General features: G+C 43.7%; 3 protein-coding genes across 3 annotated transcripts; 2 read left to right on the top strand and 1 right to left on the bottom strand.

Annotated features, from left to right (window-relative positions):
- The first annotated feature begins 9,241 nt into the window (after positions 1 to 9,241).
- Positions 9,242 to 10,186, top strand: LOC125344074 (melanoma-associated antigen 10-like). The gene has a single exon (XM_048336674.1). It carries the CDS (start codon positions 9,242 to 9,244, stop codon positions 10,184 to 10,186), a length of 945 nt encoding a protein of 314 aa, XP_048192631.1.
- Positions 10,187 to 32,497: 22,311 nt separating this feature from the next.
- Positions 32,498 to 36,800, bottom strand: Cetn2 (centrin 2). The gene is made up of 5 exons (XM_048335839.1): positions 36,703 to 36,800; positions 35,640 to 35,798; positions 35,209 to 35,337; positions 33,516 to 33,653; positions 32,498 to 33,080 (listed from the first exon to the last, which is right to left on the bottom strand). Exons 1-5 carry the CDS (start codon positions 36,703 to 36,705, stop codon positions 32,991 to 32,993), a joined length of 519 nt encoding a protein of 172 aa, XP_048191796.1. The 5' UTR covers positions 36,706 to 36,800; the 3' UTR covers positions 32,498 to 32,990.
- A 189-nt stretch (positions 36,801 to 36,989) lies between these two features.
- Positions 36,990 to 58,312, top strand: Nsdhl (NAD(P) dependent steroid dehydrogenase-like). The gene is made up of 8 exons (XM_048336323.1): positions 36,990 to 37,080; positions 41,874 to 41,988; positions 43,833 to 43,991; positions 49,181 to 49,327; positions 52,708 to 52,836; positions 54,637 to 54,779; positions 55,941 to 56,043; positions 56,993 to 58,312. Exons 2-8 carry the CDS (start codon positions 41,917 to 41,919, stop codon positions 57,323 to 57,325), a joined length of 1,086 nt encoding a protein of 361 aa, XP_048192280.1. The 5' UTR covers positions 36,990 to 37,080; positions 41,874 to 41,916; the 3' UTR covers positions 57,326 to 58,312.
- Positions 58,313 to 71,321: the final 13,009 nt, after the last annotated feature.

The following is a 71,321-nucleotide window of genomic DNA, read 5'->3' as shown; positions in this document are numbered from 1 at the left end:
GTTCCAAGGAAAATGTGGAGCTTTTCTGCCAGGTTTAACGACACTTGCTGTTCCTCCTTATCCTTCTAAGTCTCAGTTAACGCTTTCTCCTTCCTTCCCTCCCCTTTGCAAAGGGGGTACTCCAGCAGAGGCAGGCATCCAACCTCATTCTGCAGCTCCCAGAGCACCTCTTTAGGAAGAAACTGCTGAGCAGTCATTGAGTATGAACTGAGCAGGTAGAGAGTGTGGTCCGACCTGCCCAATGGGGCTCCTAAGGAAAGTAGGGTTGGCCTCACACCTCTTTGCAGCTGTGCCAAGCACTCAGCCCATATTCCCCCTTTGTCTCTAGGCAGCCTCTCCTTCAGCCCCTTATACCTCTGCCTTTCCATGCTTTTAACTGTGCTTTTGTGTGGTTCTGTGTATCCATGGGAGTGAGTGTATGCATTGAGGTAGGTCTACAGTATAGTCATTTAAGAAGCTAAATAGTACTTTGTCCATGTAAATCTCTATTGATATGTATGGAAGGTTAGCTACAATGTGTGTGTGTGTGTGTGTGTGTGTGTGTGTGTGTGTGTTCTCCCCTGTGAAACTGTGGCTTACATATGTGTATGCTTGTCTTTACACATGATTGTAAATGTATTCTGTGTTTGTGTATATAATAATTTTATATCTGTGTACCTGACTTTTTCAACTTTGAATGGGTGTGAAAGGAGGTACCTCTGGAATCAGATGTGTCCTCTGTCGGTAGCTGTTCCACAACTATCAGAATTTTCATGGCCTGTTACCACCATGAGGGAGCAGAATTTATTTGTATTAAGTGGTCAACTAAGTGTTTTTTTCCAGTTCCCTTGTTCCAGGAAGCAGTGTTTCCTGGTTCCCATTCACTCCATGCCTCTCCCTCTGTCTGTGCTGTTTCCCAGAGGAAGTAAATGTAGTCCTGACAACAGTACTCTGTGGGTGGAAGTGTCCCATTTGTAAATATCCACACTAGATATACCTTCAAAAGACTACTTTGCCCTTACGTGCTGCAATGAGAGCAGTTGAACGCCGCTGCAACTCATAATGTGTGAGCTTGAGTGTGAAAGTGATGTGGAGATTTGGCAATGACGTCTTTTTAAGAACTTGAATCTTGGCTTTGGTCTTTCTAATTGGAAATTGCCAGATCTCCTCTTGTTGTATTCTGTGTGTAGTCTGTTGCCAGCATCCCCGTAGAGCCCAAGCCTCGGCTATCCCCACGCCCTTCTCCATCTGGCTGCCTATGGCCCCTCCCGAATGTTCCCCAGCAGCAAGTGTGCAAGGCATCTGGCCAGGTTCTCTTACATTTGGCCAATCAAAGAGCACTTGGTAGTTTGAATATTGGGCCTTGCTGAGTCTACAATTAAGCAACCCCACTTTACTCTCTTTACCCATCTTCCCTTTCCCTCTCCTTAGCTTTATCCTATCCCACTCCCCTCTTCCCAAAGTGTCATTTTCTTTTGGGGATGTGTAATTCTTGCTTGTTATGGGGTGCCTTTGCACATGTAACAGTCCATTGGATCTTAATGGAGTTTGTTGAATGTATTCCTACAATTCATGCCATCTAGTTAATAGCAAGGCTAAAAAGTCTTTGCATATTGACGACGGAGTTTTGCTGAGAGTGTGGCTTTTCTAAGTGAAGGTTTCTTGCTTTGTATATATACCAGGTAACCCTTTAAGCTATTAACTACTGAGTGCATTCTCTGAACACTCTACTTGCATGATGCCCTACTGTGGTAGTGAGCAAGGACTTTCCAACTAGTCTACAACCCAGCATCAAAAGAAATTGTGACCTGTCCTACTGAAAGTGTAGTGTGTTTGTATTTGCTGTATAATGTCCTGTTATCAATGTGAAATCTGTATTATCAGTATAAGGGTTTCATGGGAGGGAGGGAGGGAAGGGGTTTAAAGTATTTTTCCAGATATACGTAAATTATAGAAAGAAAACTTGGACAGAGTCACCTGTGGATGTCTATTTCTGTAAGACTTTGCATGCACCAAGTTTTTAGAATGCATCTTCAAGATCAGTAGTCATCAGTAATTCTTGAGGTACTGGAATTTAGTACAACTGGCCATAGTGGCTGACATCAGGCTGTGTTGGAATTCTTCCAAGGAGAGCCAAATCAGTAACACTGTGGAAATCGATGGACTACAGTAAAATCACACATGTGAGTCGTTGGCAGTAGTAGCGCTTGACCCACACAGTGAAAATCAAGATGAAGATTAGCATTCTAGAAAAAGCAAACCTAGAAAGGCTACAGAGAAGCAGAGCCTCACGAGATGAAGGGGTGTAATTTCTGTCCTTACTAAAGTACAGTTTTGCATGAAAAAGACCTTGGCTGGTCCTGACATCAATAAAGTAAAATATGAAGAAACATAAAAATATGCTTCTGAAAAATATACTGAAATAAAGTGTTGTAAATAGGAAAATGAGACAAATAAAGTTCTATAGTAGCAAATACTCAGATGAGTCATTGTAATTCCTTTGTTAGATTGAGAGGTACTGCACGGGGCACCTTGTGTTGGCCTCAAAACCTTCGGCTTCTGGTACTCACCATGGTCCTCTCTGCCCATCTGTCTGTTCATACTTCAGGACATTTGAAACCATGGTTTTCAAGTGGAGAAGAGGTAGGCAAAGTATTATTGAACAAAAATGTTACATATACGTAGTATGTATATATATATATAATTTTATATATTATAGTTTACACTTTTTCACAAGACATTCTTAACCTTTGAAGCAAACAAAAAAAATCTTACAACAGAACAAGCCATGATAGTGCCAAAAATCAAGGTGGATATTTAGTTTGACTTTATGGGATGAAGGGGGAGCATAAAGGGCACTTGAGAAACCAATTTGTTTATAAATCTCCTTTGCCAATGTGGATGTGGAGTAGCAAAGAAGAAAGCCCTGGGAGTAGAAAGAGGGCATACTTGGGTTGAAAACATTTTCTGAGGGACATGGAAACAGTCCCCTGATGAGGCACAGGGCCGTGGTTTGTGGCCCACACACACCATACATGTCGAAGGACTTCTAATGAAAACTTTAGACTAGCAAGAGGACCCCTAAGCTGGTGACTCACCCACCACAGCTCCTTCTTGGCCAAAGTAGGGTAGGAGGGCTATGCATACATACAAGAACTCCTCTGCTAGATTGCCCATCACTCAAGGCAAAGAGCCACAGGTTAGAAGAGATTCTTAAATAACTTCTCTTCCCCAGGGTTCTAACTTTTTCACAGCTCAATACAACATGCTTTGTTCTCCTGGCCCTCCCTGATATCCCTGATTAGACCCAGCCTCACAGCTCAAGACCTCATTCTCTGAACAGATCCCAACAAAAGAGTCCATACTTTCTGTATCTCAGCACACAATAATTGGAAGTTCTCGGTGAGCAAACTTTTGTGGAAAGGCCAGTTCTATTTGACAATCCCACAGATTCCATTGTGTTTATCAATGAGGTAGAACTCTCCTTTCAACTCCTGACAAACAGCTAAACGCTTCCCTTGCCACAGAGGTTCCAAGTACCTAAGGAAAGAAGATGTGATCTGCTGCATCTTCTTTCAGCTGTGTATAATTTTGCTGACAAGCCCATTTCTGAAGGTGGCTCCGTAGGGAGTGTGGAGCTGTTAGATGGGCCTGAAGTGCCAGTTACAGTTCCTGCTTACACGACTGCATAACTATCCTAAGGGTTTGAATGAGAGGAAAGGGGTGTGATATCCTCCCTTCTCACTTTTATTGATCTTCAAAGTAAAGGAGGTTGAGGCTACAGTCTCCTAGGATTTTAGCACGGCCTCTCTTGCTAACTTCCCATCACAGGTTACCTTGTTCTAAGCCCTAGCAGAATTTCCTAGGCACTCACTCCTTGGTACTTCCATGGTGGTAATTACTAATCCAGTTCTCCCCAAAGCTTTCATCAAGGGAGAGAGAATGTTCCCAAGCATCTTTCAATCTTCTTCCCACCATGCCCTACTTAATCCATATTATAGGCTCTATAGACAAGACAAGTAAGTGGGCTACACACTTATCTGTAGCTGTGATCTGTAATCCTACCTGCTCAAGATAGCTAAGACCTATAGAGAACATTGTAGTTCAAAAGAAGTTCAGGCCAAAAAAAATTGTTTGGGAATCTGCATCTTGAAATTATAATCAAATTTATGGGTTCAGTGATAGAGTACCATGAACAAGCAAGCTGAGTGACAGTGCAAGGCCCTGAGTTCTTGTACTAGTAGCAGCACGTGCGCACACATGGACACACACCCCATATATACGTAGTTTATTTTACCATTCTATGGGTGAAATTTTTATGACCATTTATTATATAGTGTCAGAAGAGTCCCTGTACATTTTGGTTTATCATAAGGAGGGCCAACTATTTCACAGTGATTGCACAAATGATTCTACTTTCACTACTGTTCTGTAGTTGTATTATATTTTGAATAGATCCTTTTTCAAGGGTCCATGCAGGTATATATAGGGTACCTGGTCTATTGATCTCCTTGTGAACTTGGCACCCATATCAAAGAATTAGTATACCATTTTAATAATTCTTATCTAATAAGATAATCCTTCCTGTCTTCAAGGTAGTAGTTTCTGTCCTCTTTTGTTACCTTAAGTGGCTATGCTTGACTGTGTTTGATCTTGAGCATAGCAATTTAAAATCTGTTGCCATTAAGTCACATAAATATACATGTACATTCATAAAAGACTCTAGACTTTTTTATTTTATTGACGTCACCTGTAGATTGATTTACAGGAAATTAATATATTCACAGTATTGAATGTTCATATGTGTGATCATTGTTGTACTTAGTATTTACATATTTTTCCATAAACGTCTTTTAGGTAGCTGATTGACAGGGCTTTATATGTAAGTAGTAGGGAGGAGAAATATAAAAATGGAAGTTTGAGACAACTGAAAGCAAAAACTCCTGTAGTACAGTCACAGCAGTATGTGGGCTAGGTCCTGCATACCTATCAGCACAGCTATATGGAATGTTGAGGTTGGGAGGGTTATAGTTTAAGGACAGCATGGGGTAAAAGAAAATCACAAAAAAACTGATCTGAATAGAAAAACATAACTTGTTATGGTGGCACACAGTCTTTATTGCGATTATGGCACGGTATGAGAAGGACGTGTAGGCCCACTGTGGCATAATATTGTGGCATATTTGAAAGTGTGTGCCAAAAGTAACAAGAAGATGATGGAAGAGTTGAAACTTAAAGGAAAGAATAGGGAAAATAGCAGTACTTATTGGCATAGGCAGAAACTTCTTGAACAGAATTCCAGAAACTCAGGATGTAGGAGTACAGGTTGATAAATGAGTTTATATTATGGTAAAAACCTTGTGAAAAATATGTGTCTAGAAAGGGAGAAAATCTTTAACAGCTTTACATTCCACAATATAAAGGGAGCTTAAACACTAAAGGAGTATACAAATATGGACATATTGAAATTAAATCCATGTGTACAATTGATACTAATTTAAATAATAATGAGTAGCAACATGCAATAGGTCATATATGTAATTTTAGGTACTCATTAGGTAGAGATGTACAGATATTAGTTGAAAGCCAGCCCAAAAATGAAAGTGAAAGACAATTTTATGACCAATTAAGTACAAAAAAACAAAAAGCTGAAGTGGAAGTGTGGTTCAAGTGGTAGAGTGGTAGACTTCAGAGAAAAAGCTAAAGGATAGTGCCCGGGCCCTGAGTTCAAGGTTCCGTGGTAGCACAAAAGAAACAAAAATAGTACAAAAGAGGGGGCACAGTCCGGATCATAGAGAGCGAACACCTGGGATCTTCTGGGTCCAAGACTCGGGTCTCCAGGAATCAAGAATGGGAGCACAGTCCATCTGATAGAGGAGCCGTACAGCCTCAGGAGAGCGTAGGTGATCAAGGAGAGCAATCTCGCGATATTAGAGGACAGGAGAGCAGCGCGTGGCAAAGAACTGCGTAGAAGATGTTGAGAGAGGCAGAAGAAGGTCAGAGAACTTCCTTACAGACCACGTGCCTCTGGGGTGGGCGGGGCCAGCCCCCGCACAGGAAGTTGCATCATGGGTGGGCGGGGCCAGCCCCCGCACAGGAAGTTGCATCATTCAGCCAGGAGCAACGAACTACAGAGAGGTAATGGCTTATTGTTTCCTATTTTATCGCTTTTTTTGTTTCTGTGGAAAGTCTTAGGGTTGAAACTTACAAAGGCGTACTTGCTAACAGGTACTCTTACGACTTGAGCCATATCTGTAACCCTGGGGTAGCAGCTTAAGGTTAGAAAAACCAAAATGGAGGACGCTAGGCTCCAGGAGGCAGAGACGAAAACAGCTTAGAGGGAACAAGGGAAGCTTTTTCGTATTAAAGAGCAGAACAAACAGCTTACATGAAGCCTCTTCATGTTGCCCAGCCTCAAATAACCCAAGTGTACTTTTCCTTTTAGCGCTACACAAGAAAGAAGTTTCTAGACAACCCAGCATCTGGCCCTTCCCCCAGCCTCTCCTTGGCTTTCTGGAAAGTTCCCGAAGGTGAGTTTTGTGGAGGGAATTGGTCCGGGTCCTGTGAACTGTATAGGTTACACCTCAAAATAGGCATAAAAATCCCCCTGCCATGTAGACAGTCCCCCAAAAGTCCAACCCTATCTCATTTTCACCACGACACCACATGGAAGTATCGCCCCTCCTCCACCCCATGCACCCCTTCTTCTTGGTCAAACAACCTTAGCACCAACAGCCTTGCTCTACGATATATAGACTGGAGAAGCCTAGAACTCTGAGATGTTGTTATATGCAGCAGCATGGGAAGGGGGAAATATTTCAAATTACTTTATCAGTCATGGAACCTGAATTCAACACCTGGGTGATATGTTTCACTTCTATTATGGGACAGAGTTAAGGATGTTTGACTATTACTCAGAAAAAAACTACAGTACATAAAAAAATTGAAACCCATAATACTCACAGACTCATGCCTATAACACTACCTATTCGGGAGGCTGAGATATGACAAACACAGTTCAAAGCCATCCCACGCAGGAAATTCTCAAACACTCATCTCCAGTTACCCACCAGAAACCTGGAAGTGGCACTCTGGCTCAGATGGTAGAGTGCTACTGTTGAGCAGAATACCTCACAGACAGTGCCCAAGCCCACAGTTCAAGCCCCATGACAAAAAAAAAAAAACTGGGACCAGAAATAAGTAGAGTTTTAGAAAATAGGAAATCGTCTTGAAGCACACTTGATTGTACATGTTAATTTCACTCATGGCACAGATAGGTTAAATCATGTAAAATGATATCCTCTTTCAGAAGCAGATATATATGTATACACAAACATATATACATCTACATATATAATATAATCTCTGTATAGAGTGATTGATACATACATATGAAGTAGACAAAGGAAGTTGGGCCTCATAAAAATCCATGAGTACTGTTGCTCTCAGTTCTACAGACATATGTACAGACATCTAGCGACACGACTGTCCACACCACTTCCTAGCTATCTCCTTCTACCTCTATACACCATAGTATTCACACCCTTGGACTGAGGTTGATACAACACACAGTCCATGCTCTGCTTATAGTCAGGAAGAGTGTTAGGACAGATCAAGCACACAAAAGAGAACAAAAGAGACAGACAACTCAAGAGATCAGATCACAGATAAATCATCACTAAAGACAGCTGCCAAATACCACCAAGCAGAGTCAGAGATACAAGGGACAGAACAGAAGGTGGGGACTTCCTTCCATGCTCCCTCAGAATCCTCTCTGACGGGAATGTGCCTTGCCCTCATAAGGCAATGCTGTCCCCATGGCTTACTGACCTCCTTCCCTCCTGGTCCACTATCAACACCTGTTCTTACAAATCTCCACTCTGGAGTGGTTCTCTAAAAATATATCTTACCACCAACCCTACCTCAAAGTGTACCCCAACCCCTGACCTACCCAGAAGCTCACATTGCCCCAGGTGGGATCTGGAGCTCCCACAACACTCAGTGAGACCAGGGCCTTGGCCTGCAAGACAGATACACAGGTTAGAAGAGGAAAAAGAGTCAGAGGTGTTGAGAAGTAAACATGAATACCTCCAGCACATTCCCAACCTTCCGCACACAAGGGTCCAGGAAACCTGCCACTTTTCTCAGCCTTGGGAAAGTCATGCCACTGTCTCAGTTCTGTTTTCTAACTGTTAGGGAGGTGAGAATTTGGGGTGAAAAGAACCATCCAGACAGAAAAAGGAGTCCCAATTGGTCAGCAGAGAGGTGTGTCAGCATCCCTGAGGAGTAAAGGTAAGGTGAAATAGAACCTTTTACCCAGACACAGAGGACACCAACACCAATCTACCCTTACATCAGCTATTGAATAATGTAGGAGCTATAATTACATTGTCCATCTACCTCTTTCTCTTTTACCATTGAACACACACACACACACACACACACACACACACACACACACACACACACAGAGCTTTCGATAAAGTGCCCTAAGGTCATGAGAGGTGAGCTCTAGAGCCTGCCATTTATCAAGTTGAAATACAAGCAGATCTTCTACCTACATGGCCCACATTAAATGTAGACATTTGGGTAGATGTAGTCAGCTGTAAAGCCCTCACTGTCATTTTATTCCATCTCAAGGGGATAAACCCCTGTACTGACAGGTTGCCTCAAGCCACCAGAGGGGCGATACATAAGCCTATCCAGGAGAAAGTTGGAGATCAAAGTAAGAACAGAGAGGACCTCACAGAGTTCAATCCATCCTTCCTCTAGAACTAGAGGCCTACTGTTGTCCTTGCAGGCTATAGCTTGGAGGAAAGAATAAGAAGACGGGGGAGAGGATTCTCACTGCCTACTTTAGTAGCTCCAGGGTCCAGAAGTTGACAGTAAGGTCTGAGGCAGTATGTTTAGGACACAGAGCTGATATCCAGCCTGTCAAGTCAAGGTGAGGTTCACACTCTGAACATGCACCAATGGCTCCAACTATCCCAGAACACAGAAAACCCCGCAGTGCAGCCCCAGAAGTTCAAGGTCTGTAAGCCACCTGCCCCATGAGGAGCCATGTCATTTGTTCCTCAGGCTCTCAGGGAATAGACCACCAGGAAGCCAGGAGCCTGGGCACCCCCACCCCACCCCCAAAGAACACCCCAGTGAGGGCATGTGCTAGAACACCAAGGGTGGGGGTGGAGGCTGAGTGCACTCACACGCTCCCTCTCTCCCCAGGTCTGGGAGTCCTCGTCACCTACGGTGCCCAAGGACAACCATGATGCCTCGGAAGGGCCGGCAGGGTCAGGATAACCCCCAGGACCAGAGAGAGGCGTCGCAGGGCGTGGTGAGTGAGTGCCCGGTCCCTGTGGCTGAAGTGCAGCAAGAGGGAGATGAGGAGGTGGCTGCTGCCTCTTCCTCCAGCTCTGCTACGATCCCAGAGGTGCCTGTTAGTGGAGTACCAACTGTTCCCCGGAGTCCCCCGAGAGCCTCCTCTCCTCCCAGAGCCCTGGTTTCTAGTCTACAGAACCAATTTGATCAAGGCTCCAGATGCCCCCAGGGTAACCTTGGAGACCCTGAGGCCTTGCTGAGAGATGCATTAAATGCCAAGGTAGTTAACTTGGTACAATTCCTGCTCTTCAAGTATCAAATGAAGAGGTCTACCACCAAGGCTGAAATCCTGAATCGCATCATCAGACGTTACCGGGATTATTTCCCTGTAATCTTCCGCAGTGCTCTAAAGTGCTTACAGCTGGTCTTTGGCATTGATATGAAAGTACTGGAGCCCCATAACGAATCCTATATGCTTGTCACTTGCCTGGGGCTCACGTATGATGGGCTACAAACTGATGTCCAGGGTGTGCCCAAGACAGGCCTCCTAATCATGATCCTGGGCATCATCTTTATGGAGGGCAACTACATACCTGCAGAGGTATTCTGGGAATATATGTCTATGATGGGGATGGATGAGGAGGAGCACTTTATCTGTGGGAATCCTAGAAGGCTCATAGGTGAAGATTTTGTGCAGGAGCAGTACTTGGAGTACCGCCAGGTGCCCAACAGTGATCCTGCTCGCTATGAGTTCCTGTGGGGCCCCAGGGCCCGCTTAGAAACCAGCAAGATGAAAATCCTACTTTTCTTTTCCAAGATCAGTGGGAGTGATCCCAAGTCCTATCCAGCCCTATATGAAGAGGCATTGAGAGAAGAAGAAGAGAGACAGTAGGCACGAATTCCCTCCATTCTTGTATATACTGAGAATGCTCACTTACTCCTCCCTTTCCCTTCCAAATGATGGTACTGGTATAGCCAATACAGAGCTTGTATCCTCAATGAAGCTCTGAGGCAGATATCTCCCTGTTTGAAGATAGCTGTCTTTGTTTGCAGTAGTAGACAGACTATGTGGGGCTAAGGGAAATAGTTACTCACATCTTTACCTCCTGTTATTCAATAAGTGTGACTTAGAACTTTACCTGGTTTTCTTTTGGTATTTTTGCTGTGTTTCTCCTTTTCATTGAAGTCAAGTAACTTAAGAATCTAACTTTGTGTTTTGGTATTGATAACACCTTGATTTCTGTTTATCCAGTAGAAGTAAAACTTGTGCTATTTTGTAAAACAAACAGGAAACTTTACAAGTTACTTTGTGATCTGGAACAAGATGGCACAGCATTGGAATAAGAATTTCCTAGGAAATGTAAAATATGTAAGAGTAAGAAATAGAGATAAAAGTAAGAAATGAAGAACTCAGTTTTTTGTAGCTTTTTTCTAAATACTGTTCTGTAAATTCTGTGTGTGTGTGTGTGTGTGTATATACAAGTCTTAGGGCTCAAAGTTGGCCTGGGTGCTATTCCTTAGCTTTTTTTTGCTCAAGGCTAACACTGTACTACTTGAGCCACAGCTACATTTTTGGTGGTTAAGTGGTTAATTATATATAAATAATGTTGGTAACGTTTGAAGGTTAATTGATAGGACTCTCGCAGACTTATACCCTTTTACTAAATACTGTTGTTCTGTAAAAATGTCTGTGTCTACCCTGTGTTAGTCTTGGGATGTGAACTCGGCCTGGGTGCTACCCCAGCCCTTTTCTGCTTAAGGATAGTTCTCTACCACTTGAGCCACAGCTCCATTTCTGGATTTTTATTGGTTATTGGTGGTAGGAATCTGACAAGACTTTTACCTTTTTGCTAAATACTGTTGTTTTATAAAAAAAAAAATTGAGCCAGCGATAACCTGAAAGGCTTTCTTCTAAACCACAATCCTTAGACCTCAGTAGCTAGGATTGCAGGGGTGAGACCCTGATGTCTGGCTTGTGTAAATTTTAAATGTGTGTATAAACCTGTTTGCTTTACCATTTGAGTGTGTATAAGAAATTTGGTAATAAAAAGTTTTAAAATAATAAGATTGCTTATGATTTCTTATAATAGAATGCCTGGGATAGTGTTACTTGAGTCTGAGAACATGAGAAACTTCTCTGAGCAGTTTCTGGTGGGTACACAACATTGAAAGGAGCCTCTGCCTGGGGGCAAGTTTAGGCAGGGAAGGGACTGTGCTCTTTTCTCAGTGAGGTTGAACACAGTGCAAACATCGGGTAATTTATCCTCATTATCCCCATCCCCTAAGAGATAAGTGAGTCTCTTATGAAGTGAGTCCCAGAAGCCACTGGCTGTATAATCTTTTCCTTGCAGTGGAAGTACCAGAGTCTAGAGCATTACAATGGAATTGCAATTTGGTTATCTCCAATATAATTTGGACAACTTTACACAAGAACAAGATTTAAGATGTGGGGAGATGAATGAAATGAAGGTGCCATCATCTGTATGTATAGAAATATTGATCCTGGTATAACGATGTAGAGAGGGGGTGGCACCATTAAGAAAAGTGGGACCTAGCAGGACACCATTGGAGGTCATTTCTCATAAGGAATTCATGTTGTTCCTGTAGGACCCTCACTGTTCTCCCAAGAGCTTGTTATAGTAGAGTGAGCGTGGTGCTAAATCACTCTCTGGCTCCTGCCTTGCCCTGTGGTCTTGGCCTTCTTACACTCCCACTAAAATATCAGCTAACATGGGCTTCTCACCACAGCTGGTACCTCTAAAAATATGACATAAAGAAGCCTCTTTTATAGAGTTCTTTCTTTTAGAAACTGTTTTGTAGTAACAATAGAAAATTGAGACCAAAAGTTCTGATTGGAGTAGCAGCTAGGAGGGAGGGGGAGGGGGGAGAACTTGCTACTTGACTTGAATTCTAGGAGCTCTGAGGTAACTCCAGATGGGGAATGCTCCAACAAATTAAATAACATCTTCTGGGAAAAAATTTTTCCTAAATTGTATCTATAAAACAACATTTTTGGTTGAGTTGCTACTGTCTGTACTATTGTCATATGGTCTGAAGTCTCCTAGATTACAAGCACAACAACATTACCAGAGAAAATGATGTTAGTAGAGAAATAACTGCCAGTCACTAAAGATCTAAAATATACCAGGCTTTACATGTGTTACAGACATTGAAACAATCCTACAGAGCTTACCAAAACTTTTTCAAATGAAGAAACTGGAGTTCATTGGCCTTCACAGTAGTTCCATAACTACATAGCTAATAGGACTGGCATTTAATCCTTATTATGAGCAGAAAGAAATCTGTCTGTCCTAAAACTCAAATGTTCAAGTCTTAGTCCGTAATACCTTAGGATGTGTTTGTACGTGAAGATGAAGTCTTTCAAAAGGGGAAATAAGGTCAAATGAAGTCTTTAGTGAAGGCCCTAATCCAACAGGACTTGCTTTGGGTTTTCTTCTGGGGCACAGATACATGCACAGAGTAGAGACCATGTTGAAGACACAGGGAAGGAGAAGGTGGTTATCTATGCTCTAATAATAAGGGCTTCCAGCCCAGCACTGGTGACCCAGGCTTGTAATCCTCGCTACTCACGTGGCTGAGATGTGAGGATCATGGTTCAAAGCAAGGCCAGGCAGGAAAGGCCATGAAAGTCTTATCTCCAATTAACCACCGGAAAACTAAAACTGGCACTGTGGCTCAAGTGGTAGTGCACTAGCCTTGAGCTGAAGAGCTTAGAAACAGTGCCCAGGTCTAGAGTTCAAACCTCACAACTTATAAAAAAGAGGCGGGGGGGGGGCTTCCATTTGGAAACAACCAAATTTGCCAACACATTCTGCTCATACAGGATTTCCAGCCTGCACACTGTCAGTTTTTGCTGTTGAAGCTATCCTGTCGGTGGTCCCTTTGCAAAGTCACACATGTACATGCTCTGAACTCATCTAGAACCCATATCATGCCAACTCCTCTATGTCTTATCATTAATTTCTCTTATCTTGCCTCCATAATGTCTCTCAAGCAACAAAAAGAATGATCTGATAATCAAAGTACTAAAAGTAAACCTAAAGAACAGTGTCAAAGTTGTAAAGACTGCTCCTGTGGCAGCTGTCATGGGCCCCGCACATTGCACCCATTCAGCAGGAAATAGAAACAGAGCTCAACACCCTCCATGTACCTAAGCAGTCAGGAAAACCTCAGAAGGGGGAAATGAAAGAAAACATCAGGCAACCGGTCCAGGCCAGCTTACCAGCTTATTAAATCCCCACCAGTGCCACCACCCAGGGCAGGTTCTAGGATCCTTCAATAACCCAGGCCAGGGGGCTGGGGATATAGCCTAGTGGCAAGAGTGCCTGCCTCGGATACACGAGGCCCTAGGTTCGATTCCCCAGCACCACATATACAGAAAATGGCCAGAAGCGGCGCTGTGGCTCAAGTGGCGGAGTGCTAGCCTTGAGCGGGAAGAAGCCAGGGACAGTGCTCAGGCCCTGAGTCCAAGGCCCAGGACTGGCCAAAAAAAATAATAATAAAATAAATAAATAAATAAATAAAATAACCCAGGCCAGCCCTCTTGTAAGCCACTCCTCCGGGGGAGGGTCTGGCTTGTTTCTAAAACAAGTAATCACCTTCTGACAAATTGCAAAACAGGAGGAGGGGAAAAGGTGGGGAAGGCAATCCACGAGGTACACAGCTGGTTTCTGGTCCTGCTGCTCACTCTCCTAAGTGTCCTTTACTTTTTCTTTACCAAAAAAAAAAAAAAAAACAAAAACACCAAACCTCTTTACAACTGTGAAAAAATTAAATATTGGAAATATCATAAACATACTAAATTGAAATAGCACCACAAAAAAGCAGCAAAAGAAAAAAGGATTAGAGTTATGGGTCAAGGTAAGGCACCCACCTAATAAGTATGAGCCCAAGTTCAAATCCTAGTACTGAAAAAAAAGGGTTTTTTAAAAAATAATTAGCCTTAAATCTGATTTTACTTTTTCAATGAACCTATAAAGTAAATAGATATGTCTAGCCTGCATCCAATTTCATCCAGAAGTTAATGCAGTACCATACTGAAACCAAGAAACGGACATTGACCTTTGTATACTTCTGTCAATTTATCAGAAATGTAGCTTTATACAGCCACCATCATAATAAAGATGGAGTCAAGATACAGAATTATTCCATCTCATATTCATCCTTCTTTCCCCCACTAAGCCCTGGAATCAATCATTTCTTCTTCATTTGACAACTTGGGGGGTTTGGGAGTTTGGGGGGGTTGGGTACCATTCTGGGGTTTGAACTCAGGGAGTGGGTGCTGTCCATCAGCTTTATTTGTTCAAGTCTAGTGTTCTACTTCTTGAGCAACAGGTCCACTTCCAGCTTTTTTGGTAGTTTACTGGACATAAGAGTCTCACTGAGTTTTCTGCCAGGACTGGCTTCAAACCATGATCTTCAGATCTCAACCTCCACAGGAGCTAGGCATGGACCATTACTGCCCAGAGACAACATTGTTATTTTAATAGGATTTAACACATAGATAATACAACTTAAGAATTTTTTTGTCTTTTCTTTTTTTGGTACTGGGGATCGAACCCAGGATGTTGCTAGGCAAGCGCTTTGCCACTGAGCTACATTCCAGCCCAACTTAAGATCTGTTGAGTTTGGAATCTTTCATTGAGTAAAATGCCCTTGATGTCCACATAAATTACTGTACCTATTAATAGTTTTCTCCTTTTTAGTGCCGACTCTTCTACATCCCCAACTTGATGACAAGTAGTGAGCAGGGGTTCAGATGCCTTTATATAGCCAAATGAGGTTAGAACCTAAACTCATTCGTTACTCTTTGCTGGTTGGAGTAGAGTTATATATTTTGCTGTAGTATTAGGACAGCACTTACTGTCTAAAAGTGTTCTGCCTTACAGGTCTGCCTTTCCTGGTCCTTTGGATAAAGAGCAAGGTTTTTGCTGTAGCTTTTTTCATCTGTGCCTATTATTAGCCTTTCCAGGTTGCTGCTTCTTCATCTTTAAGTCTGAGAAATACGAGGCAAAAAGAAAACCCAGGAAACCCACCACCATGTCATTCCTTGTCACTAGATATTATGCCTTCTTCTTCGTAGTGTTCAGTCTTCTCATGCTTACTTATACAGGCTGTTTAATTGTACTTAGCAAGAATAGGAGAAAGTACTTCTCCAGCGGGGCACTGGTAGCTCATGCCTGTAATCCTAGCTACTCAGGAGGCTGAGATCTGATGATCACAGTTCAAAGCCAGCACAGGCAAGAAAGAATATGAATCTCTTTAATTAACTACAAAAAAAGCCAGAAGTGGAGTTGTGACTCAAGTGGTAGACCACTAACCTTGAGCAACTAAAGCTCAGGGACAGCACTCATGCCCTGAGTTCAAGTCCCATTACCAGCAGAAAACAGAAAGGAAGACAGGGAGAGAAACACAGAGAGGGAGGGAGGGAGGGAGGGAGGGAGGGGTTGCCAGGGGAGGAAAGGGAAGGAAGGAGCTTTTCCATCTTCCTGGAGACAGAAGTGAGATTTTTAAACAGTAATAAACCGAACTTTAAGTCTTAAGCATTATCAAGACCATACTCCAGCATTTCTAAGTAATTCCAGTGTTTAAAAACACTTCCTAAATTGTTTTGTCTATTCAACAGTATATATTCTTGCAGAAAACATAATTTTCTAAAGCTCTGTTGAGGTATATTTCACATATAAATTCCATAAGCTTCAACACATCTATATTCAGGGAAAACTTAACTACAATAAAAAAAAAAGATCCATCATATCCAATAGTTTCCTCTCAGCCCTTTATAATTCCTCTAGCAAGTTATCTCTAGATAACTACTATTCTGTCTTCTTTGGTCATAAATTCTTCTTTTGATGTTATTGTTATGGAGCTTGAACTGAAGGCTAGCACTCTACCAATTTAGCCACAGCATCACTTCTGGTTTTTTGGTGGTCCATTGGAGATAGAGTCTCATGGACTTTCCTACCTGGTTGGCCTTAAACTGTGCTCCCCAGATCTCAGCCTCCTAAGTCGCTAGTTTTACACTTGTCAGCCACCAGTGCCCAGCGTGCCATGAATCCTTTTGCATGAGATTCTTGCATTACATAGTAGTTTCATGCTTCATAGTTTTAGCAACTGCCAAACTTACCAGGTGTAATGCTACATACATGCAATCCCAGCAGTCAGGAGACAGAAGCAGAAAGGTTGCAGGTTAAAGGCCAGGCTGGCATACACACCAAGTTTCATGTCCGCATGGGCTACATTGGGAGACTATCTCAAAAAGAAACTATCAAACTGTTTTGAAAAGTAGCTGCGATATTTTATGTTCTTACTAAGTACTTACAAAAGTTCTAGTACTCCAAACCCATACCAATACTTGGCATGGCCAGTTACCCTAAGATGTGAGCTGTTGTTTCTCAAGTGTGACTTTGCTCTTCACTCCTGAACAGGCTAATGAGCTCTCTTTCATGTGAATATTTACCATCTGTTTCTGGACAAATGTTGAAATCTTCTGTCTATTATTGTTGGTTTCTGCTTATCCTTACTGAGTTTTTGTGGGGCTTTTATTTATTTGCGATATAAGACCTTTACTAAATATATGATTTCAACAATTTTATCACAGTATATAAATTGTCTTCTGACTCTTAAAATGACAAGAACAGAAGATACTAATTTGCATGAACTCTTATTTATGTTTTTTAATTAATTGATTAGTGTAAGGTCCACACCCGGGAGGTGCTCCATGCAGATGCCCCCACCTGTTTCAGTCTGCGCCCAGGACCTGAGTTACCTAGGTAACTGGCACACCTGGAGGCAGATACCTCCTCCTCCTCTGAGGTCACATCCAATCCACCTGGCCACACCTCCCACCTCTTCCTATATAATCCGGCTCAACATGGTCCCCGCGCTCTTTCCTTTTCTCTCACTCTTTTCTTTCTCTTCCCCTTCTTCCTTCCCCTCTGTCTCCCCACGCCTCCATCTTCTGTGGGCTGTCAGTTTGCTTTCCCCCCAATAAACTCCCTTCTGCCTGAACCCTGTGGTAGGTTTCCTTTCTGGAGAACCTTACAATTAGATTCTTGCTATATCAAAGAAGTTGTAAGTGTAACAAGTATTTTCTTCTAGAAAATACATGTAGTTCTCTAATTCATGTTGAGGTACTCTTCTGTATGACCTAAGGCATGAATTGAGATTTTTGCCTGTGAGTCTGTTTCAAAGCTAGTTGTTGAAAACGTAATTTCTCCTTTTCCTGTAATTTTTGCTTATGCCTTTATTGAGAATCAGTTTTCTTTACATGTATATGGCAGTGTGTCTGTTTTTTTACTCTCTATAGTTATGTCAGTAGCATGCTATAATGATTATTCTAAGTTCATTAGAAGTGTCCAAATCAAGTAGTGCAACACTGCCACCTTTATTGTTTTTAGAGTTCTTTTTAGATACGTAGGACCTACCTATTCCACTTCTAAATTGATAGGGTGATTTAACAATTTCTATTAAAGAGCCTTTTGGACTTACAGCTGGGATTTCCTGAAAGTTGTTAATGAACACAGTAAAAAATTAAAGTAACACCCTAATAACAAAGTCTTCCAACTCTTGAACAAGATATATATCCTCATACCATATATTTCAGTCTCTAATAATGTGTCCCTTCAAAATTTTATGGTTTTCAGTAAACAGATTGGCCATTTATTAGATATAGTCCTTAGTATTTCATCGTTTCTAAAGGCATTTTAAATTCACTGTTTATAACTGTCTCCTAAGCCATGATCCCCTCACTCTTATGTTGAAGTTTCCTACAGCACAATCCCAGCACATGAATTTCTGCCTCCTCTTCCTACACTGGTAAAAGCCAAGCCTGAGTTATAACTATGGTAAGCGGGCATTGAGGATTGTAACAAGACTAAGCCACCAGGGGAGCAAGTCTGCATATTCACTGAAATTTGACAGCCTAGGGAAGTGGGTTATAGACTGGAAAAGAAAACCCAGGCAGACCTCTGTGGACCCTGGGAAAAGGGAGAGATGGGATGGAAAAGCTCCCAGGTGATCACCAAAAAGTAAGTCTTGACGACATCTGAGAGAAATTTATTTGAGGCAAATGGGATGATCACCTGTCCACAGACACTTAAATATGGCCACATGACCATGGATCCATGCAGGTAAGAATGCACAGCCTGGGCAATGATGAAGAGTTGGGGAGAACAGAATGTGCATGGAACAGATTGTTGGTGGGAAGCACAGAGAGAAGGAACACCCTCTCTCTACCATGTGACCCAACAGAACTGTCCTGGGGAGAGGAGGAGGGGAGGGATGGCAGGTCAGTTTGGTGGAATCTTTGGGAGTGCTAGAAAAAAGCCGGCTTTCTCAGAGAGCTGGGCCTCCCCTCCTCCACAGATGAGTGGACAGCTCTTTGTGAAGTCCAAGCCCCGCCCTTGGGTGGAGCTGGAGGGGGCGGGGCTTGGTGACTACATAATGGATAAGGGCAGGGCCAGCCTTTATCTATGGGAGGGAACACTCAGGGCAGTCAGAAAGTCCTCGGGGCAGCCAGTCAGTCAGATTACTAGCATACAGAAACATGGGAAATATAGACAGACAACAACCAACACCAACCCCAGACATGGAAATACCTATGGAAGAAAAGAAGGAGAGGACCATGACCATTTTAAAGCACAGACACAAACATAAGGTGAGTTGACCCATCCATGGTACTCTTCTTCTTCTCTCGACTTTCCTTCCTAGAATTACTGCCCTTTCTCCAGCTTCCATCTCCACTTCCCATGTACTCCTGTTCCCATGGTCCCTTCACCTTCTTCATGTAACCAATGCCTTTCTGTAACCTCCTGTTATCCAAACAAAAGATCGACAGTATGTAGAACCCCTCATAGAAGATCAAAGAAAGAGGTATCCTCTGCCACTCAGAATGCTTCTGTCAAAGCTAAGGAAGTCACTAGCACAAGTAAACTGCCACCACCAGAAAAAATGTGAAGCACCATCACCATGAACCAGAGCTAGGCCAGCAGAGGAAGATTAACCCACCAAGCTCCACGAATGACCCGGATGCCCGTTAGCCTTGACAGCAGGGCCAGATACCTCAGATCTGAGTGAGAGTGTCCATAGGCCTCTACCTGTTAAGTGATCAACCATGTACATAAATTTAACATCAGTTGGTACACAATTTTGAAGATAAACTGACATCTTACAAGATGATCATGTATGTGCTTCCTGATGGCCTGGAGAGGAAGGAGGAGAGGAAAGAGATTGGATATGTGATGGAGGGGGAAGATGAACCCTGGGGTATGAGGTTAGGGGGACAGAACCACACTGAACCAGACATGGGGGACAAGCACTAGTTCAGACCACAACACTGAAGGTAGATTTCCCCCTTGACATTTTATCCCACAAAGGAAAAAGACTGAGTTTTTCTACATGTGTCTGTGTGTCTAAGTGAAAAGGGACCAGATAAGAGATGTGCTTATGGTGACAAAAATTCCTCCAAAATAACGCCAAGTAGAGTACTTTCTATGTTCCTTTAAAATTTTAGCTCCTAGTGTATCCTAATAAATAGCCCGGTAACTTTCTTTGATAGCCTTATTAGGGACATAATTCACATTTAAAATTATTTACTTCATCTAAATATCTGATTTGTGTTTGAATTGTTGATTACATTTATTGCTGTCTACTTTCTTTACTCAGAGTTGACTGAGATATCAAAGCTGGCAGATGCTAAAATCACAATGTGTAACACAAGTAATACAAAAACACTCCTAGCAACTCAATATCTGAATCCAAAGATAGTGACATGGCAGATCATTTGAAAGTTTCCCCTTCAAGAGATTCCTATTACACAGGGCACTGGTGGCTCAAGGTTTTAATCCTAGCTACTTAGGAGGCTGGGATCTGAGGGTTGCAGTTCAAAGGTAGCCAAAAACAGGAAAGTCCCCCCTGGTAGTACTGAGCAGTTCCCTTCCCCCTCATCTGCTGACACCAGATTCGCTCAGCTTTGGGAGTAAAGATGCTCCTTGTGCTCTCAGTAACTATGGAAATCCCAGGGTTTCCCTAGCAACACTTCTACATGGGTCTCGTTGCTAGGGAACGCTGGGATTTCCCAGGCTGCCAGATGAACAAGACTGCTGTAGCTCCAGGGCAGAAGCAAAAACTCAGTTGTGGGTCTGAGCCCCAGGGAATGGAATAGTTCCCTTTGACTCTGGTCCTCAGCGTGTCCAGTGCCATACCCAAGTGAAAGAGAGATGGCTGCACATTAAGTAAGGGGATCTATGCAGAGGGCTGAGGAGGGAATGCTGTGCTAGATAAACAAACTAATAATAAAAGTCCAAATGAACTGAATGGCTAACCTGAGACAGTAAACTTTAGGATACTCCTTAATCTTCAAGCACAAAATAACTGTTTAGGAAGTGCTTTTCCCAGACTTATCACACAGTACACACCTGTTCAGTTTCAAGAATAAGTACAAGATTAGAACCAAGGCTGATCTCAGGGGTTTACAACCTAAGTAGTCACAGAACATACCACACTTTGTTACTTAGTGCCTAATTAATTCTTGGGCGACAGGAAAATCCCTGTGCAACACTCCTCACACATTTAATGAGGCCCTGCTTGTCAGAATCTAGGCCTTCCAATTCATATGGTAAAGTCCTAATCCCCGGCCCTATAGAATGTAACTATTTGGTGATAGGCTATGTAAAGAAGTAACTAAAGTAGTTGGGTACCAGTGCCTCAGGTCTGTAATCCTAACTACTCAGAAGGCTGAGACCTGAGGATTATAGTTCAAAACCAGCCCATGCTGAAAAGTTCAGGACAGAGGCTCTTATCTCCAATTAATAAGCACAAAGCCACAAGTACAGCGGTGGCTCAAGTGGTAGAACAGCACTAGCCTAGAGCAAAAAAGCCAAGCAAGCTGGCTTGGTTGGTGGCTCACAACTGTAATCATAACTACTCAGGTGGCTGAGATCTGAGGATTGCAGTTGAAAGCCAGCCTGAGCAGGAAAGTCCATGAGATTGTTACCCAATTAGCCACCAGAAAACAGGAAGTGGAGCTGTGGCTCAAATGGTAGACCCGTAGCCTTGAGCAGAAAACCTCAAGGACAGTGTCCAGGCCCTGAGTTCAAGCCCAATATATTTTTAAAAGGCCAAGCAAGAGTGCAAGGCTAAGAGTTCAAGGTGTAGTCTCTCACAAAAAAATAACTAAGATAAACTGAGGTCTTCAGTATGGGCTGAGATACTTCCTTGCCCTCAGGCTATCACTAGTTAATTTCTCCACCAGGTTTCAGTGTCTCAAAGCTTCCTTGTGAATTTCCCCCTTGCCACAAGTTAAAATGGCCTCCCCAGCTGTGTCCCTTGACAGAAAGAGTGTGAACTGAGATTGAGTTTACCATCCTAAAGACCAAACAAATGTGTAGTTATGAATAGCCTTGGGAAAGTACCACAAATTAGAGTGGCAGCTACATGGGTCTGGAGCACCTCAGTTCCAAACAAAGTCTCCCTCGGGCGAAATTGGCTCGGCCAAGCAATCCCAGCTTCTGATGCCTTCCAGAGGCACTACCACTGCTTCTCATTTGCTCCTTTCTTTCCTAAAGATTTGAGGCTTTCTAAGCAAACAGCTACCTACCCAGAGAAGCCATGCGACTCTTCTGGAAGACAAGAACGACTACAAGTGATTGCAGATGTTTCTTTTTTCTTCTTTGACCAAAAAAATCAGGTTAACAGTGCTTTAGCAATATGTAGTATATAGACAATAATTGCACAAATACTAAGTTTAGCAAACATACCCCCTCTAACCAGCATCCTGGTTCAGATGGAAGTTGTATTTAGAAATAGAAATGTCCATCTTTCTGATACAAGGTCTCCATGCAGAGGTCAGCATTCGTAGCCATACCACTTGTGGAGCTCCAGGCATGCAGACATGCAGAGTTGAAGCACAAGGTCAGTGCCACAGATGACCTTTTTTTCTGAGCTAGGGACCAAACTCAGGGCCTTGCACTTGTCAAACAAATGCCCTTCCACTGAGATAAATCTCCAACCCTAATAGATGACCTTTCTAATGTAGCAAGACAGAGGTATGGTAGTGAAGCACAGAAAGGAGACCTGCTCCAGCAAAGAGGAAACTCAGGAGACTCCATCAAGATGTGATCTGTGAGCCACGTCTTGTACAACAAGACACTGAGAGGAGAGGGGAAATGAAGAAACAGTGTAGACATCAGAAGCCCCAAATATTAAGGACTTGGGAGGAATCATTCAGTATTAATATAGCAAGGGATGGCTCATGGGGTGCCATTTGGGCGTCAGGAACAAGACATGATTATAGAGAAATGGAGCGAAGCTTGTTCTCTCACTAAGAAACTATTTCTGAAGCCAGAACAGTCAGTGCTTATCTGATGTTCATGTCAGGCTTTATTGCTTGCGGTCAAAGGCTGTGGTACACTATGCAAAGCCAACAGCAGAGACTGTGTGACTTTTTGGAGCAATGTCCAGAGGAAATGTGAATCTCTGCATGGAAAGTGACATTGTAGAGAAAATTATGGTAACAGAACCATCAATCTAACAGATCTCAACATGAGTTGATCAAAGTACATAAAAAATCAGCTTAGTATTCATATGCAAAACACTACCAAAGAGGTATTTAAACATAACTTTTTTCTGGGTGCTGGTGACTCATGCCTATAATCCTTTCTATGCAAGAAGATGAGATGTAAGGATTGAGGATCAAAGCTGGTGTGCAAAGGAAAGTCCATGATATTCCTGTTCCCAACTAGCCACTGAAAGCCAGAAGTGGAGCTGTGGCTCAACTGGTAGAGTGCTAGTCTTAAGTGAAAAAGCTAGGTGACATCATCAAATACCAGAACTGGCACAAAAACAGTTATACAATCTAAGTGTATGTTTCACTTCATTGTCCAAATACGTCATTTTCTCCATCTCTAAGCATTTGTTTTATTCTATATCTTTGACCGTATCTTTTAAAGCCACAGTAAAGCTCTTCTAGGAAAAGGGAAGTGTGAAACTATGCATATATGATCCCATATGTAGATGCATATGTGTACACTTCAGAAATGGCCCATCATCTCATATCATTTAGCACCTTGCCTGCCTAGTGCTTCTTAGGCAAGTGCTCTTCCACTTAAGTCATGCTCTCATGGCTGCTCTTCATTTATCTTCCAGCCAGATGAAAAAAGACTAGTGGAGGTCTCTGTGTGCCTAGGGGGCCCCAAGTCTACCAAAGCAGAGGAAGTGGAGTCCCTAATAAGCTTCATGGAGCAGAGTCCAACCCCATTCAAACCCATGGCCACCAACTTGGAATTATAACATGACTGAAAAATGATCCATTACTGACTCAGCTCATTGAGAGGCAGAAATTGATGTGCAGCAATTAGCCTAGTCCAACCAGCTCTATGCTAATGACAATCAAATATTTGAGTTTCAGGCTTGGGTTCCTAATTGTGCATCAAATAGTTGACAATGAGGCTCAAAAATGATAGGGCAGAGAAAATTTATTTAAGTAGATTGCTAGGAAGCCACAGAGATTTACTCATTCAATTCATCCATCCAGCAAATGTTTACTGAGTGCCGTCAGTGCAACTAACACTGCAATCAGCTCTAACATTGCTGTGATGAGCAGACAGGGATTCTATCGTTCCTTTCACACCGTTCAACAGAGCTGCATGACAGAGGATACTGTGGCTCTTTATCACTCACAACCATTAGAAGCTTCCGCAGCAAGTGCTATTTTATTTAAGCATAACAATAAAAGTGTTCCTGTTTAATAGGTAGTCCCTTTCCCCTTTGTCCCAGTGTCTGCAACGTCATATCTACTTTAGGTGTGCCTATGAGTTTATCTGTTGTAGGTACTTATATAAATATGCTCATCTACTATCTGCTCCCTGAATCTGGCTTTATTCACTATAAGTAAAGTTTTCATGGCCTGTTTATACTGTGGCATATACAACCCTCTTTGTGACCAAATACTCCACTGTGGGAATAGAGCACATTTTGTTTATTCATTCATCCATCAATGGACACAGGTTACTTTTACTTTTCAGCTCTTACGAGTATTAGTACTGAGAATGAGAGCCCTTTCTTTTGGATGCATACTGGCAAATGTAATGCTGGATCATACAGTAATTGTTTAACTTGTGAAGAGCTACCACCCCCTTCTCCAGTGGTGACATTGATTTACATTCCCACTACCCCAGCCCATACTTAGTATTTTCATTTCTTATAGCAAGTATTCCTAGCACTTGTGAGGTGGTGTCTAAGAATATTTTTTAATATATAAACGTCAGGCATAAAGTAATCTTTTCCCAAGAAATGTATTCCCAGAGAATAAAAGGAGAAGACCTGTTGTGCTGTCACCACCTCCAAGCTCTTTCCCTTGTACAGAGAAAACTACTACTAAAGGATTCTTGTGGAATCTTCCATGCCTCGCTTTCTGTGTATGAGTGAAGGATCACATGCAATACACAGGTGTACATTCTGTTAGTAAAGTCAGCTTCCTCCCTCATTGCACTCATTGCACTATATGTTCTGTGAAAGGTGTCTCACTGCTGCAGTCTTTCCCTACAGCTTCCCTTGCTGTTGGGAAGGTCTTTGACTTGGGAGAAGAGAACTGTACTAGCAACAATTCTGAGAAGCTGGTTCACGCAGAATGCATTGCGTTGCTCAGTCACCTCAGAGCAGATCTAGGCTGACCTGCTCCTGTCGTGTATACCACGGACTCTTTATGCTCTCTGTCTCTGAAATCACCTTCCTTGGTCTGAAATTTTGAAACAAGAATTAGGAAAAAAAATATTTCTCCCTTTTGAAGAACACAACTATCCAACCCTACTGAGGTAGGAAACAGGCCCTGCTTAGGAAGAGATCGCCCTCTGCTGGCCGAATGTGTCAAGCTTCTCCAGAAACAGAAGCAATCGAAGGTCTAATGCAACACGTAAATACATTTAGATACCATATATTTTATATTGTATATAAACCCACATCCTATGGAGCATAAAATTATACAAAGCTATATATCAGGAGGAGTTATCTTTCACAATTATGGAGCCTGGTGAGTCCTGAGAGATGGACTGCCAGGAAGCTGGGAGTTCCTGTCTGAACCCAATAGGCTCGAAGCCTGATGCCACAATTCAAATCCAAAGGCAAAAAAGAGACACGATATTCCACTTGTTGGTAATCAAATTCCAATCCAAGAAAAATAAGCACATAAACCAAAATGGAAAGGGAACAACTGATATCATACTTTCATGCTCCGAACCCCACAATTGCTCCGTCACCTGTAGATCATCAAGATTTTCTGAGGCCTGATTCACTCCTTGCCTCTTTTTTGCAGTACTGAATTTGAATTCTGGGCCTCATGTTTGCGAGGCTCATGATGTACCACTGGAGCCCACCTCAGCCTCTATCTTTTGCTGATTATTTTTCACATAGGGTCTTAAGATTTTTTTCTATCCAAGCTGGCCATAAACCATGATACTTCTGCTGTCAGCCTCCTAAGTAGCTAGGATTCCAGGGGTGAGTCACCAGTTTCTGGTCCCCTGTCCCTTTTTGCTGTTATCATGTAGGCTTCTGCATGTTCCTCACTGTGCCGAGATTGTCCCTGCTGTCTGAGGACTTCTGTACTCACTGTTCCTTCGGGGTATTTTTCCTTTCAGTCTCCATAGTCCTTCACATTTTTCTCAAATGTCAGAAACCCTGCCCCCAAATAGCATCCTTTTCTACTTTCTTATGCTTTGTTTCCTTCGGTTTGGTCAGTCTCCACTTGAATAAAAATCCATGAGGCTTGATTTTTTTTTCATTGCAAGGCCGAGGTTGGAACAGGAGCTAACTATTTGTTGCAGGAGTGAAGAAATGAATGAGTGAATGAATGAATGAGAAAGATAAAAGGAGAGAAGAGACTTAATGATAAAGTACACAAATGGTGATGTGGATAATTAATTTCAGAAAGACTAAAGCTGAACATGAATTGAAGCTTTCAAAAACTGTTGAAGACAGAGAAATAAAATGTCCATGGAAAGAACTGAATAGCAATTTCGTGGAAGAAAGGAAATCCTTTTTCACTGCTATTTTTCCTTCAAGATTGATCCTTGACCTAAAAATGTGGAGGGGGAGGGAGGGAAGAGAAGCGGGGAATGCAGGCGGAGAATGACAGGATTGCTGGATTCCAGAGGCCCAAAGGAGTGCAGAAAAATATCTACATGGGTACAGAGACAGCATCACAGAGACAAATACCTGGAGTGGCCCAGGAAGTAGACGTTTCAAGCTCCTGGGCATGTCACAGAAATGGTAATAGAGCTACCCCACTGGAAGAATACAGGAAAAGACATGACATCTACAGAACTCAGTTATACCTGTGAGGACAGAGAATCTCATAATCAGATTCTATTCCTCAAACACATACACATGTGCGCGCGCGTGTGCGCGCACACACACACACACACACACACACACAGTATGGTACAATGCTGTATGTTTGCATATTTTTCTTCATGCTCAATTCCAGGACAGTACTCTCAATTTAGGGAGATCATTGAAGTCTTCAAGCAAATCTGATAAAAATTGCCCACCTGCACATATCACAAGTGTGTCCATTATTTCAGGAGGTGTAAAAAATCTTCATCTACTGGGATCCCTGATCCAGATAAATAGATAGATACAGACATACATAGAGATAGGTAGATCATATATGCATGTGTATTTGTGTGCATGTATGGATATATTTTTACGTGTATATATCTGTAAATGTATGTATATATGTAGATTGCAATGCTACATTAATCATGCAACTCCTGAACCCTACAGCTGAAAGATGGCAGCCAAATTCTATTTCTTCAACAAATATTAACTGAATGCCTACTATGCACCTAGCCTTGTTCTGTTCTTTAAACATATTTGCTCATATAGTCCTCATGTCTGCTCTTGAAGTAGGTTTTATTATATTAATATCCTCACAGTAGAAGACATGAAACAAATAAGGTATCAGGCTTTCGGTAACTGACTGGGGGGTCACTCACTAGCAGCAATGGGGCCACTAAGTCCTGCTACATCACAGTGCCTCTCACAAGGTTGGTGTCTGTTCAAGAGCCAGGATCTTGTGAAAGTATTTCTCTTAAACTATACATAGCAAATAACAAACTCCACCCCCAATGGCATCCTGAGATGCTGCTACCCTGCTTCTAATTATCCGACTTTCCCAGCCTTTGCTGACTTGTTTTCCAGTCACTGGCACTTTTGTACCTATAGATTAGAGGAATTGCAGTTTCCCACATCTAGGATCTCAGAGAATATGGTCTACACATACATGTTTCAGCTGAGACCCTAGGTCAAGAGAAAAGCTTTCCAGTAGCAATGCTGTGCGCCCCAGGTACCCATGGATCTCCTCCCCAGGGGGGCAAATGTACTGGCCATGAGCGGTGAGTTTTGTAGCACAGATTCCCATTGCACTTTTGTTTCCTTGGCATTTACTGCGAGCCCTTCTGACTAGGGTACTGCTGGGAACTGAGGAAGTTCTCCAGTAATACAAACTGACTTATGAATTTGCTAAGGCTATGGGAACTAAATACTTGTGGTATTTTATTTTCTCACAATTTTGAAGGCTGCAAATCCAAAATTGAGTTGTGTGCTGCCTCCATTCCTAAAGTTACGTCATGATCCAAGACAGGCCAGGCTGTAGGATGGAGGAAGTAGGAGGAAGAGACAACGTGTGCTTGCCAGTGTCTTCCAGGGATCGTTCAATAGGCTGCCACGTGTGTGACACACACTCATCTCCCATTGGCCAGTCACAGGGTGACACTTCACCATGGGACAAGCGGAAGCGTAGTCCTGATGCTGCGCTGCCCTGTGCCCTGACAACCCTTCTAGTTCCACAGGCGGGCGCAGTGGATGACGGGAACACAGATGCCTCTTCTGCCAGCCATCCTGACAAATCAGCCCGCTCATCGGTTTGCTCAGATCACCCTCCCGAGCCCTGCCAGGACCCTTCCCTTGGCGTGTGTCTGGACGGCTGTCTTCTCTGTGTCTCTTCACATTGTCTTCCCTCTGGGTGTGCCTCTGTGTCCAAATTTCCCCCTTTTTGAAGGACGCCAGTCCTGTTGGATGAGGGCGCACCCTGATGACCTCACCTTAACTTGATCACCTCTGTGTTTCTAAATATGGTTACACCCTATAGTAGTTGGGTGTTCCAACTTCAAGGCATGGAGGCCACAATTCAACCCATAACTAGGAATCATTGTCAAGAAAAAAGAACTAGAAATGGCTAGAAAATGTTACAGTATTAGTAAGTCGTTGGTATAGGACCAATAAACTGCGCAAAGGGCTAAGCCTGATTCTAGATGGAGCATTATTCCAGGCACAGAGCACAACCATGAAGAAATGAAAGGCATATTGGTGGCCTTCCCTTGAGAAGTCTTCAGTGTAGTTAGGGGAATCTCATTAAGCCCATGCAGCAGGGTAAACAATTTTGTACATGCTCCAAGTGCAAACATGACACTGACCTCTCTTTTAATTCGACTCAGTCAGGGATCCATGTAAAAGAGCAGTCGTTTCATCACTACTCGTGCCTGGCAGCCTTTTCCCAGCCACTGAGCACCCTCTCACCACTGCACCCTCTCCACCACACTCCAGAACGCCCTGGGTACCAGGGAAGATTCATCTTTTAGAAAAAAAAAAAAGCCTTGGGGCTGGGGATATGGCCTAGTGGCAAGAGTGCTTGCCCCCTATACAGGAAGCCCTGGGTTCGAGTCCCCAGCACCACATATACAGAAAATGGCCAGAAGCGGCGCTGTGGCTCAAGTGGCAGAGTGCTAGCCTTGAGCGGGAAGAAGCCAGGGACAGTGTTCAGACCCTGAGTCCAAGGCCCAGGACTGGACAAAAAAAAAAAAGAACTCAGGGACAGTACCCAGGTCGTGAGTTCAAATCCTATGACAGACAAAAAAATGACTGTATTAGTACAAATTAATGGCACAAAGGGATTTTCACTGTGCTATTTACAACAAATATATGATGTACTTGGATTAACTTCATCCCATCTAGATTATTCTTTTTTACCTCATTTCCCCTCTCCTGCCTTCCCCTTCCCCCCGTATCCTACCAGTACCATCCACAAAATAAAATAAAAATTCTGTCTAGGAAGACTCAACTTAAATCAGTGAATTCCAAGACAATTCAGTGACATTACCTCTGGGTTTCTCTATTCTAGTACCCCATCTAGTGGCAAGTGATATATTTGCAAGGTTATCATTTCAGATTTCCAGCTGGGAAGTCCTCTGCTCAAACAAGGAGTTCTCAGGAGTTTTGTAAGGAGGGAATTTAGGGAAAAGATACAGGAGTAACACGTTAACTAAGACAATGGCAAAGGCAGGAGTGCACACTTAGAAATGAACTCTATATCCAGGACAATACACATAGGCAAGGACAGTGCATACCAGGTAGGAAAAAAGAAAACCGGCTAATGGCCAAGCAATTACCAGTGGGTGGCCAGGAGTGGGTTGGCTCTGCCCAGGCCAGCAAGTGGGACCATCACCTTCTGCGTGCCCACCAACCATCAGAAAACTGCCGGACATTTGCCAGTTCCCTTAGACTTCACAGAGCCCGATTTTTACATGAGCAAACAAAAGCTGATGGAGACTCAGGTCCCCACTATATCCTAGGCTAGTAATACTGATGCACAAATACAATCAAGGCCTACACATCATCTTTTATTTTTCCTTTCCTTTTTGGCAGCACTGGGGATTAAACTGACAGTGTCATTCTTGCTAGGCTATGACCTTTGGCCAATCCTCCCAAGCCAACCATTTCTGCCACTCCCCCTCACACTTATCTGATCCAACCCCACATCAACTGTCCTTTGCTTTCTTCAGTCCAGTCCCCACATCTATCCATTTCCTTGACCTAGCCCCATATGAACTGCCATTGGCTCTCCTTTCTCCTCCTCCTCATTACCTCCCTACATCACTCTGTTCTGTCCTGCATAAACTGATCTCTCTTCCCTGCTTCCACACCCTGATGCCCTCCCACTATTACCTTCCTACTCCATGCTTCCCTCATCTTTCTCTTACTCCATATTCCCACTTGCTTCTGTGGATGCAGCAACACATACACGACCCTGATGGCTGCTCCTTCCCCCACTCCCACTACATGTCTCAGGTACAGCCATGCAAGCATGGGCCTACACTCTGCCACCTCATGACACCTATCCTTCTCTCCACATAAGCTGACCTCAGCTCGTTCTCTATCCATCCTTCACTCCCCTGCAGGGGTCTTTTCTGCCTCCCCATACATTGACACAGCTTCCTCTCCCTCTCTGCCTTGTAGATCCCTTTACAACTCTCAGGCCCATCCACAGCTCAGCTGACTTCACACTCTTGCTGTCCCTATTTTCTCCCCTGAGCAACTGTGGACCACACAAACAGCTGCGTGGCTGAACAGAGTGAATGCCTTATGCTTGTTGTTATTTTTAAGGATAATGTTACATGCCATCCTCCCACCTCCCTTGAGAGATTCCAGAGAGACTTTCTTTCATGTGTAGGAACACTGAGGAGGACAGAAAAATGTTTTCAAGTTCGTTAATTAGCTTGACTTAACCATTCCACAATGTAAACATCATTCAAAATATTTGTATAAACTAAATACCAAACTTGTACACTTTTTACTCATTAAAACATAAATTAATTTTAATAAAATGTTTCTACAAGGCCAGGCACCACGGGTGATACTTGTAATCCTGTCTACTCAGGAGGCTGAGATCTGAGGACTGTAGTTCAAAGCCGGCTCAGGCAGAAAAGTCCTTAAGACTCATCTCCAATTAACCACCAAAGTTCAGGGACAGTGCCCAGGCCGTAAGCCTAAGCCTCAGTACTGGCACAAAACCTGTTTTGTAATTCTTTCCAAAGTCTTATAGCATATCATAGGATTATTATGTAAAAAAAAAAAAGCCTGGGAATGTGGCCTAGTGGTACAGAGCTTGCTTAGCATGCATGAAGCCCTGGGTTCAATTCCTCAGCACCACATATATAGAAAATGGCCAGAAGTGGCGCTGTGGCTCAAGTGGCAGAGTGCTAGCCTGAGTAAAAAGAAGCCAGGGACAGTGCTCAGGCCCTGAGTTCAAGGCCCAGGACTGGCAAGAAAAAAAAAAAACTCAAAAAACTGCAAGTAGTAGAGCACTAGCACTGAGCAAAAAATTTAGGGACAGAGCTTAGGCCGGTATATATGTAATTGCTCATTTGATATGTTGAATTATATATGTATATATACATACATATACACATATAAATATATACATTGTATAATTGCTCCTTTAAATTTTGTATTTATCTAGCTGTTCTTTTTATTAACTAAATCAAGCAGCTGTATCCTGTGAGGAATGAGACGTCCATAGAAGTCTTAAAACCCATTCGGCCCCTCTTCATGTACACACGTGTGTATCTATTCCTCCTTCATTTCCTTGCTCCCCACTCTCATCTGGAGCAGACTTTAATGCCACCTACCTGGGCTTCTCTTGCAAATAATCTTGTGTAGGGCAGGAGGGCAGCTGGACGATGTACCTTTCTTTTCCAATATACCAAGTTTATGACACTGTAGGTGAATAAACTCATGATTGCCTGAATCCTACTCATGATGAGTGTGGCCTTTACATTTTGCCACTTCTTTGACCATATCAGTTAGGCTTAGGTGAAATGCAAATTCTAGTTTTACAAATCTATAATAATTCATGCCTAGTAGAAAAGGATTATTTCTTTTTTTTTTCTCCATATGCTGTTTTAAGTCTACCAAGATGCCCTTGACACAACTATTTAGATGAATTTAAAGTCAAGGATAAGACAAACTCACCCTTAGGAACCACATACTGGTAGCTCACACCTATAAGCCTAGTTACTGAGAAGGCTGAGATGCCAACTATTTAGAAGATGAAGTCAAAGTCAAGGCTAAAAATCTCAGCCTTAAAATCCAGGCAGCAGTGGCTCACCCCTGTAATCCTAGCTACTCAGGAGGCTGAGGCTGAGCGCAGTTTAAAGCCAGGCCAGGCAGAAAAGACCCTGACACTCTCATCTCCAATCAGCAAAAAGCTGGAAGTGAATCTCTGGTTCATGTGATACAGCATCAGTCTTAAGCACAAAAGCTAAGAGACAACACCGTGGGCATAAGTTCCAGCCCCAGTACTGGCACAAAAACAAAGAAATAAAAGAAAAAAAAGTCAAGCTTAGATAACTAAAGCTTAAACTAAGGAAGTTTTTATTTTACGACAGGATAAATAGCATCAACACACCAAAATACCAAAGCAAGGGTTCACTAGATTTTATAAAAGACAAAACTGCACTCAGGTATCAATTAAAAACAGAACCACTGAGGAATGACCACTGCTTGGGGCAACACGGTACATGTGCTTGTCTAGGGTATTGTGTGGTTGCGTCTGTGTGGAAAGGCATGACAAGAGTGAAGCAATGCAGGGGAAATGGCAAGTGGTCAAACTTTAAGACCCTTTTCTCCACTTAAATGTGCTATCTTTCTGCTTTTAAAAATCAGCAGGTCATTTTACAAAGAACCTTAATATCAAAGAATACTTCCAAAAGGCTAAAAGAGATTTAAGGTCATGGCTAAAGTTGTACAGTGAAGTCTGGGGGCTGGAGGAATTAGGTTGTCAAAAGCCAGATTTCACACAATGGCAGGCACACGTGCTTAGGGTAAAAAAGAAGACACTAATCTTAATAGAGGCTGGTCTTTTTCATAATGCGCAGGAATTCTTGCTCATTGACCTCTCCGTCTCCATCCCGATCAGCTTCATCAATCATTTCCTGAATGAGAGTAAGGATGAAGCTTAGATTAATTCACAAACTAAACTAAAAGATGATTATGCAATAGGCGTGCAAAAATGCGATGTGGAGAGATGATTATAGTTCACCAAATGTGGGTCTGCCAGTTTTTATGATAGCTCACTTCCAGAAAACTTACTGTAAACCATGTCATACATATCTATATGAAGCGAACCCCGAAATCATTAAAAGGAGGGATTTCCAAAATCTCAAATAGTAAGTTTAATGGTGCACATATGCATTTTTCTGGAAGCAAGGCTTAGGTTTGTGTAACTCACAAAACAGCATTGTCAGCAGAAGGCCAAGTGGACAGCAGCTTTCCTTCAAAGGGGCACTGTCACTAGAGACAGTGTAAGTCAGAGAAGCTAGAGGGCTCAAAAGCAAGCATTCTGAGTTCTAGGCCAAGGCATTACAGACCTGCAGCTCCTCGTCAGTCAGGTTTTCACCCAACTCCTTGGCCACCCGCTTCAGATTTTTGAAAGATATCTTCCCGGTTTCATCATCATCAAATAACTTGAAAGCTTTTAGAATTTCTTCTTTGGTATCTTTCTCAGACTGTAACAAGTAAAACATCAAAGTTGGGACTAGAGAACAGCAATTATTCATGGCCCATGACCACCCCATCCCTACCCCTCCATCCTCTCACTGTCAACAAGTAGCTCAGGTATAGACTGGGACAAATGTTCAGAAGCCTGGCAAGTCAGGTTGTCCACTGCATGACATTTTTTCCTCTCTATATTAATTGGTGTGGATTCTAGAGGGAATAGGTATGTACTTGATGCGTAAGCATCCAGTCTTTAGAAATAGGAATTAGGGCTTATTTGTTGAAAGACCAAAGGACAATGGGGGAAAGGCAGGCTTCCTGGAACTCCTACATCATGGTGAAGCAGTTTTGCTTTTCAGGTGGTAGGATTACATATCATTAAGTATTAATAGGTATTACTTGGTGTGCCTCTCTAGGTCTTTCTCTTATTCAGAAATTTCCTTTAGTTCTGCAGCCAAGAAGGGACTTGTGGTGATTACTTTCTTGGATTAACTCCTTAGTATACTGCCATCCCCATATCAGCAGAAGGTCTCACTGATGGCCTTCATGACATAGGTCCTTGGTCACAAGAGAGCAAATATCACCCATGGTAGAATAAGAGGTCAATCTTAAAATTATTACAAGTTCAGAGGTTACTCGGGAAATATAGGCACAGAAATGGAGGGAGAAAGAGTAAACAAATGCAGCTGTGGTAGTCACTAGACACTGTGTGGAAAATGAACTATATAACTTGTGGATGAGGATGGGAGGGAAAATCTGTGAAAGAGAGGGAAGGGATGACACTGTCCCAAAAGAAATGTACGCTTTGCCTGACGTATATAACTGTAACCACTCTATACAGTACCTTTATAACAACAATTAAAAAAGAAAATATGAAGGGGCTGGGGATATAGCCTAGCGGCAAGAGTGCCTGCCTCGGATACACGAGGCCCTAGGTTCGATTCCCCAGCACCACATATACAGAAAACGGCCAGAAGCGGCACTGTGGCTCAAGTGGCAGAGTGCTAGTCTTGAGCGGGAAGAAGCCAGGGACAGTGCTCAGGCCCTGAATCCAAGGCCCAGGACTGGCAAAAAAAAAAAAGAAAATATGAAGGACTCTGTCTAAAAGACTGTACAAAACAAAAAGATACTAGATTTTTTTTAAATAATATAGAAACAATAGGCAGAATGACACTTGCAGAAAACACACCTTTAAGTGAATAGAGCTTGGATCCTCTTTGAGCAGAGAGGTGGCAGGGACAGAACAAAGCAGGTGTGTATGTACCAGTACTGGGGCTTAAATTTAGAGCCTTGAGCTTTCCCTTCACTTTTTTACTCTTGATTGGCACTCTATAACTTGAGCCACTGCTTCACTTCCAGCTTTTTGCTGGTTAATTGGAGATAAGAGTTTCACGAACTATTCTGTCCACACTGGCTTTACACTGCAAAAATCAGATCTCAGCCTCCTGAGTAGCTAGGATTACCAGTTACCAGTGCTTGGCTTACTTTACTTATTAAATTGTAGAGCAATTCTGAGTTCGATACTGAGGCAATACAGACTTGCAGTGCCTGACTTTGCTAACTTACCATTTTCTGAGTCATCACAGTCAAGAAGTCACTGAAGTTCATTTTTCCTGTCCCTTCCTTATCAATTTCACTTATCATTTTCTTGATTTCTTCTTTTTTGGGCTCAAAACCAAGGGCCCTCATTGCCACCTACAACAAAAAGACATTCCTCTCAATGCACACATGTAATCCAAGTAGTAGTAAAAGTAACTGCTGAAGACATTAACCCAGAGTCTAATAAAATGTTAAAACAGGTGGGGAAGACAGCAACACTGATTGAGTTTGGTATCTTTCATTCAGTTTAATACTCTAAGGTAATTAAAGGCAAGAGAATAGCACAGTACATGTACCTTGGTTACTTTGTACAGGGAGGAGAGAGTGAGAGGGGTAATGGAAGAGAATGAAAAGACAGAGAAAAGGAAGGCAGGAGAGTAGAAATGGTTACAGCTTGCCTTTAGTTCTTTTACATCGATGGTACCAGTTCCGTCAGCATCAAAGAGATCGAAGGCTTCCCGGATTTCTTGTTTTTGCTCTTCAGTAAGCTCTGGTTTCGGACTCATCCTTTTACGCTGGGCACTTGATGTTACGTTTGTCTTCTTAAAATTGGAAGCCTTTTGAGAGAATACAAACACATCAGTACAAAATAACCTAATATAGTCCATGTTTTATATGACAATTACTAACATCCACATGCATTTTTCAAGTGCATAGAGACTAATTTCAAAGCTCTGGTAAACAAGAGTGATAATAGCGTTTTACAATGAGTGTCTTCAAGAACTTTGGTGTCCCTGTTGTGTTTACTAGTATTTTCAGAAGCAAGGAGATCCTTTGGTATTTTTGAAAAGTATCCTAAAGGACAGATAGGGAAGAGACTAATTGTGAATAATTGGAGAGAGCAAGTCTTCTTGAATTTTGGGGTTCCAGTTCAGGGAAAGTCCTTGCAATGGCCAGTGAGTGCTCTACTTACTATAAGGAACTGTAACTTTCCAATTACTTCAAAATTCGGCCAATAAATAATAAACCCCAGTCTGTTTGGCGCTCTGAAACCTAATCCAGTGAGTCGAAAGCATCTCGTAAATGCCCCATATTTAAATTGGAAAGTGCAGTCAGCAGAGAACATGGAAAATTTCCTACCACCTCTGCACTACAAAAAGAGAGGGAGGCAGCCCAGAGGCTGGGATCTGAATGGGATCACGGCGTAGGGGGAAGTCTTTTGTGGGGACGGAGGGAGGGGGGGTGGGAGGAGGATCACCCAGAGGTTAGAGTAGGCCCGCCGGAGAGTTCGGGACGCCGCTGGGATATAGGCTGTAGGAAAACAGGAGGTGGCGGCTAAGGGCAGGCCCACCAGAGTGTTTGGCGTCCGCGCTGTCTACCGTGTCCTTCCGGGGTCGAGCTGAAAGGAACGGCTGGCGAGCTAAAGCCGACAGAGACGCAGGGAAGGAAGCACGGGTCTATTGTTGCATCTGTATCGCTTAGAATCCTGGCGCAGGGAGCAAGAGGGAGCCCAGCACTCACCATGGCCCAAGGAAGCTGCACCCGGTTGTTAAGGCAACCGCGTACACGCTGACTGGCGCCTTTCCCACCGTCCCGCGCGCGTGTGGCCCCGGTGCTCATTGGTTGAGAACAGAAGTGGGTGGTGCTAACCTTGCAAAAGCAGAGTCTGGGGGCAGAGGGCCGTGTGCTGACAACCGAGACCTGTGTTTATTGGACGAGGGTAGTATGACAACGTTGATTGGTTGAATCAGCTCCAAACTTGGCCAATCCCCTTGCTGGAGAAAGCTCGGCTGATTCTCGGCTCACAAGGCGGGGAGTAAGGGGTGGCTCCGGATATGTTGCACCGTGAGAACCATCTACACGCTCGCTGAGGCCGGCTGGTTGGGAAGCTACAGACAGGTAAGAGTCACGGTCTTACCCATGGAGGCCACTTTGTGTGGACAACAGAGCTGGGCGAAGGGTTGGATGGGATACCCTACATCTGAGTTACAGAAACCGGGCACAAAGGGGGCAGAAGTAGTATTGAACACTGCTGTACTCAAAGGCACCTCAGACCCGGCAGGGGTAAATGGAGTCGCCGACGTTCAGAGAGCAGATCCGGATGAGGCTTTTTCTTTGAAATATCCCCTTTAACAAAAAACAAAATCCCTTGAGCTTTCACCTGGCCCAAGGCAGCCCGGAATACTGAGCTGGGATTCTTGGAAATGAAAGAATTAAAGTGAGACGACAACTGTCATCAAGGGTCAAGAGAATATCACAATATACTTTGACATCTAAACATTTGAGCCAGAAAAAAAAGGGAGCACCCTCATGCACATAGTCATGCCAGTTTTGGAAGTGAGAGATGTGCTTGAATTAAAAGGTTGGGAGTTGAGAACTGAAGGTCCACAGTCCTCCATCATCTGCTCTCCTTCAAATTTACACGCAGAAATTTAGCCTAAATTTTTCGCGCTGTTGACAGAGCTGCAGCATATTAACACTCCATAAATGGGACTTTTGGCCTTTGCTCTCTTCCACCTCACCCAGTGAGCCTGTTTCCAACCCTTGTGTCAGGTTTGTTTCTCCCTCTCCCTCTCCCTCCCTCCCTCTCTCTGTGTATCTGTGTCTCTCCCTCCCTCCCTCTCCCTCCCTCCCTCACCTGCAACTACTAGGGCTTGAACTCAAAACCTGGAAATTTTCTCTAAACCTCTGCCCTCAAGTTGTCACTCTACTACATGAGCCACACCTCCACTGCCGGCATTTTACTGGTTAGTTGGACATAAGGGGGTCTCAGACTATCTTCCCACGCTAGCTTTGAGCCATGATCTTCAGATCTGAGGCTTCTGAGTTGCTAGAATTCCAACCTGAGCCACCAAAACTGGCTTATTTCATTTTTGTCACATCTTCACTAGAAGTCAGGCTCTATGAAGACAACAGTATTTATTTAATTTATTTCTGATACTCCAGGAGAACACATTAGGCTCTCAGAAAATACTGCCTGAATGCTCAGTAGTCCTCCACTTTCCAACCATTCACCTCTGGAGTTTGCCCTAATCTACCATGCTGATCTTTCTAAAGAGCATCTCTGATCAAGATGGCCTCCTGCTTCACAAATTTCTTATGATTATAAACTCATATAAACTTCCTGCCTAGGTTCACCTCTGCTAACACTACTAGCCCCTGTCTCTCCATACCCTGTGCTGTACTTTGGATCTTAATGGTCTTTCAAAGGCAATATATCAAAAGTTTGGCCTTGAACCTATACTCCTATGGGAAGATTATAGAACTTTTAGGAGGTGGACCCTAGTGGAAGGAAGTAAAGCCATTAGATGCATGCTCTCAAAAGAATTATAAGCCTCGGTCTCTTTCTTCTTCTTTTGCTTACTGGCCACCATGAAGTGAACAGCCAACTTCCTGCACTACATGCTCGCAGCATTAAATACTGCAGCCCCACAGACCCAGCATCAAGACCAATTAATCATGAACCCAAATTTATGAAACTTTAAGCCAAAATAAACCTTTCCTATTTTTGTATTGGTTGTCTCAGGTGGAAAGTTGTTTAACCACGCCTTGCTTCCCAATCAGCAGGGCAACAGCCTGACACAGTAGTAGTAACAATTGCAAATTCTGCCTAGAGTATGTGCCAACCATGTGATTCCCCCCACCAACCAATTCCTTTGACCTCTCTGAGTCTATTTCTTACCTGTTAAGTGAGATCACGACTATCTGCCTAAGTAGATACTTTTTGAACCCTAATGGGATGTGTACTATGTGCAAAGGCCTGACATTTACCCGCTCTTCAAACAATATTACTTTTCTCTGGTTTATGATTCTCATTTCCCCTTCTGGCATGCTGGGGGCCTTAGGCATGGCTAAGATCCATCATCACACTATAGGCAGGGTGATCTGGTTGTGGCACTCACTCTGCCTGCGACTTCCAGGGGGTATACAGCCCCTTGATGTTGTCAGCTTTGCTGCCCATCTTGCTTCACACTTGTAGTGACACAAGTTGTCACAGTTACCAAAACATGCTGGCTCTATGCCACCAACTCATTCTTCCCACCTCACCCAATGCACCAGCCCACCTACATTCTGTGGGCTTATTCTTCTTGGGGACCAAACACTTTTGTGATTTCTTGTAACTGCCTGTCTCCCTCACAGTGTGGTAAGCTCCTTGAAGGCCTAAGCTGCTCTATTTCGTTTTTGCCTAGCTAGCTTTTGGTGGCCTGTGAATGCAAGAATGAATGAACACTCAGAAGTTCTTTTACAAGTTGTAGCTCTGCTTTTATCCCTGGGGCGGGGGAGCTTGTTTTACCCTGGAAACAGCTTTCAGGAAGGATGGCTATTTTCTACATGTGAAGTTTTCACCAGCACCAGTAGAGTAATCCAATAGAAAGTCATGGAAACCTAGGATGAATACATTATAAGCAGGCAGGTGCCAAGGAGGCAGCTTGTCATTCCTGGCTAGTGGACCTGTGCACAGAGGCATTTAAGCTAGGCTTTGAAGGATGATGGGATGTTCACTATGGAGAGGGTGCAGCAGGAGCTGAGATCACAGGCATGCTGAAGATTCCTGAGTAAATTCAAAATTAGGCATTGCGAGTCCTAAAAGGAAATGAACAGAGAAACTACACTGATTTATAAGGTCATTTCTGGTCCCTGGATTGTCCTAGTTTAGTACTGGCTCACCTGAGACTTCTGAAGACATATGCCCTCCTAACCACTGCTCCTAATCCATACTTCGTCCCCTTTGTCAGGTCTTTGCATTCTGAAAACAGGGGCCTTAATTTATTTTCTTTTTGTTGCTTGTTATGTTTGGCTAGCAGTTTTTTTTTACAGGACTCCTTCATTGCAATATTTCCTCCAGGAAATGTATGTGAAAGTGTTATACAGGTTGCAGAGCCTGAGAGTAAAATAGATGATGGAGATTCCCAGCTGGGTTCTCCATATTGGGATTCCACAGCCAGTGGGAGTAGTGGAACTCTGCTTTTCCAACTACATCAGCCAAGTCTTTTGGAGAAGGGCACTTGTCCACTTGTTTTTGTTAGGCAGATCACCTCTGGCAATGAGCTCATGCTGGCTGTCCCCACTGCACTTCTTCTTTCTCTGGTATTGGGGCTTGAACTCAGGGCTCTCTCACTATGCTTTTTCTGTTCATGGCCTTCTACCTCTAGGAGTAAGTGGTCTAGAACTTTCCCAGCAGGAAACAGATTGTGCTCACTCACTTGTCTTCATGGAATCCTGTCAGGAATCAAAAAGGAGTAAGGCACTTCAGTGTCACCAGTGTGAGCCAGGTCTCTTCCTATATTCTTCTCAGCCTAGAACATTACATCCTGGTTTTTAGAAGATTTGAAAACTTACATTCTAAACAAAGCAGATTTGAGGCCTCTGCTCTGTAAGTCTTCACCATGTACCAGCCCCTTGTTAGGGTATTATTCTTACTCATTCAGAGTTCCTTTGTTCTGTGTATATATTTGGCAAAATTGACGTAACAGAATATGTACCATTTTAACCACAGTACACTTGAATGACAGCACCTTCTCATTGTGGTAGAACCATGAGCACCATTCAGCTCAGAGCTCTTCTCACACTAACTCTGTACCCATCAACGGCCATTCCCCTTCCACCTCCCACCACATGCTCATCTCAGTCTCAGAATTTGGTCTTTCATAGGGGTTCTCCATATGAGCACACTTGGGCAATATTTGTTCTTTTTATTTAGCATGATATCTTCAATTTTGATCCTTTAATCTTAAAATGGGAGGGCATCCACTATAATAGATAATGGATTTTGTTTATCCATTCATCCATCAATGGACACCCAGGTTGCTTTCACCTGTTGGTCATAGAGATTAATGCTGCTATGCGCATGTGTAAATGCACAAATATATATTCCAACTCCTTGCTTTCCATTTGGGGGGATGTATACTCACAAATTTGGTGACTAACATGGTAATTCTTTGCTTCATTTTGGAGGACCTACCACATTTTCACAGAGGCTTCAGGGTTTTACATTACCATTGACAGTACACAAACATTCCAGTTTCTCCATCTCCTTTCCCTGTGTGTGCTATTTTCTGCTTCCTGGCTCCAGATGGTAGCCATCCTAATGGATGTGAAACATTCTTTCATTATGGTTTTGATTTACATTTCCCTCAGGATTAGTAATATTGAACCCCACTTAATATGACTGGTAGCCATCTGTAAAATATGTTCTTTTACCCAGTGTCTTGTGCCTCACAGCTCTAATCATAGATACTTAGGAGACTGAGATCTGAGGATCATGGTTCAAAGCCACCCTGGGCAAGAAAGTCCATGACATTCTTATCTCTAATTAATGCCTGGAGTAGCTTTTTACAGTTCATGAAAGGGGTAGGCCCTTAATCTCTGAACTTGTAGCTTATGCACCATCTAATGAACACCCCAAGAGAAAGAATAATTGGGACATGTAAATGTCATAGAAAAAGCTGTAATTCCAACATTTTTGTTGCAGCTGGTAAGTGATGTTAATTGACGACTTTCCAATTTGCCTCTGACCCAGGTATATGATGAGTTATGGGCCCAGCCATGGCTTCCCTCGCAGGAATATGAGCTGGGTTCTTCAGCCAGCAGCTTCCACTACGATTCAGCTATCTGTGAAAATTCAGCACCCACCTTAAACACTTAACAGCTAAAGATGTAACACTGGTGTCTATCTCTAAATCTGTCTTTAGGAAGAAGAAAAGTTGATTGCAGAGAACCATAATTTGAACCACAATGGAACAAGCAGTTGGCAAGCCAATCAGAGACCGAGGGGCACAGATGCTTCTGACAGAGGATATTCCCAAAGTGAGTACTGCCATGACAAAGGCTAGCAATCAGGCAGGAGGAAGTCAGGTCTCTCTATATTAGCAAGCCACTGACATTGACCAGTACAGTAAGAATGTACTTAAAGTTGCAGAAGGTTGAGTTCTGGAAGATCACAGTTTGAAGCCAGGTCAGGCAGACAAATCTATCGTACTCTATGTCCAATTAACCAGCAAAAAAGTTGCCAGAATGGAGTTGTGGGTCAAGTGATAGAGTTCCAACTATGAGCAAAAAAAGCTAAGCCCCAACTTCAACAAAAGCCCCAACTTCAAGCATTGGCACAAAAAAACCATACCATTAATAAACTAGTCAATATTGGATGTATTTTATATAAGATGTATTCAATGAATCAGTCAGTGCTGGGTGTATTTTATAGAAGATACATAGGTTTATTTAAGATATATCAGTTACTTATTCCCGCATAGCAAACAACATCACAATGCGGTGGTTTAAATGAACACCAGCTGGGAGCTGGTGGCTCACGCCTATAATCTGAATAGCTAGTCAAGAAGCTGAAATGTGGAAGACCACATTTGAAGCCAGCCCAGGCAGGAAAGTTCGTGAGACTCTTATCTCCATTTAACCACCAGAAAATCAGAAGTGGTGCTGTGGCTCAACTGGTACAGTTCTGACCTTGAGGAAAAGAGTTCAGAGGCACCACCCAGGCCCTGAGTTCAAGCCTTACAACCAACAAAAAAAAGTGATTATGCCGGCGCTGGTGGCTCATGCTTGTAATCATAGCTACTCAGGAAGCTGAGATGTGAGGATCATGGTTAAAATCAGCTCAGGCCAGAAAGTGTATGAAATTCTTATCTCCAGTTAACCAACAAAAAGTTGGAAGTAGAATTGTGGCTCAAGTGGTAGAATGCTACCCTTAAGCAAAAAACATCAGGGACAGCCCCCAGGCGCTGAGTTCATGCTCCAGGACCAGCACACACACAGAAAAAAATAAATGTAATTGCAGATCATCCAATTCTTCATGTGGAGCTCAGAGTAAGGCCTCTTCTGAACCTCTAGCTCAAGCCACTTACCATCTGCACTTCCTTTTATGTAATTTAAGATTTTGTTGCTATTTAGCAGCCAGAAAAAAATCATACTGCCATTGTCACCAAATTTCAATTTTTTATTTTCTTCAGAATAGCTTTTATTTCACTGATTCGATTTGTAGGAAATAAGAGTTCTAAATTTAAGGTACTAAAAAAGAACACTTTTGTCTTTTTTACATATTCCATATAAATCCCTCTAAAAACAATAGGCCTTGATCATTCTCTTTATCTCAAGATTATATTGCAATTAAATTTGTTGGTCGTCATGGCTTCTCTTCTTTTTATAGATTCCCCACAGTAAACCATTCCCGAGTGTGGCTACCTAGTTCCAGTCTGCAGTTCTGTTCTTGTCAGTTACTCTTGCCCATTGTGGCCACATTCTCAAATGGCTGGACATTGGTTTAGTTTTTTGTTTTTTGTTGTTGTTTCTGGGGGGTGAGTTATTGTCTTTGTGTTGTGTGTGTGTGCGTTTTGGTTTTTCTTTTTGCGTGAGAAAAGTATCCAAGGATCAGACTTAATTATAGGTGCTTTAATTTGCTTGTCCTGGATCCAAAGCATGGATTGTACCATCAATCCCAACAAATATGTTACTTCATTCAATCACTCTTGTCCCTCCTTGTTAATCCCAAGAAAGGAAATGATTCTAGTTACTGAAGTGATATCAGGCTATGCCTAAGGTGTTTCAAACAAGCAAACGTGCCTGCCATTGTGTCAGTGGCTCTAGATGTGTGAGACTGGGCTCTTTATAGCATCCAGTTATTTTCCCATCCGTTTCCACAGGCGAAGAAGTGTACAGTGATTGGAGGCTCTGGGTTCCTGGGACAGCACATGGTGGAGCAGTTGCTGGCAAGAGGCTACACTGTCAATGTCTTCGATATTCGCCAAGGGTTTGACAATCCTCGTGTGCACTTCTTTTTGGGTGACCTCTGCAGCCAACAGGTATTGGACCCTGCAGCCTTGCTGACCTTCGCAAGTACTTCCTGTGCTTAGAGGCTACACAGTTAAGCCATGCAACAGTTTTAATACCTGAAAAAAACTTTCCAAGACTGCTAAAAGTTATGGGAAAGAAGTCAACGCACATCACATTGACACTATTTTCAATGAACATGTGTTGTGTGTGTGTGTGGTGTGTGTATATGTGCGTGTGACATTTGCTGTCTTAGGAGTGTGAGAGCAACTGTACTTCACACCTTAATGAGCAGAATGGACTGTGTGCCAAGAAAGCTTTACCAGAAAGTTTTTGCTAAACATATCATGGGGTAGAATGTCCAGACCACTGTTGTGGACCACGCCAGTGCTGAGCTGTAGGGTATTCACTTCCTTTTCATTGAGATCTACAATTCACAAACTATCGTTTTCAAAAAAAATGTAAGCATGCAGTCTTGTATTGTTCAATATGTCCAAAGAAATGTGCAAACATTCCCCACTGTCTAATTCTAGAACATTTTTATCACTCCAAAAGTAAGGTTGTGCCTGTCCACTTCCAGTTCTCTCTCTCTCTATCTCTCTCTCTCCCTTTCCCTCTCCCTCTTTCGTTTCCTCTCTCCTCTGTCTCGTTTCTCCTCTCTGCACTCTCTCCTCTCTCCCCTCCCCCCTGTTTGTCTACCCCTCTCTCCCAAACCCTGACAACTTCTCTTCTGTTTTCAGTCTCGTCATTCTCAAAATGTCAAGAGCATCCTCTACTTTCCTCGCTGGCCTCCTAGGATGTCACTCATTCATTTCCCCTCCAACCTCAGGATTGCCCCTTGTCAGGCTCCTTTTCTCTGTTACTCCTAACTTTTGGAGGCTCTAGGCTTTCTTTGGATCTCCTTTTCTTCCCCAAGTGTATTCAGTGACATGGGGAGCCCTCCCTCATCATAGATTAAGTTCTGTCTAGAAGCTGTGAGGCCCCATGCTGGCTCTGCCTAACCCAAAGCACTCATACCTGGCTCTGATCACCGCAGGCATTCCTGCTTGCCCAGCTGCCGGCCACATCCTCCTCCCCTAGCACAGCAACCTTACTCCTGTAGTCTTCTCATATCCATGAACGGCCTACAGTCTTTCCCTTAGATCCATCCTGGAGTCCTTGTCTCACCCCTTCCATCTCATTTATCAGTAGACTATACTGATGCTGCACTCTGTCCAACAACTTTTTGCTCCTTTCATTCAGCCAGCCTGGTGTAACTCATCATCATCTGTCACTATTAGAGGGATCCTTTTAATGCAGAAATTAGGCCTCTTCACTTCTCTGTGCAGAAGCCTTCAGTGGCAGCGTAATCCACTTAGAGCAGATGACAAAGTTAGTCACAAATCACAGACACGACGTGCCTGTCAGGCCTCACTCCTCCGGTGTTCCCTTCATTGTTCGGCTGCAGCACACCGGCCTTCGTACTGCACCTCAAACGTACCAGCTAGGTTTCTGTCTCAGGACCTTTATCTTGCGTCCTTTTCTAGACATGCTATTCCTGGAGAACAGTGCTTGCTTCCTAACATCCAATAAGCACCTAAGCATCAGGGCCTGCATACCCCTTCTGATCTCACTGAGCATTAGCTTTGTAAGGAACTCTACTCCTTATTCATCCTTTCCTCCAAAGAACAGCAGCTGCATACTGGGATTTGGGTTTGGGGCAATTCTGAAACCTCAAACAAATAGAACTTTCTTCTCTTCTAGTAGGTGTAGGCCTTCTTAATTTCAACTCATAACATAAACACTATATAGTTTGGGGCAGTGGAATGAAAGCTGGCATCAAAAAATACTTTGATTAAAAGAGATGACAATGTAAAGGCCAAATGGTGGCAGTTCTTTGGAAATGCCTTGCAAAGCATTTACCATATCCTAAATTGGCACTCTTTGCAGACTTGTGCACATATATTCCACTTTTAAATACTTTTGCAAATCCTACACAAACAAAGGATGGAAGCTTTTTACTAACAAATTGTATTTATAAATTATCTGTATTAGAATACAATAAACCCCAATTAACATAGAATTACTACACAGGTTGTACAACAGGTACCTTCTATTTTAGTTGCTAATAAAGGGCTATAGAACTGAAGAAAAAAAAAGACTGGGATTTTGACTCTTAATCCCTGCTTAAAGGAAACAAGGATTCTTAGCAAGTTTTACCTTCTCTCCAAAATGCTATGTAATATATATGCATCCTCTCCTTGTTTCTAGAAAATTCTTTACATTTTAACTGCTATCATTCTTCCTATTCTCTCGTGGACTGTTACAGGACATATGATAGTCCTCTGTTACATTCTTCACATCTCTTAGCTTTTCTGTCGTGTTCCTTTTCTTCTCTTGGTACAATTTTATAGATCGCTTGTTATATATGCACTCGGGAGCAATGTTGTGTTATCTTTACGCCCTTATATTACTTTGAAGCCAATCCTGGTCTGTCATTTTATCTGTAAATGTTGCAGTATTTGCGTCTAAAAGGTAAAGAAAAAACATGATCACATTTCAAAGATACTGTCAACAGTTCCTTAATGTGAAGCATTGTTCAAATATCCCCGGGAGTCTCAAAACACATTTTTTGTTGGTCATCGGACTTGAACTCTGGGCATGAGCACTGTCCCTGAGCTCTTTTGCTCAAATCTATCGCTCTACCACTTTGAGCCAAAGCACCACTTCTGGTTTTTGAGTGCTTAATTGGAGATTAGAGCCTCATGGCAACTTTACTGTCCAGGCTGGCTTTGAACTGTGATCCTCAGATCTCAGCCTCCTGTGCAGCTAGGATTACAGCGCCTGGCTTGAAAAAATTTTGCAGCATTTTTTTTTCAATTATGGAATCAAGCAAAGTTAAGACTATAATTCATTTGAAATATTTAGGTGTCTTCATTTGCAAGATCCCATATATTGTTTTAAAGCCTGAGTGTATTTGTAAGAACTATGTTTAGTGGGCTGTAGCATTCCCCATCATCTGCATTTTGCTCATTGCACCCTCACAGTGGTGTTTACCATGTCCCTCTGCCATCTGCCACAGGTAAGTCTAAGAAGACAGTGTCAAGTAAGTAAGGTGAGCACTAGCCACACACGGCCATCAAGTACTTCTGATAGGGAGGTCTCCATTGAGAACTGAAGTATAAAACCGTAACAGTTTAAAGATTTAATAGAGTAAAAGGAAGTAAATATCTCAGCAAGTATTGAAATGGCACTCTAGAAATATTAGATACAATAAATTTAATTTTAACTATTTCTTACTATGGTAATGTAAATGTTACAAAATTTAGACTGCTGACCATGGCTAGTATTACATTTTTATTGGACAAAAGACTTGATTTGAATTTTGTCCACTTTTTCTCTCCAGTATATCATCAGTCAGTATCTACATCAAAGAACAATAGATGTAGTTTGTCATTATTTCCACAATTCATGCCATATACATTTGAAGTTATCTGTTAAGTGTGGGCCATATAATTTCTTCCACTGAATTTCAGAAAGAAGCCTACCCCATACCTGGGTGATGGTGTGCTGCACAGACAGGCCCAGATGACTGAATCTTGCTGGATTTCCCTCTTAGTCTCTTAGTGTTACAACATACCCTTTTTGTCCAGCCATGTTGATACACACTTCTGTGTGCTTCAGTCACACATCTATAATGAAACTGCAGAGACTGGGCCACAAAGAGGGCATAGAAACTACACTTGACTCCCAATCCATCTATCTGTGCATCTCTTTGTCTGTATCCTTTATAATACCTTTTATAGGAAACTAGTAAACATGAACATTTGCTTGAATTCTGTGAGCTCCTCAAAATCGATAAGTCTAAGGAGAATTGGGACTGTATCTCAGTGTTAGACTCCTGGAGTACAGGCATGAGCCACTGGTGCCCAGTTAAACAATTCTTCCTCTTACTGATGATCAAACTGTCACTTCTTCTTTTTTTTTGGGGGGGGGGGCAGTCCTGGGGCTTGGACTCAGGGCCTGAGCACTGTCCCTGGCTTCTTTTTGCTCAAGGCTAGCACTCTGCCACTTGAGCCACAGCGCCACTTCTGGCCATTTTCTTTATATGTGGTGCTGGGGAATTGAACCCAGGGCCTCATATATATGAGGCAAGCACTCTTGCCACTAGGCCATATCCCCAGCCCCCAAACTGTCACTTCTTGACCAGCAGAAGCTCCTTCATGTTGGTTCCTGAGTTCTCTCACCATATGTCCAGTAGCTTGGCAAGGTTCTTCACCTTCTCATACTACATGGTTGGACTGGTATATTGTGTGTATTTCCTGCCTCCAGTCTGCAAGTACCCATTTCTCTCAGGAGGGTTCCCTTTTATTGGCAAAGTAAATGTACCTGCTTTTAAATCCCTTTGGTGTTGCTATGTTGTATCTGGTTTCACAGGAAGGACTGCATGTTTGCATTGGCTGTTTATACTGTCTTGAATGGTGTGAGAGTTTGTCTGTCTATGAACTCGCCTTCCTCAGGTGGGAGTTTTATCTGCTAGATGCCCTGAACTTGTAGAGGTGTATTGTGTCCACCGATATCACAGGCTTCACATACTCCGAACCCATTTTTATTGGAGACTACTTAATGAGACTGGGACAATTAAAATCAATTAAATAGCTGGGTGTCAGAGGCTCACTCCTGTAATCCTAGCTACTCAGGAGGCTGAGATCTGAGGATCAAAGTTTGAACCTGGGACAGGAGGAGAGGAGTCCATGAAACTGCAGTCAACTACCAGAAAACTAGAAGTGGCACTGTGGCTCAAAAGTGTTCGAATGCTAGCCTTGAGCAAAACAACTCAAGGAGGCTGGGAATGTGGCTTACTGGTAGAGTGCTTGCCTAACATGCTTGAAGCCCTGGGTTCAATTCCTCAGCACCACATACATATTAAAAACCAGAAGTGGTGCTGTGACTCAAGTGCTAGAGGGCTAGCTAGCCTTGAGCACAGAGAGGCTCAGGGACAGAGCCCAGGCCCTGAGTTCAAGCCCCAAGACCAACAAAACTAAAATAAATTAAATGGACAACTTTGTTTCTGTCCCATGTACTTTTGTATTGTTTGAATCATTTACAAGAGTATGCTTCTGTGTTTACAGAATTTTAAGGCAGCAAGGGATCCACTAGCTCCAGATTGAAGAGTTGAATATGAGAAGACTGTTGACCTGTGCAAAGCTAGAGCGATTCTTTTGTCTATTTATTTTTCCAGGACCTGTACCCAGCTCTAAAAGGTGTAAGCACAGTTTTCCACTGTGCATCCCCGCCACCATCCAGTAACAACAAGGAGCTCTTTTATAGAGTGAATTTCACTGGCACCAAGAATGTCATTGAAACCTGCAAAAAGGCTGGGGTTCAGGTAAGGGGAAAGCTGCAGAGAGTGTTGGGAGGAGTATATGGTGGCCAGTAGGGGATTTTCCTTGCGGTCTTCCTCTACTTACCTAGGGTTACTTTTTACATGTTGTAAACATCTTAGAAATTCAATCCTGGTTGTCATGAAGGACCACTTGCAAAGGCCAATTGCTGTTGTAATAGTCTAACTGCATACACATAGACCATCTCGAATACCCCTTACGTTATTTGACCAAAGAGCTATGAAATTTAGACATTGCTTGTATTTTCAGTTGTGAAAATGTATGTGACCATTTAAGTATACCTTTCAACCATTTTGTACTATACATTCCATGGTATTAAGTATGTTCACATTACCAACATCTGTGTCTACAACGTATCTTCCTACGTAACAGAAATTGTGCACGGGAGCTGGGGATATGGCCTAGTGGCAAGAGTGCTTGCCTCGTATACATGAGGCCCTGGGTTCGATTCCCCAGCACCACATATACAGAAAATGGCCAGAAGTGGCGCTGTGGCTCAAGTGGCAGAGTGCTAGCCTTGAGTGGGAAGAAGCCAGGGACAGTGCTCAGGCCCTGAGTCCAAGGCCCGGGACTGGCCAAAAAAAAAAAAAGAAAGAAAAAGAAATTGTGCACCTGTTAAACAGTCTCATCATTACTCCCTCCCCGTAACCTCTGGCAACCACTGTGTCTTTATGAATCAGAGTATTTGAGAGCACTCATAAGTGGCTTCATACAATATTTGTCCTTTTGTGACATTCTCATTTCACTTAGTGTAATATCGTCAAGGTTCATTCATGATGTGTCAGAATGTCCCTTTTGAGGAATGACATTTATTCTTTTCCTTCATCCATCAGGGAACTCCTGTGTTGCTTTAACCTTTGGGTTGTTGTGAATACTGTTACTGTGAGGGTTAGGGATGTGGCTTAGTGGTAGAGTGCTTGCCTGGCATGCCGGAAGCCCTGGATTCGATTCCTCAGCACCACATAAGCAGAAAAGGCCAGACTTGAAGTTGTGGCTCAAATGGTTAGAATGCTAGCCTTGAGTATAAAGAAATCAGGGACAGTGCTCAGGCCCCGAGTTCAAGCCCTGGCACTGGCAAAAAAATAATGTTACTGTGAACATGGGTATGCAAATATCTATCCTAGTCCCTATGTTCAATTCTTTAGGGTCTATATCCAGAAGTGAGATTGCTGGACCTGGCCATATAGTAATTCTGTGTTTAACCTTTTGAGAGCCCACCACATTGTTTTCCAGACTTTACATATGTATGTGTGGGGTGGGTGTGTGTGTGTGTGTGTGTGTGTGTGTGTGTGTGTGCACACGCGCACATGTGTGCACATGCACGCATGTGCATGCATGCATCCTGGTCCTGGGACTTGAAGTCAGGGCCTGGGGTGCTGTCCCTGAGCACAAGACTAGTGCTGTACCGTTTGAGCCACTGCTCCATATCCCAGGCTTTCCTTGTATTTTAAAAGACAAAACTATTATTGGGTGCTGGTGGCTCACCCGTATACTTCAAGATATTTGGGAGGGTGTGAACAGGAAAAGCATGGCTTGAGGCCAAACTGGAAAAGTTTGCAACACTCATTGTAACCTGTAGCTGCGTACAGTGTCATCCAAACCTATGTAGGAGGCTGAAATTAGTAGGGTCAAACATTTAGCCCAGTCAGAAAACTCCACAAGACTCAATTTTAACAAGGGAAGGTACACATATCAGCATATACCTGTCATCCCAGCTAAGATGGGAAACCAGAAATAGATGGTTTGCAGTCCAGACACTATCTCAAAAGTAACTAGTGAAAAATGGGGCCAAAGGTGTGACTCAATAGTAGAGTACTTACCTAGCAAGTGTGGGAGAGGAAAAATACTGTGCTTGTAGGAGATCGAAATATGTGATTGGGGCCTGAGGGGATATGAATTTCCACCAGATGGTAGCTTGCTGTACTGTTAGCCATTCTGGTCCTCAGATGGTCTTGACAACACTCCCACCACTGAGTGTAACAACTCCTGCAGTGGTGTGCGCCACAGGAGTGGGTAACTAGGGGCAAACCTTGCAGGGACCTGGGGGCTTTGCTCCTTCTGAGTACTCTTCCGGTTGCCAGCATATGTACTATGTACTGGACCAGCAAGGACAGGCAGCCAATGAACCCTTCTGGGCTTCCATCTGTTACAGTAAGAAGCTGATAAGTAACAAATGCAGCATGCCATAGGTATTGCTGTCCTACCTGAGCCTCCTCCTGGGCTCTCCCCTTCAGCAACACTGGTCTCTGTATGTGCATGTACCACAAAGTCTGTACCTCAGCATAGGGCTCAGTATGTTGTGTTACTCTGAACAACTCCTGAGTAGGTAGTACTGCAGGGTGACACAGTAGGACTCAACTTGGGATCGTTGTAATTGTACTGAAGTACATAATTTCACACAGAATTTACTTTTAAATTATATTTTCATCTGTTGCTAATGTTTAAGACTGTGCTCATTATATTACGTTTTCAATTATTGTTCATGATTAAGAATATGATTAATTCTTGCATACTGAATTTGAATTCCATAACTTCACTGAATGTTTACCTATGTTTTCTGTGTATTTTTTCCAGTCCTGGGGCTTGAACTCAGGGCCTGAGTGAGCACTGTCCCTGGCTTCTTTTTGCTCAAGGCTAGCACTCTGCCACTTGAGCCACAGCGCCACTTCTGGACATTTTCTATATATGTGGTGCTGAGGCATTGAACCCAGGGCTTCATGCATGCTACTCAAGTACTCTACCACTAGGCCACATTCCCAGCCCCTTCTGTGCATGTTTATCATTTAGGAATGATGTCACTTTGATTTCTTCTCTTCAAATCATTATAATTGTGCATTTATCTTATCACACCACTGTCCAGTGTTGGATGAGTTGCTCTTAGCCAGAAGCTGAGAATCCTTCAGAATAGCTTCCTTCTTCTTTTCTTTTCCTTTGGTTTTCTTTTTCGATAGTGCTTCTGGGGATTGAACCCAGGGCTTCATACATTCTAGGCACATGCTGTGCTTGTGCATGTGTGTTTACATGGTAAGGTTGGTATCCGACTAGTCTGAAGTTTTACAGATAGACATCTCCCTAGAAGTTTGTGGAGATGAGAATAAAACCATGAAATCCATTGTTTTTTATTGTAATGCTATACTGTGTTTGGAACCCTCATAAATGTGAGGTGTTAACTTTTGGATTCACTTTAGACGACATGAAATGCACTCTGACAAATGATTTGTGCTGCACTTCATGAGTGGGGCTAGGAAAGAGGGCGGGGAGTAGGGAAGAGGTGCCGTTTCACTCTGGCTCCTTCATGACTCTTGAGCTGTTGGAATTGTAATTATTCCTGACTTATATTTCCTGTTAAATCTTCCTCTGCTAGAAACTCATTTTAACCAGCAGTGCCAGTGTCATCTTCGAGGGCACCGACATTAAAAATGGAACTGAAGACCTCCCTTATGCCATGAAACCCATTGATTACTACACAGAGACTAAGATCTTACAGGAGAAAGTACGTATTTTGAACTGGTCGAGTGAGTGCAAGTGTGGTGGGTTTACATTACTAAGAACAATGTATATGAACATAGGAAGTATTCTGAGGCCTAAATACCAAACATGGGAAGTCAGGTATATGGGTAAAATTGAATTTTAAGATAAGAATAGAATAGCCTGAGAATATTGTATTTTCTATGGAGTGCCTCCTTTAAGTTTCCCGTGATCCTGTTATGGCACTATTACTATTGTCAGATTACAGAGGAGGACACTGATTTATGCAGAGATGAGGAACCTTCCCCCAGGGACACCTGGTTTTCATGTAGCTAGGTTCACCAGCACTGTTGCTTGAGGCCGCCAGGGGTCCAGGAAAGTTATTTCTGTCACCCTGAATCCATCCTAACCTGAAGAGAGACAGTGCTCCTGAACTGCAGACAGCTCCCCAGAGCTGAGTACCTGTGACTTACCTGTCCCCAACATTCACAGTGTATCACACCCACTGAGCTTTGCAATCCAAGTACTTATTAAACAGGAGCTTGACTCTGAACCAACACTAGGCTGCCTGTGCTGCTGGACACTCACTGCTTTCACTCACAGAGTCACAGCAGAATCAATCCCAGGGGGACTTGACAATGTCTCCAGGGCAAGAGGTGCAGGTTGCCGTTTATTTGGGAAGCTGCCATCCTGTGGGTCGGCTGGGCCCGCCTGCTCCATAGTGCTCCCATCTACATCTCATTCTCACCCAGATGAACTAAAGGCTTTTGTGGGCCCTGAGACAACTTTAGTTGCCCCAGAAAAACTCTAAGTGCTCATCGTGAGGTGCTGGGACCCCTCCCCGCAGGTGAACTCAGCAGGGTTCCGCAGCTCCAGGAGATGCCATCAGTCTCACTGGCCTGGCCTTTGTGATGCTCGGCTAGAAGTCAGTATAATCCGTGTTTGAAGCAAGCATGGAACAAATGCTTCAGGAAGTTTTGTTCCTTTTGAGGCAAACCCTGTTGCTGTGTCCAGCCCTCCATCACTGAACAGTGCGCACAGCTTGTGAGGAATGCAGTCACTGTGGAAACCAAGATGATCCAGTCATCCTGGATTATACATCGCTGAGGGACCACCGTGCTATATGCATCTGTTGTTGACTAAAGTGTTGTGTGATGCATGTTTGTGCCCTTGGGTTCTAGTATTCCATACAGAAGACATTCATTCCTTCTCTCTGTGATCCCCGCCCCCGTGCCTCTCTTTCTCTTTGTTTCTCCGTGCAATGGCGACAGAAAGAACAGCTGCCTCCGATAGAGTATTAGCAGCACATGTCTTTTGCTGAGCTGCTGCTACCCTATTTCTCGTAGGTCATGAACTTCACACCCTCGGCCCTCTCAGACACATTTTCTGAGGCCACTTGGGTCTGTGTGAGTCGTCTCGTACAAGGTGGTCCACTCAGTGTGAACTGAGCACACTGATGTGCAGCGGGTGTGCAGCCAGCACGTGTCACTCAAGTGACAGGTCCTTTTCCTGGAGGCTCGTGGCTGACTCATTACCAGGAGCTCTCACATCTCTTCAACAAACACTGCCAAATTATAGCCACTGGATGTGTCTGTACATTTTAACTTTTGAATCCGAATCTAGGCTTTCAATATAGTCTTGCTGAGTTTTACCTAGCAGTCTCATATTTTCTTCTGTTTCTCCCAGTTACGAGTACAAGCTGTGCCCATTAAGATAACCAGGCAGCCACATTGTCTGTCTGTGTCTCTGGTACTGCCCATCCAGCAGAATTATTTTGACTCTGAGAGTTTGCAACACACACATTCTTCTTCGGCTCTCTTTTCAGGCAGTGTTAGATGCCAATGATCCTGAGAAGAATTTCTTCACCATAGCCATCCGACCTCATGGCATTTTTGGTCCAAGGGATCCCCAGCTGGTCCCCATCCTCATTGAGGCGGCCAAGAAGGGCAAGATGAAATTCATGATTGGGTAAGCATGCCCCAGCTCGTGTCCACCTGTCCCTTATTCAGGTGAGTGGGGTCACTGCCTTAGACTATTCAGGCTACTAGAGCAAAATCCCTTAGCGTGAGTAACTTAAATAGCAGAAATGTACTGCTCACTGTTTTGGAGGCCAAGAAGTCTGAAATCAAGGCATCAACAATTGTAATGTGTGAGTAGAGTTGGCTGCTGTGTGTCCTCGTGGCACAGAGACAGATGGGTCACTCAGGCCTCTTTTATAAGGGCACTGATCACATTCATGAGCACAGAGACATGGAAGGGACACAGACATCCAGTAACTTGTTACCTGTATATTCATTTTCTCAGGCAGCCATAACAAATTACTAAAAACATAATAGTTAACAATAGAAATTGATTTTCTCACTTATGGAAGCCAGAGGTCCACCAAGCAGATGTTGGAATGTTACTTCCTTCTATAACCTGTGAGGGAGAATCTGTTGTAGGTTTCTCTGAGGTTGTGGGAATTTTCACCAATCCTTGATATTCCATCACTCCCACGTCTGCCAACATTTTCATATGGCTGTCATCTTTCATTTCTATGTCCCAATATTCCTCTTATAAGGACATGAGCCATTGGATTTAAAGCTCATCCTGCTCCACCATGACCTTAGCTAATTATATGTGCTAGGATCCCATTTCCACATAAGGTCACATAGGCCGGGAAGATCTTTCTATCCCTGTTTGGAAAAGTAAGGAAGGTGAGCCTCAGATGGGTAACAATTAGAGTCAAGGACTTGCACCCTGACTGAATCTAAAAGGAACTTTAGAGTGTTATGGTCCTTCCCAAGGAGAACAGGTGGCCAGACCCCTAGATCTGTGTCCCAACCATGTCCTCTACTTTCATCTCTTTTGATCTGCCTTTCTGTGTCCTTCCCCTTGGTGCTGGTCATGCGGAGATGAGATAGGCAGGACACTAAGCTTGCACACTCACTGGTTGGCCCTTAAGTATTCTGCATCCTCCCCAGGGCGCCAGGCTTCTTCATCTGTTACAGGCATCCAGATGAGCCAAGGTGAGCACTCAAAGTGCTTATGTTGCAGGTGGTGGTCTCTGAAATGCCCACGTCCAGAGGCTTGCTGTGCTTGCAGCCAGTCACTCCCATTCTCACTGCGCCATTCCTTGTTCATCTACAGAAATGGGGAGAACCTGGTGGACTTCACCTTCGTGGAGAACGTGGTTCATGGACACATCCTGGCCGCAGAGCGCCTCTCTCACGATACAGCCCTGGGTGGGAAGGTAATGTACTGCTTCTCCTGGCACTTTAGGACCCTCATTGGGGGTCAAGGTTGAGGTCCCCTACTTGCGAGTTCTGTATCATTGTATATCCCACATCTTGGGATAACCAAAGTGCCAGAACCAATGAGCTAAGTTTGGTTAAAGATTCATACTCTTGTCAGTGGAGCTTGATCGATTTTGTCTGTCAGTGTGAGCACCAAACTGGATCCCGTGTCCATTGACAGGGTGCTTTCTCTTCAGTGTTTCTCCTACTTGACCCTCCAGTGTCCGTTGTTCCTCTTGGCTCACAGGTGGTCACACTGCTCAGATATGTGGCTCCTTCCATTGGGCACTACCTCTGAATCTCTTGGGATTTTGTGTGCAACATGCAGAGCAGAAATTGAAGAACCTGCTTAGTCCCCTGACCCCAGGGCTTCCTGTTTTCTCTGTTTCTCACTCCTAGATTTGGAATCCCTCATTTTCAGCCTTTTTTCATTCTAAATATGTACTGTTTTCCCACTCAAAACTTTAGTGATAGTTGGGAATAAGGTTAGCGTGGCTTACTTTAGTATAAGCATAGCATGTTTCAGGAATGTGATACGGAAATAAGATCAGTTTCATCATGATCAGTAATGAAATTAGCAGATAAAACCTTTCCAAGTACAACCTAAGGTCCACTTACAGCCCTGCAATCATGCACGTAACTTTCATTGCCTTCCCTCCCTCCCCCTGAATACTGTCCATTTGCAGAATTGAAGGCAGAGTGCGTCATACACTGTAACAACCAAGCACGTGGGGAGCTCTAGTATTCATTCACCTCATTGCTTAGCTGTTCGGATAAAGAGCTGTGACAGACAGGGGATGAGCTGTTTTTTCATGGTAGGAGTTGTGAGTTGAGGTGGCAACTGTGGCTGAGCTTGGGGGTCCCAGACGCAAGGGAGAGGGTTCTAACTTCTTGTTCCTTCACCAGGCATTTCACATCACCAACGATGAACCCATCCCTTTCTGGACGTTCCTGTCTCGTATCCTCACAGGCCTCAATTATGAGGCTCCCAAGTATCACATTCCCTACTGGGTGGCCTACTACCTGGCCCTCCTGGTATCTCTTTTGGTAATGGTGGTCAGTCCTGTCATCCAACTCCACCCCACTTTCACACCGATGCGGGTCGCACTGGCTGGCACATTCCACTACTACAGCTGTGAGAAAGCCAAAAAGGTCATGGGCTACCAGCCTGTGGTCACCCTGGATGCTGCCGTGGAAAGGACTGTACAGAGTTTCCACCACCTGCGGAAGGTCAAGTGAGGCACCCTGGAGACCAGGCTATTTCACCACATGTCCTCACCTGTAACTGATGATAGCTTTCAATCAGGTTTCTTTTGAGCTTACTCCCTTCCTGCTAGCTAGAGGAAAGCATGTCCTGTCCCTTCCATGACTGTGAGAGTGACAAGAACAGGAAGCACTGGCTTCCTATTTCTTAAAACAGAAAGCCTCCTGTTCTGTTCTGTCCTCTCTTTCTCCCCCTGTACTGGCCCACATTCCTTGCCACAAAGACCATCCTGAACTCACCTATTTCATTCCAGTGTCCTTTTACATGGTCCAGGAAGCTATGGGAAAGAAACAACTCATTTGCTGATGAAGGATATGAGACCATACTATTTCAATGTGAACCAATAGCAGAGTGAATTTCACCAGGCTCTGTTCAAGGGACTACAGCTTAACAATAACCTGGAAGCGAAGCAAAAGTGGTAGATGCTGGCTAAGATTTCCGTTGGAGATGTGTCATGTGATCACAGCATAAATGACTACTCATTAATCCCTGAGGGGAAGGAACACCCGTGGTTTTTCGCCCCCTACTGTGCATTCAAGGTCTCTTTCAGGGACAGTTTCAGTACCTGTCTACTTTTCCAGGAAACATTTCCTTTATAAGTAGTGTTCTGTCATCATTTTTATGGTAAGATGGTGATCTGGCCCAGCAATGTGACATACATGTAAGCTGTTAGCTCCTCCCTAGTGGTGGAAATCAGCCTAGGAGCCACTGAGCCAGAGAGAAGAGGCTCCTTCATCTCCTTGGAGTTTTGACAGAACTCTTCACGTTCATTTCCAAAGAGCAGCCATTTTTTAAAAAATCAGTTTCTTCTATATTCTGGTCATATTCTGCTTATAGAACCTGGTTTCTTGTCAGACTAATGGAAATTAATCATATTAAAGAATTGTAATTTCTTTCTTTGTGTTTGTCCCAATGTAGGGAAATGTGTAGGAAGAATAAAGGGAAGATATACAAACCATGCAGCTCATGTTACTGGATTCTTAGCTCTCACTGAACATAGACCCATCTGGCTAGGCTTGCAGAACAGTGAGATACAAATGTATATTAAGATGCTGTCTCATGCAGTGCTGTTGACCTGCTAAGCCTCTGTAATAGCAGACATGAAATGATGTTTTCACTTAGGATGAATGGTATAAATTCACAAGGAAGTGGTCCATCTTCAGCAGTGCAGGTGCTGCATTGAGATGAATCTTGAAGAATGAGGAAATAGCCAGCAGATACAGACTCCTAGTTGACATTTCAGGTTGAAGAAGTCAACACCTTGGCCTACTTTGATTAGCAGCATGTTGTATTTCTCAGTGGTACATGAAACCATGGTGTTTCTTGCACTCATCGTTTGCTTCATTTCATAAGGGATCAGTCAGGGTGGTTTGGGGTAGGGGACTGGAAACAAAAAGGAATTTGGCCAAGATATTATATATATATATAAGTTTTCCAAGAAGCCACATTTTGAAGGATCGAATCTTGGAGTCTTTATTAGAACATTAGCAGTCTTCAGGCAGCCAGTTGTTACAAAGGCTTGCAGCCCACAAATACACTTAACACTATTAGGAAACAGACCAAGGAGGAAAGAACAAAAACAACACCAACGAACCAATCCAGCTCCAATGGAGAGCTGACTTGGGACACCATGGTGACCAGAGATGAGACAGGACACAGGACAGGAACACGGAGACATGTGGCAAGGTGTCATGACCCCTGACTGGCCTGACCCTAAATAGGGTGAGGTCAGGGGCTGGGTCATAGGAAGCTCCCAGTCCCAGACACTTGACAGACAAGTCAGTACCCTATAGGCCAAGGGCCTACCTCTGTCTCTAGGGATTCAGGAACACCCATGAAGACAATGCCAGACAGTACAACACACCATGTCGCCAATGCTGGCAGTGACCCGATCTGACCTCCATATTACAGTAGAAGGGCGTGAGAAACCTGTAATAGTTTACAAAATTGGCAGTGTACTCATGGAGGACATGAACCAAGAAAATCCTCCTAGCCACCCCTCATAGAGGCTGGGAGAGCAGAGGCCCATGTAGTGACATAGCAGTAGGTTGGAAATGAAAGCTCAATGGAAGTGCCTGGAAAGGAGTCAGAGGTCAGGGCAGAAAGGGAAAACCCAGTTAGATGGAATAATGCTGAGTTCAGCCCAAAAGGAAAAGTACAGGTGTCATCAGCAAGAGGCCAGGGTCCAGCTGTTCATCAAAATAGAACAATCGTGGCAACAGTGACCTTGAAGATGAGAGAAGTTAATGAAGAATAGACCAGAGGAATCTTCTGGGCTCCCAGCAGACGTAGTACATTATTCTCTGTGCCTAGTGAGGGCTTTAATATTTCCCTGTGTTCCCCACTAAGCCCCCTACCCCTTTACAGGAAATCAATACCCAGGAAACCTTGTTCTCATCATCTGGAGAGCTCACGCCCCACCCAGACTCACTAAGTTGAGAGTGAAGATGGGCCTGGCACTCATGTCCGTAAGCACTGTGGGTGGTTGCAAACCAATGAACTGTCCTCTTCAGATCACTGAACACAGCCTAGCCTCAGCCACTTCAAGACAGAACTTGCCATGATCAAAGGCCAGCCCCTGGGGGTCATCCCCACCCATTCCATTCCTGATGACTGATATCTTAAAGTGGCTTCCTGGAACACAGCAAGACCTCTATGTCTCGTGTGGCACTTCTTGTCTGGAAAATCATAGCCAGTGGAAAGCAGTTCTCTCCCAGCTTGGTGATAGCTAACACTTTATTGCCAACTTCTTCATCCCCATCTCCACTGTCCTGGTTCAGTATGTGGTACCATGTGCATCTTGGTCAGGTGTATCTTGAGAGCCCGGTAGATCAGACCTCCTCCTTAGCCTGTCCTCCAGTCTAGTTTCTATACACATACTAGGGCATCAGATCTAAAATAGACCTAAAAGCTGTTTCTCCAACAAAAATGCTTTAGCAGGTCCCAACATTCTCTCAGCACCCCCTTTCCACTTTTACTGGACTTCACCTGTGCTGTGTTCCAGCCCAGCTAGGCCATTCCCATTCCTGCCCTGTCCTTTGCTTAGATTATTCCAGCTGCTGACATCATCCTTTGCTTGCTTTTCTGCAAGTATAGAATAGCCAGCTTTTCCCACCAAATCCTGGATTGTTCTGCCTTTTGTCATAGTTGCTGCTTGTGCTCACCACCCCACCCTAGCCCCACTTCATCAGGCCAGGAGCTCCTGGAGGGCAAAGCCAATCTGTATCCTTACAGCACAGCATGAGGGCTCAGAAAACGTAGGTAATCAACTCCCTGGCTTGGAATCGTGGAGTAACAATCACGACCACAAAAAAGGAACCATTCCAAGGAATTTTCAGGTATCTAGATGGGACTGGAGCAGAGGTCCTAAACCCACTATTTATAAGTGGATCTGAGAGGTCTGTTAACTGCACAAATTGGACACAGCATGTGTTTTAGTAACAGGCACAACTTTTACCAGCTTATCAGAAGAGGCCTGTACCCAATGAAAACTATAAGCCTGTGCGGTGAGGAACAGCACCTGTAAGGAAGCTTGCTTTGGAAAGAGGCTCGAAGAGACACAAGGCAGTAGGAAGACTGTTTTCCTGACTGGACTGTTTTACTGTGGGGTCAATGATTTCAAAACAGGGAAGAAATGGAAGCCATATGGAGGCAGTCTCCTCTAGCCACAGCCTTCCAGGATTTCTGCCTACTAGCAAGGAACATTTCTGTCTACTAACAAGAAACTTGGTTTCCTCACCCTCAAATATTCTTGGCTTGCTATGTAGAACACTCTCCCTCCTTACCCTCCTTCCTTCCTGCACCTCCACTGAGCCAGCTTATACCAGTGCCATTCCCCACCAGCTCCACCTGGAGCCTCCTGGGTCCTCAGCAGAATTCTCTGCTGGGTATCATGGGGCATCTTGTTGCTCTTAGTATCTCTATCTCCAGTATCATTTCCTCCTCAACTGCTCGCCTCCCTTCCCCCACAAGTCTCTGTCTTTTGGCTTTCTATATATCCTTCAATGCACTTCCTCACATACAGAAAACCATCATACAGGCTGTCCAGATTTTCCTACAAACCTCTCTACTCTATTTTCCATGCATTACTTCTTCCTAGGAAGGTGCCCAGTTTAAGTATGCTGAGACTGGGAGGGTTAATTACAGAAGAAAGACCAATTCCCACATTGGCCACATGGGGGAGCTCCAGAGAAAAGAAACTACAATGAAGGGCACTCAGGGCAGTTAAGAGAACTGGGCTGTTATCACTGCTGTGATCTCCCCGGCCAGTGGGCCCCAGGTTAGCCATTCAGCTTCAAGCTGTTTACTGAAGCAAAGGTGCCCAGGCAGGGAAAACCGCAGTTTGGACACAGGGTGCAATCTGAGATGCTCTAACCTGAAGGATTCGAAAAACCCACATAGTTAGGAACTTTGAGGGGAAAAAAGAAAAAAAGGAATGAGAACCTCCATTCTAGCATGCACCTCATTTTCAAATAATGGTGGACCCAAAGTAGAGCTTTACCTTTCCCAGGCCTGCCTCCTCCCACTCCACCACAGGAAAATTGCATCAGTGCCAGGGCTCACAATTTTTCAGAGAACTTCTAGTGAAGTTAGTGATGGAGGGAAGGGCAAAAAGCTGCCTGTTTCCCAGTTCTTTGGAGTTCCCCTTTTAACAGATAACTAGCATGCGCGCGCGCGCGCGCACACACACACACACACACACACACAAAATCAGCTTTGTTCTCCATGGAGGAAGGGGGAAATGTCAGCTCAGAAACTATTAAGTGGATACCTACTTTATTCAAAGGGATGCAGAAGTGGCCCAGGTAGAATCCTTAGCCATTCACTTACACATTATCCATAGCTACCTTTCAACTACTATGGCAAAATTGATTCGCATCCATAAAACCTAAAACATTTGCGGTCTCCCCATTCACAGAAAATGTTTTCCACATCTTAAGCATAATGCATAAATCAGGCCCCCGTGGCTCATGCCTGAAATCTTAGCTACTCCAAAGGCCGAGATGTGAGGATTGTGGTTTGAAGCCAGCCCAAGCAGCAAAAAGCCAGAAATAGAGCAGTGGCTCAAGTGCAACAGCATGAATCTTGAACCCAAAAGCTTGGGAGAGTGCCCAAGCCCTAAGTTCAAGCCCTAGGTCCCGCACAAAAATAAAGAGTAATGCATAGGACAAAGTATATCTGAAAAATGTTCCCTATCAATAATCATTAAAGTAGTGAAAATTAACATAGAATGCCTATTTTTAAGTGATTATGAGGATCTAGAATGTTTCTTCACTGCTGGTGGAGGTGTAAAATGGTGTAGCTACTATGGAAGATAACCCATCTTTACAAAACTAAACAATTGTGACATCTAGCGGTTCCACATCTGGGTACATACCCAAAAGAATTGAAAGCAAAACCTTGAAGAGATGTTTATATAGCCCAGAGATGGAAGCAGTCCAAATGTCAATCAATAAATGAATTAATAAATGTGAGATATAACATCTATATGGTTGTTATCCAGCCCTGAAAGAAAATGACATTCCAGGACGTATTACAACATGGCTAAAGTTTCAAGGACATTATATTAAGTGAAATAAGGAAAAATCCTCTATAATTCTACTATGACGGACCTGCAGTCATCCAACCTATAAAGACAGTCGCACAATAGTGGGGCCAGAGTCTAGATGGGGAGCTCATTTTTAACAGGACGGTGTTTGATTTGAAGAAGATGAAAAAGTATTGAGGATAGATGTTCAACAATATGGTGAGTGTGCTCAATGCCATGAAGTGTATATTCTAAAATAGCTAAGATAGTAATTTTTATTTATTGAATTTTTAAATATTTCTTTAAAAGAATAAATAAGGGTTGTGAATGCACACATAAAAGAGAGGTCACAACAGGAATGGTATCAAGGAGAGAGTGATCACTGAGCCAGCCCGGGAAGAATGGCTTGACATGGCCAGCTTGAGAAGAATTCCCATAAGGTTGTGGTCAGAGATAAGACTATGAGTGTTAAGGACCTTGGACTTGATCATGCCCTCTGAAGTGGATGGTGACATTTGTGTTTAGATGGTGGGGAAAATGCAAGGAGAGGAACTAGTGGTAAGGGACCAGTGTCTGCCATAGGGAAGTGGTAACAGGGATACAGAGAAGGCATAATTGAGAAATGGTTCTGTACTAAGGAAGAGAGAAGGGACTGAGCTAAATCTACAAAGGTAGATTCAAGCTTACAGGAATTAATGGCTGGCTGTGTCCTTTTTTGTTTTTGCCAGTCCTGGGGCTTGGGACTCAGGGCCTGAGCACTGTCCCTGGCTTCTTTTTGTTCAAGGATAGCACTCTCGGGCTGGGGATATAGCCTAGTGGCAAGAGTGCCTGCCTCGGATACACGAGGCCCTAGGTTCGATTCCCCAGCACCACATATACAGAAAACGGCCAGAAGCAGCACTGTGGCTCAAGTGGCAGAGTGCTAGCCTTGAGCGGGAAGAAGCCAGGGACACTGCTCAGGCCCTGAGTCCAAGGCCCACGACTGGCCAAAAAAAAAAAAAAAAAGACATGGTTCCCTTCAGCGGTCGTTATTTGTCCTACCAAATGGTGACTGAGATACCTGAGATTCAGCCTAGGGCTCTTCTGGCTGGTGGAGTAGAAGGCAGGGATGTCATGGGATTCTAAAGCTTGCTTGGCAAAGCAATCAAGCATGATATTCTGTCTGAAGCTCAGCCAAGACAGGGAGGAAGAACTAGCTTAGGCGGTGCAAGCACATAGAGTTGAGTCTGAAGGCTCATCACTGTACGGCCGCACAGACAAAGGAGGTAACTGCACAGTCTTCTGAAGCACAGAAGATACTGGGGCCCAGTTATGAGACCAGGCTGCAGATAGAAGACACGTCAAAGGGTAGGCAAGTCTTAGCAGGTTCATTTGTCACAAATCCAGGTAAAGCAGTCCATCAAGCTCCCTAGAAGAGGCAGGCACTTGCATAGGGTGCTAAAAGGCTGCTTACCCAATTGCCAAGCTACTTCACAAAGCCGCTGCTTCGCTTCCAACAGGCTAGAGACCTTGAGTAGATTGTCTGCCAGGACTATTCCAACCATTCACAAAGCCAGTTTGGCACCAATTAACTATTGAAAAACCTGTTCAGAGGTCACCAGAATAGGACGATACTGAAACATTTCAAAGGATCCACCTGAGAATCCGGGGCCTAAGTGAGCATGTGCTTCACCTGGCACTACCTCCACTCTGGGGAGTGGAACTTCTTATGCTGAGTCTGGCCTACAGGCTCTCTAGCAAAGGTGAAACTCAGACTTCGTCACATCCATCTGTACCACCATTTGGAGCCAAAATTAGCATTTAGGGGAAGGAAACTCAGAGGCTAAGCCATGGCCTCCCACCTGAACACCATCAATCCAGATTCTACCCAAAGCTTCTAATATGGGCCCAGTGGCCCTGAGACCAGGCCCTGAGCCTGTCAGAGGCCAGTTCCTGAGTGAGAGTAATAGGACTCAAGGCACCAAGGGCACTGCAGGATATTGAAGTGTGGAAAGAAGGGAAATGGCAACAACAGATCAGCAGATTGATTCTCCCCTGGGAAATAGAGTCTTTGTCAATGCATGAAGCTAAGTCTGGGAGATCCTAAACAAATATGATGGTGTCCTTATAAGAGAAGAAAATAGAGCCAGGCAGTAGTGACTCATACCTGTAATCCTAGCTATTCAAAAGGCTGAGATCTGAGGATCACAGTTAGAAACCAACCTTGGAAGGAAAGTGCATTCGGTTCTTACCTCTAATTAACCAATAAAAAGCTGGAAGTGAGCAACAAAAGCTCAAGGACAGTGCCCAGGCCCTGAGTTCAAGCCCCAGAATCAGCACAAAGAGAAAAGGAAAGCAAAGGAAATACAGAATGGATACATGAGGAAAGATAGTCATTTGAAAAAGTAGCCAGAGATTGGAGTAATGTGTCACAAACAAGGAACTTGTAGACCCACTAAAGCTGGAAGAGGCAAGGCAGGGTTCTCCCTAGAGCTTTGGAAGGAACATGGCCCTTGCTGACACCTTCATTGCAGACTTCTGACCTTCAGAACTCAGAATGCATTTCAACTCATCTACGTCTTCATGTTGTGGGACTTTGTTCCAGCATCCCTAACAAAAGCCTTTCACATGTCTGCCAACACTGTCCCCTCCCCCCAGCTACACATAGAAGGGCTCCTGATTTCTCACTCAAAGTCAGAGCTCTCTTAGCCTCCCTTAGCTTGCCACCGCCACTCCAGCTGTGAATAAACACTGCTCCTCATCTTCAAAGCACTTTGGAAATACTAATTAACTCTCAGTTAATTGGATGAAATAACATGAAGCTCCAGTGACATCATCTCCACTCTGTGCCCAAATTTAGCCACAAGCAAAGCCTGGTGACTGCTGGGCTTTGAGCCTTGTCTTGTGGTAACATGTTGTGCCTTTCCGAAACATCCCACGGAGCGTGGCTAGAGAACACACCTCAGCTCTGCCAGCCTCAAAACTGACCATCTGTGAGCACGCACACATAGAGGGTTTCTGTGTGGGCATGCATATTAACCACAGCTTAGTGTCTGCACGTGAATAAGATGGTCTTACTACCATTTAAACAAATGCCCACCCAAATGTACTTCCAAGTATTCATCACGCTAAGCCTCCCTTCCCCCATGACCCTAAGGGACTGTGTAGCCCCTGCCTTGTAAAACTTTAGTAGAATCCCTCTGCTGTTCATGTTCAAGACCCCAGTGGGCAAGTATGACTTGACTCAGGCAAGTAGCTGCTTGCAATGCCTGAAGGCAGGAGCCTGCTGGAAATCAGACAGTCTGGGCCAGAAGCCAGAGTGAGGGAGAAACTCAGACCAATAACCATGTGGCATGATAGAAGAAGGACAAGGCTAGGGCCAAGACCTTTGGTGGTCAGATAGTAGGCATGCCATGGTAACCAGAGTCAGGAGATGGGGGTTGGAAAGCTACCTTCAACTGCCACTAATTAACCTGGTGACAGCAATACACCAATCCCACATCTTCCCTTCATCCTTCAGCCGTGACTAGGAACACAATGAGACAGGCAGATCTGTTCTTGGCACTGCCTACTGAAAACCTCACCTGTGTGTCCTAGCAGATAAGACCTGCACATCATCAGAGATACAAAGATTATCTTTGTTTAATAACAAACAAAGGAAGGCCATCCCTCCCCAATTCTCTTGGAATCTTTCAGATTATGAAGTGTGTGGGGGGGGGGAGTCCAAAAAGCTCAGGGGTTTGATCTGTGATATACTTTAACTTTGTACTTCAGGTGTGTGTGTGTGTGTGTGTGTGTGTGTGTGTGTGTGTGTGTGTATTTTTTGCCAGTCCTGCGGCTTGAACTCAGGGCCTGAGCATTGTCCCTGGCTTCTTTTTGATCAAGGCTAGCACTCTACCACTTGAACCACAGCGCCACTTCTGGCTTTTTCTGTGTATGTGGTGCTGGGGAATCGAACCCAGGTCTTCATGTATACGAGGCAAGCACTCTACCACTAAGCAACTTTACCAGCCCTCATAGCATATAATAAAAGAAGTGTATTTCATACATTAAGTGTCCAACTTGCTGACTGCTCACAAAAAGAGCATATGCTTAAAATATGGGCTCAGAATTTTAGAGGCTTCAGTCCATAATTGGTTGGCATCATTGCTTTGGGCAATGATGAAGGGGGCACATTGCATAACCAAAGCATCCCCCCATGACCAGAAAGCAAAGGAAAGGCATTGGGGGTTCCACCATCCCCTTCAAGAGCCAGTGACTCACTGACTGACCACTAGCCTTCAACATAAATAGTAATAGTGAAGTGTTCTGACTTCTGTGAGCTGTACTAGCAAATTAAGGATCCTGAAGAGGGGACAGTGGGAACCGTAGACTTATAACGTATTGGCCAGAAGTCCATGTGGTAACTTTGGACTTGAGCTGCCATCTAAAGTGGAGGCAATCTTACGGGGTCTGTACTAATTCTGGGTAACTAGGATCAGAACTAAATTTAATTGGAGGACACTCATTTGGTATCTATACATTTGTGGTCAAAAGTGTGAATCAAAATTGTTCCTATCCCAGGCATTCAATTAGCTAATCTAAGTCTTGCTATATAAGTAGTTGGTGGAGTTGATTAAGTGTGGTGTTAGTTGACTTTATGCAGAGAGATTGTTCTAGAACATTTGGGTGGGCTTCAGCCAATCAGCTGGAAGGATTAAAGAGTATAGTTGAGGCTTTGCTAAGAAAGAAGAAATTTCTGTTTGTGGGCTGCAGCATTGGCACATGTCCAATAGCACGCTTGCTTTTCCTGCTGGCCTTCCTATGAATTTTACATGTTCCCTAGCCAGTGGCCACTATCAAAGAAAGCACTGCTTTGCAATAGAGCTTTTATTTGTGTTTCCCACTAATTTCATACTCATTCATACTTTTTGCTCCCCCAAAAATCTTTAGATCCAGGTTTCTGGGTGACGAATTCTGTCACCCACCAGAAACTAGGAAAACAAGGCACATTCCTCAATAAGAAAAGCATGGAACAGAAAAAAATGGCAGTGTCTAGTCCCACTTAGTCACATAGATGTCAAAAAAGTTGTTTAGTTAAACAATCTCTTAGCTATAGTAAAAGCATCTTATATCATGAGCAAGTTAGTGTGGGCCAATTCACAGAAATGAAGCAAGATGGAATTCACATTGGAAATAGTGCAGGCCTACTATCAAACTTTCCAATGAAATGCACATTAAGTCAATGTGTTCATATCCATATTGTCCTTGGCATCTTCATGCCCCAGAACTCAAAGCTAAAAAGCAACACTGGAGACATTTCCTGGATCTGCAGTTTCTTCAGCAAAATCCAGGTATCAGCTGGTCACTGGTGGCTCACACCTGAAATTCAAGTTACTCAGGAGACTAAGAACTGAGGACTGTGATTTAAAGCCAGCCCAGGCAGGAAAGTCCACAAGACTCATCTCTAATAAACTACAAAAAGCTGGAAGTAGAGCTGTGGCTCAAGTGGTAGAGCCCTAGCCTTGAGCAAAGGAGCTCAGGACAGTGCCCAGGCCCTGAGTTCAAGTACCAGGACCAGCACCAAAAAAATCCAGGCATCACTTTGCTGCTGTGTTCAACCCTTGGAGCACACTGAATTTTGAAGGACACTTATTAAAAACATGGATTGTCTTCTGGGGCAAGTTAGTGAACCAACCACCCGACTTTTCTCACGGGTGCCAACTGCCTTGAATTTCTGTCCAGACTCAGTTACTTCCCAGCTATATGGATTTTGGTAAATGATGTCATAGCTCTGAGCCTCAAAATGTCCTCCTGTGAAGCACATGGGATCCTTACTCCAAAGGGTAAAGAAGAGTGGTGGGACACGTGCTTGGGCAGCCTAGGTGGAAAGGAGGAGCTCTGCTTCATTCAGCCTCAAAACAAGTCATTTTGCAAAGGCTGCTTGAGAGAAAAGACAACCGTGAGCCGTGTCCTACTAGGGGCTGATAACGTAGAGTCCTCACTCACATTACAAGCGGCCAAGCATTGCGACGTGGGGCTACCAAATTTACAATTATCTCCAGATCCTTCTAGAAATACTCTACTAAAAAGCCAATCACATACTTCCTGTCAAATGTGCCTGATATTTAAACTGGCATAGCAGCACGTTACATCAGCCTCTTATATTCTAGGCCTGTTGAATTAATTAACTTAATCAGTTAACTGAATTAATTTTGAATGTCTCTGTCCAGAGTGACAGAAAGCAGGGGAATGAGTCTCCAGCGATGATTTTCCTCAGGAAACTTAGTAACCAAAGTATCTAGCAACATCCCAGAAGAGAATAAGCCATTGATAAGTATCAGCTCCATTATTGGTACTGGTAGTGCAGTTCACATAGTGACCTTTGACCCCACTTTTAAGTCCTTAACCCATAGGTTTCTAAACATGAAAGGTACAGGTTCTGAGGTGAGGCCACCTAGGTTCAAACTGAGCTGCAACCCTCACGAGGTGTTCACTCTTCTCATTTGGAAATGGGGGTCAGAGACAAATTTATCTCCTAGAGAATGAAATGAAAATGATAGGGGTAAAGTGCTTGGCACAGTACCTGCTATAAACCATGTTAAATAAATGTCAGTAAACTATGTGCCCTCTAACCACTCCCTCCATACGGTTTTGGAAAGTTTGGCTTTGCCCATCCATTAACAGCATCATGGACAAGTTTCAGAAGTCTCTGCTCTCTTGGGATTACTAAAACTCAGAGGAGATAGACTTGTCTGTCTCAGACTTGATTTCATTCTCCCTCATCCAGAGCAGCTTCCCAAGAAGGCATTTTTGGCCCCTTGCATCCTGAGGATTCTTGAAAAATGTGACTAGCAAGGCATTCCTGCAGCCTCCTTCCTCGTGGGAGTCCTCTTCAGCTGCACTTGCTGGGGCGTCTCCCTGGGTGCTCTGATTACTCTGTGTATACTCAGCTCCTCCCATGCTGCCTGGTTCATGTCTTATTTATCCCCTGTGATGTCAAGGGGTGATTACTAGCTGCCTCGATCCCCACAGGCTTGCCCTTTTCCCTGGATGCCCCCATTTCTCTCAGATTCTGGTTGTTTCTTGATTGTCACATACACTCCTCTATCCACTCTCTCCCCCAAACCAACTTCATTACCCAACCCTTAGAAGGGAAGTGTTGAAGAACAGATCATGTTCCTCTCTTGATTCACATAGCAGTTCTAATTCCTCAATGCACGGTTTCTGCAAGTAACTGATGCAAGCAGCACCCTCCCCTTCCCAGCCCAAACGCACTCTGATCTAAGTGCAGTCCTTCCTGACCAAGCAATCACGTGTGCTGTGTGGGAATGGGAACTCCAGGTTTCAAGACTTGAGAGCTGGTGAAGCTCAGAGTGGGGGCCAGGGAAAGGAGAGCTGAAAGTATTTCCCAGCCACATAGTAACATTTCTGCTGGTGCAAGAAACCTACATCAAAGTGACCACACGATGAGCTAATAGAAGATGGATGAGTATGAGTCTACACTCCCTATGTGGAATCTAGACTTCATAGGGAGAGGCCCACCCGTGCTATTTTCCTTCTACCTTGCCCTTCAATAGACCTCAGGACTCCATTTAGGATTTTGAGCTTAGAAACATAGGCATTTGCAAGAATGGCATGCCTGTCTTGGAAGGTTTTGAGGGAGTGGCAGTGGGTCTGTTGTGCAAATGATTCCATTTCCTTGTTCATAACGCTTACTGAACATTTGGTATATGCCTGACCCCAAGCCTGTGACCAAAGACTTTGGGGAGGAGATGGGCGCTGGCTTCTGTCTTTGTGAGCTCATGGGCTGTGGGGAGATGGGAAAATGAGATGGGATAGCCACACAGTGCACTCTAAGGGACTGACCATTTGTGGTTACCTGTCTGTCACCAATAGCTAAGAAGAGCAAGCATCTGAGAAGGAAGAATCTCCTTCTGCTGGTCTCGACTGAGTATCTGCTGTGCCTGTTTTTTGTTTTAGATACAATTAGTTCTTTGTCAGGTGAGTGTACCCTATGATTATTCTGTTCATGTTCACCATCCCTATGTGTTTCTAATTTTTTCAGACTTTATTTCTTCATAGCTGTCATCTTTATAGACTTAGAAGTGCTTCGGTTAAAAAAAACAGGCTGGTTTATTACAGGAGCCTTCTGGCCTCCGACAGCCTGTTGGCTTTTTGATTGTGTCCATCGTTCCTCTCTGGGCTTTAGGGGAGGTGGGGTTGGCCTCTCCTTCCAGCACACAGGGTGGAGGAGCCCACAGCCACTCATTTTATGGTGGTGACACACATTGCTCTTGGCTGAAAGCAGCACCCAGAAGCAGTAAGTAGCACCAGCTCTGTGTCTTGAAATTTTCCCCAGCCACAGGGGGAGGAGGTGTCTGGCATGAGTTAACTGGGCTCCTTGTAAAGTATTTGGGGGCCTCAGCATGGCTTTTGGGCTGGGCCTACAGTTGCAGGGGCTGGCAAGGCTAGCCTGGGTGTTA

The sequence above is a fragment of the Perognathus longimembris genome, chromosome 28 (genome assembly GCF_023159225.1).
Source record: "Perognathus longimembris pacificus isolate PPM17 chromosome 28, ASM2315922v1, whole genome shotgun sequence".
In the NCBI taxonomy this organism is placed as follows: domain Eukaryota; kingdom Metazoa; phylum Chordata; class Mammalia; order Rodentia; family Heteromyidae; genus Perognathus; species Perognathus longimembris.
Note: the sequence above shows the minus strand (reverse complement) of the source record. Positions and strands in the feature narration are given on the sequence as shown.

What these genes read in the sequence shown, in the direction of transcription:
- LOC125344074 (XM_048336674.1), top strand. Translation starts at nt 9,242, where the DNA reads ATGATGCCTCGGAAGGGCCGGCAGGGTCAGGATAACCCCCAGGACCAG.
- Cetn2 (XM_048335839.1), bottom strand. An exon ending in CTGTGATGACTCAGAAAATG is followed by an intron (nt 33,654 to 35,208) that starts GTAAGTTAGCAA and finishes TACTTGTTACAG; the next exon opens with TCTGAGAAAGATACCAAAGA. An exon ending in TGACTGACGAGGAGCTGCAG is followed by an intron (nt 33,081 to 33,515) that starts GTCTGTAATGCC and finishes ACTCTCATTCAG; the next exon opens with GAAATGATTGATGAAGCTGA.
- Nsdhl (XM_048336323.1), top strand. Translation starts at nt 41,917, where the DNA reads ATGGAACAAGCAGTTGGCAAGCCAATCAGAGACCGAGGGGCACAGATG. An exon ending in GCAAAAAGGCTGGGGTTCAG is followed by an intron (nt 49,328 to 52,707) that starts GTAAGGGGAAAG and finishes TTCCTCTGCTAG; the next exon opens with AAACTCATTTTAACCAGCAG. An exon ending in CTAAGATCTTACAGGAGAAA is followed by an intron (nt 52,837 to 54,636) that starts GTACGTATTTTG and finishes CTCTCTTTTCAG; the next exon opens with GCAGTGTTAGATGCCAATGA.